We start from the raw sequence: 66,719 nt of genomic DNA on the forward strand, positions 1-66,719 counted from the left end.
TGTTTAGAAATTTTAAAACAACCCCAAAGATCATATGCTTCATTATTAGAGCATTTACCGAAAAATTCAGTATTTTCGTAGGGTACCCATAGATTTTGAGAAAAATTCAAAAATATAAAAATTCTGTTTTAATGCATAATTGCATCCTTCACTAACATATGATGAAGGTCAAAGAGGTTTGGAACTTTTGTTGTCTCCATTTCCCTAGAAAATAGCGATTTTATAGTGGTTAGTCCACCAATTTAGGGAGTATTATGAAGTTTTACTAAATTAATTGACAAAAAATTAAAACGATGCCCATGTACCATGAAAATGAGTTTAATATACATTAATACAAATGTAGAATGTGTTTAGAAATTTTAAAACAACCCCAAAGATCATATGCTTCATTATTAGAGCATTTACCGAAAAATTCAGTATTTTCGTAGGGGTTAGCCCATAGATTTTGAGAAAAATTAAAATATGAAAAATCAGTTTTAATGCATAGTTGCATCCTTCACTAACATATGATGAAGGTCAAAGAGGTTTGGAACCTTTTTGTCTCCGTTTTTCTAGAGAATAGCGATTTTATAGTGGTTAGTCCACCAATTTAGGGAGTATTATGAAGTTTTACTAAATTAATTGACAAAAAATTAAAAAGATGCCCATGTACCATGAAAATGAGTTTAATATACATTAATAAAAATGTAGAATGTGTTTAGAAATTTTAAAACAACCCCAAAGATCATATGCTTCATTATTAGAGCATTTACCGAAAAATTCAGTATTTTCGTAGGGGTTAGCCCATAGATTTTGAGAAAAAATTTAAAAATATGAAAAATCTGTTTTAATGCATTGTTGCATCCTTCACCAACATATGATGAAGGTCAAAGAGGTTTGGAACCATTTTTGTCTCCTTTTTTCTAGAGAATAGCGATTTTATAGTGGTTAGTCCACCAATTTAGGGAGTATTATGAAGTTTTACTAATTTAATTGACAAAAAATTAAAACGATGCCCAAGTACCATGAAAATGAGTTTAATATACATTAATACAAATGTAGAATGTGTTTAGAAATTTAAAAACTACCCCAAAGATCATATGCTTCATTATTATAGCATTTACCGAAAAATTCAGTATTTTTGTAGGGTTTAGCACATATATTTTGAGAAAAATTCAAAAAAATGAAATTTCTGTTTTAATGCATAGTTGCATCCTTCAATAACATATGATTAAGGTCAAAGAGGTTTGGAACTTTTGTTGTCTCCCTTTCCCTAGAAAAGAGCGATTTTATAGTGATTAGTCCACTAATTTAGGGAGTATTATGAAGTTTTACTAAATTAATTGACAAAAAATTAAAACGATGTCCATGTACCATGAAAATGAGTTTAATATACATTAATAAAAATGTAGAATGTGTTTAGAAATTTTAAAACAACCCCAAAGATCATATGCTTCATTATTAGAGCATTTACCGAAAAATTCAGTATTTTCGTAGGGGTTAGCCCATAGATTTTGAGAAAAATTCAAAAATATAAAAATTCTTTTTTAATGCATAGTTGCATCCTTCACTAACATATGATGAAGGTCAAAGAGGTTTGAAACTTTTGTTGTCTCCATTTCCCTAGAAAATAGCGATTTTATAGTGGTTAGTCCACCAATTTAGGGAGTATTATGAAGTTTTACTAAATTAATTGACAAAAAATTAAAACGATGCCCATGTACCATGAAAATGAGTTTAATATACATTAATACAAATGTAGAATGTGTTTAGAAATTTTAAAACAACCCCAAAGATCATATGCTTCATTATTAAAGCATTTACCGAAAAATTCAGTATTTTCGTAGGGGTTAGCCCATAGATTTTGAGAAAAATTCAAAAATATGAAAAATCTGTTTTAATGCATAGTTGCATCCTTCACCAACATATGATGAAGGTCAAAGAGGTTTGGAACCATTTTTGTCTCCGTTTTTCTAGAGAATAGCGATTTTATAGTGGTTAGTCCACCAATTTAGGGAGTATTATGAAGTTTTACTAAATTAAGTGACAAAAAATTAAAACGATGCCCATGTACCATGAAAATGAGTTTAATATACATTAATACAAATGTAGAATGTGTTTAGAAATTTAAAAACAACCCCAAAGATCATATGCTTCATTATTAGAGCATTTACCGAAAAATTCAGTATTTTCGTAGGGGTTAGCCCATAGATTTTGAAAAAAATTCAAAAATATGAAAAATCTGTTTTAATGCATAGTTGCATCCTTCACCAACATATGATGAAGGTCAAAGAGGTTTGGAACCATTTTTGTCTCCGTTTTTCTAGAGAATAGCGATTTTATAGTGGTTAGTCCACCAATTTAGGGAGTATTATGAAGTTTTACTAAATTAAGTGACAAAAAATTAAAACGATGCCCATGTACCATGAAAATGAGTTTAATATACATTAATACAAATGTAGAATGTGTTTAGAAATTTTAAAACAACCCCAAAGATCATATGCTTCATTATTAGAGCATTTACCGAAAAATTCAGTATTTTCGTAGGGGTCCCATAGATTTTGAGAAAAATTCAAAAATATGAAAAATCTGTTTTAATGCATAGTTGCATCCTTCACCAACATATGATGAAGGTCAAAGAGGTTTGGAACCATTTTTGTCTCTGTTTTTCTAGAAAATAGCGATTTTATAGTGGTTAGTCCACCAATTTAGGGAGTATTATGAAGTTTTACTAAATTAAGTGACAAAAAATTAAAACGATGCCCTTGTACCATGAAAATGAGTTTAATATACATTAATACAAATTTAGAATGTGTTTAGAAATTTTAAAACAACCCCAAAGATCATATGCTTCATTATTAGAGCATTTACCGAAAAATTCAGTATTTTCGTAGGGGTTAGGTTAGCCCATAGATTTTGAGAAAAATTCAAAAATATGAAAAATCTGTTTTAATGCATAGTTGCATCCTTCACCAACATATGATGAAGGTCAAAGAGGTTTGGAACCATTTTGTCTCCGTTTTTCTAGAGAATAGCGATTTTATAGTGGTTAGTCCACCAATTTAGGGAGTATTATGAAGTTTTACTAAATTAATTGACAAAAAATTAAAACGATGCCCATGTACCATGAAAATGAGTTTAATATACATTAATACAAATGTAGAATGTGTTTAGAAATTTTAAAACAACCCCAAAGATCATATGCTTCATTATTATAGCATTTACCGAAAAATTCAGTATTTTCGTAGGGGTTAGCACATATATTTTGAGAAAATTTCAAAAATATGAAATTTCTGTTTTAATGCATAGTTGCATCCTTCAATAACATATGATTAAGGTCAAAGAGGTTTGGAACTTTTGTTGTCTCCCTTTCCCGAGAAAAGAGCGATTTTATAGTGATTAGTCCACCAATTTAGGGAGTATTATAAAGTTTTACTAAATTAGTTGACAAAAAATTAAAACGATGTCCATGTACCATGAAAATGAGTTTAATATACATTAATAAATATGTAGAATGTGTTTAGAAATTTTAAAACAACCCCAAAGATCATATGCTTCATTATTAGATCATTTACCGAAAAAATTAGTATTTTCGTAGGGGTTAGCCCATAGATTTTGAGATAAATTCAAAAATATGAAAATTCTTTTTTAATGCATAATTGCATCATTCACTAACATATGATGAAGGTCAAAGAGGTTTGAAACTTTTGTTGTCTCCATTTCCCTAGAAAATAGCGATTTTATGGTGGTTAGTCCGCCTATTTAGGGTGTATTATGAAGTTTTACTAAATTAATTGACAAAAAGATTAAAACGATGTCCATGTACCATGAAAATGAGTTTAATATACATTAATAAAAATGTAGAATGTTTAGAAATTTTAAAACAACCCCAAAGATCATATGCTTCATTATTAAAGCATTTACCGAAAAATTCAGTATTTTCGTAGGGGTTAGCCCATAGATTTTGAGAAAAATTCAAAAATAAGAAAAATCTGTTTTAATGCATAGTTGCATCTTTCACCAACATATGATGAAGGTCAAAGAGGTTTGGAACCATTTTTGTCTCTGTTTTTCTAGATAATAGCGATTTTATAGTGGTTAGTCCACCAATTTAGGGAGTATTATGAAGTTTTACTAAATTAAGTGACAAAAAATTAAAACGATGCCCTTGTACCATGAAAATGAGTTTAATATACATTAATACAAATGTCGAATGTGTTTAGAAATTTTAAAACAACCCCAAAGATCATATTCTTCATTATTAGAGCATTTACCGAAAAATTCAGTATTTTCGAAGGGGTTTAGCCCATAGATTTTGAGAAAAATTCAAAAATATGAAAAAATCTGTTTTAATGCATAGTTGCATCTTTCACCAACATATGATGAAGGTCAAAGAGGTTTGGAACCATTTTTGTCTCTGTTTTTCTAGAGAATAGCGATTTTATAGTGGTTAGTCCACCAATTTAGGGAGTATTATGAAGTTTTACTAAATTAAGTGACAAAAAATTAAAACGATGCCCTTGTACCATGAAAATGAGTTTAATATATATTAATACAAATGTCGAATGTGTTTAGAAATTTTAAAACAACCCCAAAGATCATATGATTCATTATTAGAGCTTTTACCGAAAATTTCAGTATTTTCGTAGGGGGTCCCATAGATTTTGAGAAAAATTCAAAAATATGAAAAATCTGTTTTAATGCATAGTTGCATCCTTCACCAATATATGATGAAGGTCAAAGAGGTTTGGAACCATTTTTGTCTCTGTTTTTCTAGAGAATAGCGATTTTATAGTGGTTAGTCCACCAATTTTGGGAGTATTATGATGTTTTACTAAATTAAGTGACAAAAAATTAAAATGATGCCCTTGTACCATAAAAATGAGTTTAATATACATGGTTAGCCCATAGATTTTGAGAAAAATTCAAAAATATGAAAAATATGTTTTAAAGCATACTTGCATCCTTCACCAACATATGATGAAGGTCAAAGAGGTCTGGAACCATTTTCGTCTCCTTTTTTCTAGAGAATAGCGATTTTATAGTGGTTAGTCCACCAATTTTGGGAGTATTATGAAGTTTTACTAAATTAAGTGACGAAAAATTAAAACGATGCCCTTGTACCATGAAAATGACTTTAATATACATTAATACAAATGTCGAATGTGTTTAGAAATTTTGAAACTATCCCAAAGATCATATTCTTCATTATTAGAGCATTTACCGAAGTATTTTCGTAGGGGTGCCCATAGATTTTGAGAAAAATTCAAAAATATGAAAAATCTGTTTTAATGCATAGTTGCATCCTTCACCAACATATGATGAAGGTCAAAGAGGTTTGGAACCATTTTCGGCTCCGTTTTTCTAGAGAATAGCGATTTTATAGTGGTTAGTCCACTAATTTAGGGAGTATTATGAAGTTTTACTAAATTAATTGACAAAAAATTAAAACGATGCCCATATACCATGAAAATGAGTTTAATATACATTAATACAAATGTAGAATGTGTTTAGAAATTTAAAAACAACCCCAAAGATCATATGCTTCATTATTAGAGCATTTACCGAATAATTTAGTATTTTCGTATGGGGTTAGCCCATAGATTTTGAGAACAATTCAAAAATATGAAAATTCTGTTTTAATTCATAATTGCATCCTTCAATAACATATGTTTAAGGTCAAAGAGTTTTGGAACTTTTGTTGTCTCCATTTCCCTAGATAATAACGATTTTATAGTGGTTAGTCCACCAATTTAGGGAGTATTATGAAGTTTTACTAAATTAATTGACAAAAAATAAAACGATGCCCATGTACCATGAAAATGAGTTTAATATACATTTATGCATTTGTAGAATGTGTTTAGAAATTTTAAAACAACCCCAAAGATCATATGCTTTATTATTATAGCATTTATCGAAAAATTCATTATTTTCGTAGGGGTTAGCCCATAGATTTTGAGAAAAATTCAAAAATATAAAAATCCTGTTTTAATGCATAGTTGCATCCTTCACTAATATATGATGAAGGTCAAAGAGGTTTGGAACCTTTTTTGTGTCCGTTTTTCTAGAGAATAACGATTTTATAGTGGTTAGTCCACCAATCTAGGGATTATTATCAAGTTTTACTAAATTAATTGACAAAAAAATAAAACGATGCCGATGTACCATGAAAGAGAGTTTAATATACATTAATACAAATGTAGAATGTGTTTAAAAATTTTAAAACAACCCCAAAGATCATATGCTTCATTATTAGAGCATTTTCCGAAAAAATCAGTATTTTCGTAGGGGTTAAGCCATAGATTTTGAGAAAAATTCAAAAATAGGAAAATTCTGTTTTAATGCATAGTTGCATCCTTCACTAACATATGATGAAGGTCAAAGAGGTTTGGAACCTTTTGTGTCTCCGTTTTTCTAGAGAATTGCAATTTTATAGTGGTTAGTCCATCAATTTAAGGAGTATTATGATGTTTTACTAAATTAATTGATAAAAAATTAAAATGATGCCAACGTACCATAAAAAAGAGTTTAATATACATTAACACAAATGTAGAATGTGTTTAGAAATTTTAAAACAACACCAAAGATCATAGGCTTCAGTATTATAGCATTTACCGAAAAATCAATTTTTTCGTAGGGGTGTTAACCCATAGATTTTGAAAAAAATTCAAAAATATTAAAATTCTATTTTAATGCAAAGTTGCATCCTTCACTAACATATAATGAAGGTCAAAGAGGTTTGGAACATTTTTGTCTCTGTTTTTCTAGAGAATAGCAATTTTATAGTGGTTAGTCCACATAAGTAGGGAGTATTATGAAGTTTTAGTAAATTAATTGACAAAAAATTAAAACGATGCCCATGTACCATGAAAGAGAGTTTAATATACATTAATACAAATGTAGAATGTGTTTAGAAATTTTAAAACAACCCCAAAGATGATATGCTTCATTATTAGAGCATTTACCGAAAAATTCAGTATTTTCGTAGGGGTTAACCCATAGATTTTGAGAAAATTCAAAAATATGAAAATTCGGTTTTAGTGCATAGTTGCATCTTTCACTAACATATGATGAAGGTCAAAGAGGTTTATGAAGTTTATACTGGTTAGTCCACATAAGTAGGGAGTATTATGAAGTTTTACTAAATTAATTGACAAAAAACTAAAACGATGCCCATGTACCATGAAAGAGAGTTTAATATACATTAATACAAATGTAGAATTTGTTTAGAAATTTTAAAACAACCCCAAAGATGATATGCTTCATTATTAGAGCATTTACCGAAAAATTCAGTATTTTCGTAGGGGTTAACCCATAGATTTTGAGAAAAATTCAAAAATATGAAAATTCGGTTTTAGTGCATAGTTGCATCGTTCACTAACATATGATGAAGGTCAAAGAGGTTTGAAACTTTTGTTGTCTCCGTTTCCCTAGAAAATAGCGATTTTATAGTGGTTAGTCCATCAATTTAGGGGGGGGAGGGGGGGGGAGCTCTATAAAGACAGTAACGAAGGGTTTATATAGTTGTCTAAAATATTTAGTTACTAATATATGATATTAATGAGTTTCTGATAAAATGGAAATAAAGTTTTTGAATGTAAGATACTCCGTATTAGACCAATCAAAACAGTAACTTTTATGAGATACTAGGTCCTTGTCCGCGCTACGCGCGGATAATATTTTGATTTTTTTTCATATTTTTGTACTATTATGTCAATTGTTTAGTTTTATAAAATGTTATGTTTTTACTGTAAATTTGGAATTAAAAATCTAATTTTTTCTTACTGTAAAGTAAGTTAATTTTTTTGAATCTTACCACAACACATTGTACACGAAGAGAATATAGTTGGTCTTTATATTTTTATTTGGTGTAATATTGAAAATTTTGATGGTTTGTTTAAATAGTTTTTTTAAATTATATATTTTAGAATTGATTTTCGTGACTATTCTATAATTGTCTAAAAAAAATTGTTTGTCCCATATAGACATTTACATAAATATGGACTTCTGATAAATTTGTTCATTGGGATATTTAGTTTCACTTTCAATTTTATTCTCTTTTTTGGCACCCTCGTGCTAGCTTGTGGGGTTAGCCAACTTGGTGCAAAAGGATTTACAAAAGCAGATCGAGATGCGCGTGATCGGACACCTTTTGCTAGGCTATTCGTACGGAATTTCAAAGATTTAAGAATATAAGCAATAAAAAGTTCAGAAAATTCTTTAGATACAGCCTGTATTTCGTCGAGCTCCGAGTCCAACGCAGGCTAATCTTCCTCCTTTTGAATGAGTATAACCAGTTGTTCACAGTCGATTGAAAGACCATCTCTCTGTGTCCAAACTTCAGTATCACTTGCATTGCCTATAGTAAACCTTCAGCTTCCGCTTGCAGTGGTGATTTGGTGCGTGTATATCGGTCCTTGCTCCAAACAGCATTGGAAAGTCACCATCCATTAACACAAAGCCAAGTCCAGATATGTCTCTTTCATTTATCCAGGATATCTAGCAGGAGCGTTTCTTTACGGAGGAACAATTGTGTCCGTTACTTTAACTCCCATATCAATCTCTTTAATCTCGTCTATACGTTGAGCTATCCTCCAACACTCTGCTTCAATTTTATTCACTAATGGGAAAGACATAATTCATACGATACTATTAATGACTGTTTTTTTTTGTAACACCGATACGGCAAACTTATGTTTTATTTAACAAAACTCTTATTTTAATTTTGTATTTAAGAATCAATCATAATTTATATTATCCATAATTTTAGTAAATTTGCTTATTTGTCATGTTTTTATTAGGTTTTAGCTAAATTATTGATTTATTATTTATTTTTACCCTTAGTTAATATTATATATATTAAAAAAACATTATTTTAGTAATATTAAATTTCTATTTTATATTAAAATTTAGTTAGTTTTTCTTATTTGTCATATTTTATTAGGTTTTAGACTTTTAGATAGGTTATTGATTTATTATTAATTTCTAACTGATTCGCTAATGTGTTAATTAAAACAATACCCTTAATGAATTTTATATATAATTAAAAACGAATTTTATTTTAATCATATAAAATTTATATGTTATATTAATATTAAATATTTGATTCTAAAATAATATAATAAAATTATAAAAAAATTTAAAAATAAGATAATTCTTATATATATTTTGTTGCTATCTGAAAACAATATTTTTATTATAAAAGTTAAAAAGATACAAAAAATTATAATTAAATATTATTCAAGAAAAAATATTTTTATAAATATATTTTCTAAACTTTTGTAAGATATGAGTGTTTAAAAAAAATTAACACGGGATGTTTAGAATACGGGATTATGCTTATGAGATAGTGGCTCTGGAGTGGGCTAGGAGATGGGTCTAATGGGCTGTGAATTGTTGAATTTTTTTTTAATTGCAAGCCCACTTCGTGATGACCTGGCATATTGATTGATCCTGAATATTTGTACACATGTGGATAGGCTTAGGAAGCAATGACTTAGCTCCTTTTATATAGTAGGATATATTTTCTAAACTATTTCTAAAATATGAGTGTTTTAAAAAATTTAACACGGGATGTTTATAATACGGGATTATGCTTATGAGAGAGTGGCTCGGGAGTGGGCTAGGAGATGGATCTAATGGGCTGCGAATTGTTGAATTTTTTTTTTAATTGCAAGCCCACTTCGTGATGACCTGGCATATTGATTGGTCTTGAATATTTATACACATGTGGATAGGCTTACGAAACAATGATTTAGCTTCTTTTATACAGTAGGATTGCATCCAATAGCCCAAAAAAATCAAAATTAACTAACTAGACCAAAATCGTATTCTCTCTATTCTTTTCTCTTCTTATGGCTTTCTAGTTTCTACTAGCTCTTTTTTTTAACTTTTTTCTACTATCTCTCTAAAAAACTATTTTTGGTTTTTTTTTTCTTGGTTATTTGATAAATAACCCCGACATTTATTGTAGGGTGTAATTTAGCTAACGGTTAACTAAAGTTTGAAAAGGTTATTGGATAAGCGGCCAAGCCTGAATCAAAATCACGGATTATGGGCTTCAAGGGAGATCTGGATCAAAGTTTAGGCCTAATTAGGCTGTAAACATTGGTTAACTATTTATATCGAGTCGGCCTAAATCACTTTTTGTGTTTGTTTCTTCACGTACGTGTATAAAATGAGTGTGCGGTTCTCCGATTTTATATTTAATTAAAAAAAATTGTGTGTTTCTCAAGTTTATGGGTGCAAAATGGGTCGGCTCATAGAGGATTTAATTATTTAAATGATTTTAGTGGAAGGTTATCAACATGGAATAATCAAGTATAAAAAATTGGCCAACTATACATGTTGCAAAAGCAAGTGTATGAAGAACAATATTATAAGGGAAAAACTGAAACTTTAGGAAAAAAAGTTAGAACCATAAAGAAAAACGAGTAGGAAGTTTAAGCTAAATTGTCATATAGCGATGAACCGTTCCTTTATGGCCGGTCTCTTCCGACCAATCCGACGTGAATATTGACGCCCTTTTTCTGACCAGCCTTACGTTTCATGAGAAGACCCACGTTCTGGTCACATTGAGCTCCTTCGTTTAGGAATTAGCCACGCACTACGTTTTATTTTTTTTGCTTGGTCGCAGACACGCACTACGTTTTGTTTGAATTTGTTAACAAAAGTTTGTTTTATGAATGAATGGTCAAAACTCAAGTATTTCTAAGCAAATCCTATAAATAAGCGAAAAAGTTTAAATGATCAATCGGAATACAACTTGTACAAGAAATTTCCGATTTCTAAGATGGAACTGAATTAGTTGCTCTTACTCAGTTATTCCACAACTGCTTTAACATTTGACAATCCACTCATACTGTATGTACATTCACTAAGACGCATTGAAATCTTTTATTCATTGCGGTTATAGATATTTCTACTATGTTTCCATTACATATAGTTCATGTTGAACTACAATTTCACACATGATAATTATGGAAGCCAAAATAATTATGAAAACTGAAGTTACTTGGGCTGTTTTGTTACGGATAGCCTATAATCTACATATGCTGCACTGCTAGTAGGAAAGCTTGAAATTCCACTTCCAAACATTAGTACAAGCTCATCCAATACTCTTCCGGCTTCTAGATAGAAAACTATAGTGGTCTCGAATTGTGTTTCATGATCAGAGAAAACTTCAGTATTTTACTTATATATTTTTTGTTTGTTTTAACTATGAAAATACCAAAATTCAATGCTATCAGAGTTGGTACATGACCGGATATGATAAAGGGTGGTTGAGAGGTTGCAGCAGATGTTCAGACATGCAAACACATCAAAGGGAATATTTTGTACATCACTAGTCACTACTGTTTTAGCCAACCACTAGTTACTCTTATACATATTTCTTTTGCGCTTTGATATCGAATTTCATAAATTGTGTTTTACTGTTGCTTCAGCTATGAAAATATTAGATCCACTAATTTCGTCTTCTATCATTAATGTATTTGCAACAATGCACATATATATATATATAACGAAATAATGGTTTAACTAATTATTTGCTATGGATCATTGAGTAATCTATATATCCAAACAAAGAATCGCAAACTTAAAGTCATACCCTTAAATCTAGTGCGGGAGAAAATTGTTACGTTATAGTGATAAGTTATCTTGTCACGTTTAAAGATACGAAAATGAAAACAAAATATGCTATATGTTCGTAAAAAGGAGAAAAGAATATGCTATTTATGAAGTACAAATTGGTGCAGAACTCAGAATGAAATCTCGATCATACATTCATGTAGTATTCTTGGAATAGTGTTTAGATATAGTGCAAGCAAAATGAAAAAAAAAAAGAATGTGTTTTGCAAATTGTAAAGTTAGAACAAAATAAAAAGAATGGACGAGACGACCATTGTTAAAAAATAGATTTTGCACCTAAACTCGTCTAACACCTTTTTTAACTTATAAATTAATGGTTTTATAGAGATTGACTCGTCAATTTAATAAACCTCCAAATCCTCACGCTTCTTCGTCATGCCTACCATTTCTCAAATTTTCAAATATCATATCATCAATTCATTGTGGTCATAGTCTGATAGTCACATTACTGCCATTGTTATGATCATCTTGCTTTAGTCTAAATTTTGTTTAAAAATTTAGATACAGAATAATATGAATCACTTTCCATACAAAAATACATGTGAAGAGTAGAGCCCATTTGATCCTAGGCATATGAATACTCTGTTAAGAAAATATTTTAGTGTTATCTATAATTAAGAATAAGATTACAAGTTCTTTTCTATAGCGTTTATCACTTATCAGCCATATAATGATCAGTGTCATTATCTTATATGTTTAACTTATCAATTATTATTGTCTCATCATCATAATGCACACTGGGAGCACCTTAGTTTGACTAATACTGAGATAATTCACAAGAAAGCAACTTGGGATGATAATTTCTCATTAATATTTAATTACTTACATAAAGTTATCTAAATGTTTTCTTTCCATCCAATGTTCACATAACTGCTGTAAAGTTAGAAGCAAAACATTCCCAACCTTTGTTTTAGAGAGCTCCTCTGCTGAGCTCTAGTGGGTTCGATCAACTTGGTCCTTTTCTTCTTCTTGTTTTCTCTTTTTTTTTCCTTTTTATGTAATTCTTCTCTTTTTTTGGCTTGTGGAAGTGGAGCTCGTAAATAAATAAACTAAAACATTTTAGTATAATATTTGGTCTTTTATTCGACCTACGTAAGAAAAACATTTTGTACATTTATATTCTACCTATCTATAGATGAATTGCCTGCCATCCATCAATTAATTAGATCTAAGTAAGAAAAGTACTGCGCATCACTTTTTATGTCTTCAATATTTATATCAATAAAAATCAAGACATCCAGATAAAAAAATAGTTTAGATGCAAGCTTAGTCAGCAATGAAAAACCTGTCGTTTCACAGATTAAGCTTTCTTCTACCTATAAATATAGCCAAAAACTATCCCACATAAGCATCACACAAAAGTTCTACAAATATTAGCCAATTCACAAGCTTTAAGTTACATTGAAAGTTTCAATGGAGATGGACTTGAATGCTCAAGTGAAGAAAGCAGGATTCTTCCAAAGGCTTAAGGAGTTCCCTAGCAAGCTTAAAGACGGCGTCACCAAGCGCATAAAGAATGTGCAAAAGTTTGGTAAAGATGATCCAAGACGGATCATCCATTCCTTAAAAGTGGGACTTTCTCTCACATTAGTATCAATGCTGTACTATGTACGGCCTCTTTATAATAGCTTCGGGGTTTCGGGTATGTGGGCGATACTAACCGTAGTCGTAGTCTCCGAGTTCACTGTCGGTAAGTCTATTAAAAATGTCTATGTTACTATGACAAATTAAATAGAAAGATGTCTATTAAACCCAAGTCTAACTAAAACATGTTTTCATATAGGTGGGACACTTTCAAAAGGTTTAAACAGAGGTTTTGCAACATTAATAGCCGGTGCCTTAGGGGTTGGTGCAGTACACCTTGCTAGATTCTGTGGAGACAAAGGAGAGCCGATTGTTCTTGGGATATTCGTGTTCTCACTAGGCGCAGCTGCAACATTTTCGCGGTTTTTTCCAAGGATTAAACAGAGATATGACTATGGTGCCTTGATTTTCATACTCACATTCAGCATGGTTGCCGTTTCGGGTTACCGTACAGATGAAATATTGGTTATGGCATATCAAAGACTATCCACCATTCTTATTGGTGGAACGATATGCATCCTTGTATCGATCTTCGTTTTTCCTGTATGGGCAGGCGAAGATCTTCACAAGATGGTTGCTAATAACATTATCAAACTCGCTAACTCTTTAGAAGGTGACTTATAATCCAACATTTTCAATTGATTTATTCTTGGTAAATATAATGAATATATAACTTATGCATGCATACGTGTTTTAATCTCTTTAAAAAGGTTTCGAGGGTGAATATTTTCCATCATCGGAGAAGACTTCAAAGGAGACAAATTCGTGTGTTCAACAATACAAAAGCATTCTAACATCAAAAAGCACGGAAGATACTTTGGTATAATTGTCTACATATATACAATAATTAATGTTCCTACATATTGCTGTTCTAGTTAATTTCTATTTATTTTATAAAAGTGTTCTAATGTAATTGATGATCGTAACGTTTTTGTTTTGCAGGCGAATCTTGCGAGATGGGAACCGGGACATGGCCGATTCAGGCTACGCCATCCATGGACAAAGTACTTAAAGATCGCAGGACTCGTACGTCAATGCGCCTTTCATTTTGAAATCCTCAATGGCTATGTTCTCTCTGACGTTAAGGTTTGTTGGCAATCACATTTTAGTTTGATATTAAACCATAAACTACTTTTAAAACTGCAAACTGAATTGGAAAGTGAATCAAATTGTTATTTATCATTAATCACTGGATCGAATAAGTAGAAGATTATTTTTAACAGGAGTATAAAATTTAATAATTATATATATTTTTCAATGTAAGGAAAATATGAATAATTATTAGTTTTTTATCATTATATTTAATTCCAAAACAAGGTGACTCTGAATTTGTAAAATTGTCTAAATTTGGTAAGCATGATGTATCTTTGCTACGTCGTATGCCATTATTGATGTTCCCTCTTTTTGTTATCTCCCTCCACTCGCAATCATAAGACACATGCATAAATAGTGTATTATAACCAGGACTAACCATCAAAGATTGCCTCTGTGTAACGTCAATGCACCAAGCAGGTGTAACATAAAAATAAAATGCCAAGGCTCTCAATGGCTAAAATGTCGATGATAAATAATACGTATACATTAACGAATAACTAATGGTTTGACGGAATAATATTAATAATTTGCATGTTCTTTTACGTGTGACGCAAGCAGATACCGCAAGATTTCATAAGCAAGATTCAAGAGCCATGCTCGATCATGAGCAGAGAAGCTTGTGAAGCCCTAAAAGCCATAGCCAAATCTATCAAAACAATGAAGAGAGACAGTGTTTGTGTTAATGCACATATTGAAAACTCCAAAAATGCCATACAAAACCTAAGGATTGCACTCAAAACGTCTTCTCCAGAGACAGAGAAAGATCTCTTGGAGATCATTCCCGGAGTCACAATGGCGTCAATATTGATCGAGATCGTTAATTACGTCGAGAAGATCTCCGAGGCTGTGGAAGAATTCTCCGGTCTGGCACACTTTAAAGAGACTCTGGATCCAAAAGTGTCACCGGAATTAGGACAACATCAACTACTTCACAGGGGAAGTGTAAAGCCTGTTCTAGAGGGTGACAGCGAGGAAGAAAACAATAGCTCTCCTCATGTTGTTATCAATGTCCATGATGAACAGCCACCAACAACCAGCGAAAAAATAGTTTCGGGCGTACAGAAGACGAGAGTAGGTGTCGTGTAGATATGTTATCATTGTCCAAACTTTAAAAACTCTTTGAAGGGAGCTTGTTTAACATTATCTAGTGAATAATATTAATCATTTCACTTATGATCAATTGCCTTTTAGAAATAGTTTTTTTTTGGCTTTTAAGAATAGGTGTGAACTAGATAACTATCGGCATGAAACGAAAGATTAGACTCAATTTTAGGATTATTGATTCAGATTAAATTATTACACCAATAAAATGACACATTCTTTGGTAGAAAAAGCTTTAAGTAGATAAATAGCATACAGAGTTTTGAGGTTATATAAATGTGATATAACATATTGAAAAATTATCTTCATTTGTATATCAATACACAAATCCTAAAATATGTATTTGCCTCAATCGTTGTTTCTCTCTAAATATTCTTATTTTCGTGCTTACTTCGCGTTTGTTTACAAAATGGATCCAATTTTTCAATCCAAGAAAGCCTTTGCTCTGTTTGCAATGATATCTACAAAATGATAAGGAATTAAAAAATAGTACCTATAGTTAATTTATGCCCTGAAGAATAAGAATGTGCCACTGGAAGATCTGGAATATTCGTTCCACTTAAAAAGAGAAATAGGTAGGTCAACATGTGACTAGGCAGCTGTGTGAGATTGCTTAATTTGAGTTACTAATTATGAAGTCAAACTAACTTGAAAATAGTAAAACCACAAAATTAAAGTAATGATCTTTACGCAGACAATAACTAATGGTAACTGAAAAGGAGTTTGGATCCCCAAATCTGATTACGTAGTGCATTGTAAGGCTGACCATCCTTAAGCATGAAGTTTATTATTTATATCGATTCGTTGTACAGTAGTACTATGGATTCAAAACAATTCAGTTAGAGAAGAATCTAATTATTTAAAATGTGAACAAAATGAAATGAATTGAGTATTGATGTCTGAGTCTCTGAGATAAATATTGTCTAATATTATACAGAAATCAGGAAGATTCTACTTTTAGTTTTAAAAACTGAGGAGTCCAAAGGTCAAAAATATATATGCATGTAGATGTAGTCAACTAAGTAATCGGCTTAGTACAGAAATTTCCAGTCGATAAGTTAATAAATCTCATCTTTTGAAAATTTATATATTTCGGGATCAACAGTTATGCATCAAAACGTAATCTTATAGAACAGGAAATATATTTTTTCAGTGTGCATTCAGGCTATGTAGTCGGAACACTTGAACTTGAATTTTGATATACTTAGATAGCCAAAAGTGAATTCTGACACTCTTTTGGCTGATGAAACTGCACGTTCTTAGAATTTATTGGATGCCGAATCGGTTCAAATTGCAGTGTTTTTGTTTTATGTTTTTTTCTGACTCGATATGATCTCAAATCCTAAAAAATAGTTTTTTTTTTTAATTTGGAAGAAAGGTCACGAGTTGAAGAAAGATGAGTGTCACGTGCGGTGCATGGTTGTCTTGCATGTACTTTGAACTTAGCCCCTTGCGAGTAAACATATATTGTAGTGGAACGAGCCCATCACGTGTAAATAGAACGAATATCTTTACTACTTTTGATTTGTGACAACCAATTTACTTCCTTTGGTATAGAAAAGATTGGGAATTCTTGGGATGGGTGGGACTTACGGTCCGGACGATCGGCGTAAACCTAAATAAAAAGGAGTCTTTGGCCCATCGAAAGACAGTGTCCATTAATCAAATGAAGTCGGTGAGTCTAACAACACATATGAAGAACTGTAATGGATTAGGGAACGGCGCCAATATTCATATATATCCTCCAACAACCCTTATGCACAGGAGAGTAGAACAATGATGACCTACGGTGAATTATTCTTTAAACCGAACATGAACCTACGGTAAGAATAACTTACCTCAACGATCCTACTCTTCGAAAAGAGAGGAACCCGACTCAATAAATATGTATTCAATGGCTGGAGAAAGAGGAGGTGAGCAATAACTACAAAAAACACACCGTCAATCTATTCATAATTAGTTGACGACCCGTTCATCTTTACATTTACTTTCTTCTGTTCAGTCCATGCGCTCTCTTATTGCTTCATGCCTTCATCTTTGACTGATTGTAACAATAAGCCCATTTACGGCTCAAAATGTTGGCCCATTTAACCAAAATACCAACGGATAGTCTTTGACTGACTGTCAGAGGCTTGGAATCCAGTGAAGTGGAGGCTTGAACTTGTTACCTTTGAGAGGAAAAACAATACTTAACCATCTGACCTACGGATAGCATTTGGAAAATTGGGCCGAAATTGTAGTATGTAGTCTTCATATTAATGGCCAGAAGCAGATGCTTGTGCTGCTTCTACCCATGGCCGCTACTGGTTAGACCCATTGAAACATCTTTGATTAGGGGCTTGGCCATTATTACAATCTGCAAACTTGTGATATATAAAACTTTCATAGAAAAGAAGAGTAAATAACACTGGCTAGACTAAACAGAAAAAGATTAGAAGCTAAGTTGCAATAATACGTATCCTTAGTTAAATACTGAAGTTGTTATCACTAAAACTACTGTGACTTGCCATAAAAGAAAGCTGCAAAAACCTGAATAATTGTTCCTGTGTTGAATACAACCTGATATTTAGATTTATCTTCACAAGCTAAACTGCGTTATTTGTCACCTGAGCATATTTCCCTGAGAGATATGCATTAGCAATAATCTGGTTGAATGCACTCTCTAGACTATATAATGGACAAAGCCGTTAGGTTTTGGGAGATACATTCTTACCGATACATTCGAATCATTCGATTTCCGTAGGAGAAAGTACTGTTCAATATGACAATATCTCGGTGTGTTTATGCATCTTAATTAGAAACTTAGACCCAAAAAATATTATTTGTAAACAACCCACAGTTTCTTCTCTCTTTTTTTTTAACACATCCACCCACAATTTCGATTAAGTTGAATTTTGTCAAAAGCATGATCTAATACATACAACAATTGGATAATGAATTTTGTAATATCAAATTTGAATATTATATGGACCGAATAGCAATTACAATTAGTGCCCTCTTAAAGTTATCTCCCCTCCCGCAATGTTACAACACAATGCTTAGACTTTAGAGCAACCGTTGTAATTAAAAATCAACGTAACAGGACAAAGAAAATGATGGACAAGTGGTGGTTTCTCTTTTGGCAGCTAGTGTTAGGTCACTTACGTCCCCTTTTCCATTATGGAGAGAGTACGTGGTAAATGAAACTTTGTTTCCTAGCTCCTCTATCACATGTATTAAAAATATATTGTCCATTTGTATACAAAATACTTGATCATTTAATACTTAAAGGTTATATTGGACTAAATTATTATCACTAAATGGACTTATAGTCGGTAGCGAAAAGTCTCATACCCATGTGATAGCTCCAAAAATTTATTCATCAAATTTTGATTAGAACAATAATCTCTATGTTCCACAAAAAAATGCCACTTTGACACCTTTCTAATGTTTGTCAACATCTTTTGAACATTTTTTTTGCTAAAATATAGAAGTCAAAAGCATAGATGGCGGACAAATAGTATTTCAAGTACTTACCAACCACATAATTATGTTAATTACGATTTACATTTATTCATTTTACGATTTTGTGTCAATTATCCTGTACATTTATATTCATTTAACTGGTCACGTATTCAGATATAACTTTGGGTGGGTTTTATATTTATTTGTGTTCACATTTTTATAAATAGTATGGAAAGCGGAAATGTTCTTTTCTCTCTTAACCTAGAGAATTTTAAACCGAAATCAACTAATATGCCAATTTTTTTTAGAAATCTGATTCTTTTGTTGTTGGAAACGTCTACAATTGGCCTAAAATGATTAAAAAATTGCAGTAAAAGAGTTCAAATTTGTAAAGAAGAGCATTTATAGCAAATCGTTCAATCTAGCGTTTAAAACGATGACTCCATATGTATTTTTAAAAATACGAATCAAAGTATATATCTACAAATAAATAATTTTTCTCTTTTTATTTGTAAGTGAGTTTCATTCTTCAAATGAGGAAGCTGGGAATGAAGTTTACTAGCTGGGTTTGTTATTATTGTTGAAGAAATCTTTGACCACACATAAAGTCACCTTTCTATAGAAACCGTCCACCGACCATATCAATCATCTTCCCATTCATAGTTTCAACATTCTAGAAATATATGATATATATGTGATTTAAAATGATATTCAGCAATTAATATATTACTGTATAAATTCAATACTGTACTGTAATATTTGACTAAATATGTAGATGATAAACGATAAATCTCTGTTTTTCCACGAAAATAAGGAAGAGAAATTTATATACCAATAAAACTTTACATCAGCCAAAAAATAAGATAACCCTTTAAATAATGAAAGAACACATTTTTTTTTGTTTTTAATAAAGACATTTAATTTTGGTTGTTTCATACAAATCTATCTTGATTACTACTATAATGATTTTGGTGTTAATATAAAAAGAACTAGAGCTTGATCCGCGCACCCGCGCAAGTATTCATTTTTGGTTTAAAAAAAAAAAAAAAATTATCTTATATAAATGGTAATATATGTTTTGAAAATTTATATATATATATATATATATTAAATAATTATTTAATATATTTCTAAACACAATCATTTTAAAATTTATAATGAATTATTTTATTTTATTTTTTGATCCGTCAATGGTTACAACTCTATTTTTAAAATATAACTCGTGTGTTCATGCAAATGTATTTTTTATGGATCAAAATTTTAATGAAAAATAAAATGGTTATCTATTTTTATATTTGATTTATACGATTAAATAATTCAATATATTATTTAAAATTTTGTGGTTTATATTATGTATTTTTATAACATTTTTATATATTTTTAGACGTAGTTAATATACCAAAATAAAAAATAACCATCCCGTAATAATAAAATTTTGTTACATTTTTTACATTGATTAAGTATAATTTATTGTTTACCCAGATTATAGGAAACATTTTTTAAATAAATAAACACAATTTGTTATACTTTATTTTAGGAAAATGCATTAATTAAACTATAAAAGACAAGAATACTAAAATGTAGATAAATTTATTATTTCAGTGGTATTCAAATGTAAATAACTTTGAAAACTAAAGAGCAATTTATATTGTTACTTCTCTTTTAATAATAGAGATACCTTTAGTTGCTTATCATTCTCCTATAAAGCATACACACAATTAGGCTACCCCATTATTTACAACACATCAAATAAATAATAAACCAAAATTCTCTTTAACAACTTCTCCACTTTCTCCCCACCACCGCCGGAGAAAGAAAACCACCACCACCATGACCTCCAAAGACTGTGGCTCCCACACTCACTCTCGCCGGAAACTAATCCGGCGAATAATATGGTCAATAATCTTCATCCTCTTCATCATCTTCCTCACAATCCTTCTCATTTGGGCAATCCTCCAACCTTCAAAGCCACGTTTCATCCTCCAAGACGCCACCGTCTACGCCTTCAACGTCTCCGGCAATCCACCGAACCTCCTCACCTCCAACTTCCAAATCACTCTTTCTTCCCGGAACCCTAACGACAAGATCGGCATCTACTACGACCGTCTTGACGTCTACGCTACTTACCATAGTCAACAGATCACTTTCCGAACATCGATCCCTCCGACGTATCAGGGACACAAAGAAGTGAACATCTGGTCGCCGTTTGTCTACGGGACCTCCGTTCCCGTCGCTCCGTTCAACGCCGTTAGTCTTGACGGTGATCAAGATAACGGCGCTGTTACGCTGATCATCCGTGCTGACGGTAGAGTGAGGTGGAAAGTTGGGACGTTTATTACAGGGAAGTATCATCTTTACGTGAGGTGTCTTGCGTATATTAACTTCGGTAATAAAGCTGCCGGAGTTATTGTCGGAGATAACGCCGTTAAGTATACGCTTACGAGTAGTTGTAGTGTTAGTGTCTAAAACGGCGGCGGAGCGAAATTAGGTGAGCTAATTAACGACTCCATTATATATTACAGTCTTCTTAATTATCATAAAGTGATGTGAATTGTACATTTTGCTTATACGATAGATGGCAAATATTACAGATCCGCGATGTTGTTGTGATGAGTTGTAAGAATTTAAATACGAATACTTTTTAAATAATTGAATCCTAAATTTTATTTTAAGTTGTGTATTTTTAAAAAGTATATATTTTCGGTGACTAGTTAAGATGCATCTTGTGATCCTATCATATCAACTTTTGCTTCAAACTTTTCGATGATTTTTTTTTGTAGTCGGTAAAGCAGGACGGCGATAGAATTTTAAAATCAATCGATCGAATGGATTATGACTCGGTAATGATTTGTAGACGTTGTGCTACGGTGTCACTGTCTAATTGTCCATATATATGTGTCTCCATTTTTTTTTTCTTATAATAGGTCGGGATCTATTATAATGTATTTGTACAATACACCACAACAAATAAAAGAGCTAGCTTTGGCAGAAAAAACAAATAATAAAGTTCAAAAAGAAAGATCATGTGGATTGGTGATAGTTGTAGATTTGTAGATTTTTTTCTGTCTATCACTCTATTGATGATGTATTACGTCAAATATGGGTTTCATGCACATTAAAGCAGATCCTTCTAAAATGTTGCGTAACTTAGGGGTTATCGTTTTAAGCAAAAAAAATAACTTAGGGGTTATCGTGAATATTTTTGGATCTTGAAATGGGAAAATCAGGATCCGATACTCACTGTTACAAGTACAAACTTACAAGCATTTAGCTAATTTCTTACTATTATTATATTTCAAAAATTGGCATTTAATAGTTAGAATGATTTATATTTAGTATATTTAAATAATTAAGTGTATTATATTGCATATATCAACGTAGTTAGACAATCTTTAAAAAAACGTAGTTAGACAATCAACATCTAGTCTTGTTAAAATGTTTGTTTTAATAAAGAGAATGCCTACTTTAAAGTCTTTAATATAAGTATGGGATAATAATTCATTCAAGTTATCTTGAATGTATACTTTGAATTTTAAGCACATGATCTATACACAATTTTTCTCGAATAAAGTTGTCTAAGAAACCTAACCTTGGTTTTATATTTTATAAAAATAAGGTGGTTTTGATTTATGAACGTGGTATGTGGGCTGTTGACACTTCACAGAGGCACTAGCTACAATCTATGATTAAGACACTGCCAAACTCACATAATTTTATAAAAATGGTCATTTTCACCTAACTTTGAAATAATGTATACAACATCGGAAATTCCAGGAAGTTGATCAATGATGCCATTAGTAGATATGCAAATATGACATCACTCAACGTTGGTTACAGATACACTCTTAGCTCTCTCGAAATATAAATATATGACTCTTCTATATTAGACATATTGAGTTGATGTATATATTCTTCTTGGTCAAATAGGTATTCATGACTATATTGATGATTGCTGAAAGTTGTGACTGATGTGCAAAGTTTCATTTTCTCTACAAAATTAAAGCTAAACCAATTAAACTGTGATTTACTTCCCAAAATTCAGAGCCATAACCAATTCTTTTCAACAAATAGTTTTGATAACAAAATTGTCTAATATACTACGTATTTGGCATAATTTTCTTTACGAGTTTTTACGTTTCTCTCTAGTATATAATATATTTATATGACTAGAATATTACAACTACTATGTAAAGATTATATAAAATACGGCATATGAATATAAATTTCACAGCTATTGATGCATGTCCTATTCTATGAGTTGTATTTATTTTAAATATAATTATTTGTAACTATATAATAATTATTTATTCAATAACATTTGATTAGTATTTATCAAATTTTTTATTTTGATAAATTACAACTTATTTAATCTATAGTATAAAATTATTATTTAAAATTATAATTTTCTTTAAAAAATAATAATCAAATTAATATACCTACAACACAAGAAAAAAATCTACCGTTCAGGTTCTTAAAAAAAAAATCTTGAACTACAGCAATAACCAATCGGGGTGGTTATTAGGCACTATATAGCAGCATCTTTAAATTCAGCTACTGTGGACTTAGTCTATCTAATGTGGGCTTTGATTTGTCACCAAAAGCTAACAAGATTTTGATGAGAACATAAACATAAAGAAAGGGCAGCTAAAAATATTATATCACACAATGACAATATACGTATATGAAATCTATCATGTTAAATCCTAAAATACTTTAGCTAATGGGCTTAATTACAGTTTTGGGCTTGTGCTTTCTACTTAAACTTTGTTTCATGTCACCTTATAAACGGCTAGTTGTTGATAAACGTGAAATTTGAATTGCTTATCGAGTGCAGAAAAGCTTTGGTTTTATTATCTTTCATGTAAGAAAACGTAACGGCGACATTTTTTCAAAACTAAAACCGTTGGTTAACCAGCTTTGGGTTTATCACCTTTGTTTACTATGAAACCAGCGCTTACTTTATCCTTGACAATTTTCATCCCCATTAGTCTCACTCATAAGTCATAACCATACACAAAAAATAAAATTAAGAGAACGAAAACAAAATTTCAGATTTGACCAAATGAATTATATTGGTTTCTTGGTAATAACCAAGAAAACATTTATTAACAAAATCTGGTTTCTTTTAGAACTCGTTTCCAAATAAAAAGATGCGTTACTAATACTCCCTCCGTTTTTTAATATAAGTCGTTTATCTCTTGACGCATATTGTCTTTTGAAATTAAAACACACAATAAAAGCTCTGCTTTGCTTATCTCTTGACGCATATTGTCTTACAATGGGAGACAAACATCAGCCATACCTTAACGGCACATACTACGGCCCATCGGTTCCTCCGCCGCTTAAGTCCAGCCGCCGATACAAACCACCTGGATGCTGCTGCTGCTTCAACTGCATTGGAAGCTGTCTACGTTGCTGCGGTTGCTGTATCCTAAGCCTAATCTGCAACATCCTCGTAGCCGTAGCCGTTATCCTCGCCGTAACGGCATTACTTATCTGGCTCATCTTCCGTCCCAACGCCGTCAAATTCTACGTAACCGACGCTAGTCTAAACCGGTTCAGCTTGGATTCAAACAACAGCAGCAACCTCCACTATGATCTCAATCTCAACTTCACGATCCGTAATCCTAACCAGCGGCTGGGAGTCTACTACGATGCGATCCAGGTCAGTGGTTATTACGGAGAACAGCGGTTCGGTTATGTAGACATTTCGCCGTTCTATCAGGGACATAAAAACACGACGGTTGTTGTGACAAAGATCGAGGGACAGAACTTGGTGGTGCTCGACGACGGAGGGAGAGCTGGAGTTTACAGTATCGATGTCAAGCTGGTGATGAGTGTTAGGTTCAGGTTTTGGGTGGTAAAGTCATGGAAATTCAAACCGAAGATTAAATGTAACGATCTTAAGGTTCCTCTCGTATCCTCTAATTCAACGAGCGGGTTTAAGTTTGAAACTATGGAGTGTGATTTTGACTTTTATTAGCCAAACTTGCAGTTTTATGAATTGTTGTGGGATTATATGTTGGAAAAGAAAAACTTGTGGAGTATGTAAAGTGGTAGTGTTGGAGATGGAGTCATGAACATATACTCTTGTCTAAAAAACTTTTATGTGACAGTCCTGCATCACTTAGTTCTGATTCATGCAATAGATTTTTAATTTTTTTTTTCTGAATAATGAAAAACTGTTTTGCACAATAATAACAACTGCTACACACTTCACTTGAATACTTGATCATCTGAATATGTATTTGTAACCACATTTTAGAGAATTGCAAAATCATAATCTGCCATGGGTACACTATACGATAGTACCATATATGGCTAATACTTATATGGAGAGTTATGGCTACAACTCATTTGAAATCCAAAGCATAAAGTTTCCAAACTCAATTTTGAATATTGTAAGTTATTCAAAAATTATCAAAACTCAAGATTAAAGTATTGAGAATAGATTAGCCGAGTTAGATGACAAAAAAAAAACAGAATAGCCGAGTTCACACAGGATTTCCTATCAGCTTGAGATTTTGATAAGTGTCATCAGACATGCTTATCAGCTTGAGTTTGTAACAAAACATACAAACAAAGTTATGACAAAAACCTGTAAATAAATAATTACCACTAAACTGTTCCACGCCTAGTACTAACATAAACCATTGGAACTGGTTACAAAAAAAAAAAAAACATATATGAGAGCCTTGGAAAATTGAAACAACCACCCCTTCTGTTGTCACCGACGACGTCATAAACAAACATCAATGACATCATCATCTACATCCCGACACGGAGACGGCGAAGGAGTGAAGTAAGGAGGAGAATCACACGGCGTCAAGAACGGAGTCGGCACCCTGGAACATTCCACCGGAATATCAACCCGTACTAGTTCACCGTCATCATCATCATCATCATCATCTTCCATTTCCAAATCATCTTCTTCTATTGTAAACAGAAGCCTCGACACTCGCCACTTGTCCACCGCCGCTACATCCTCCTCCTCCTCCGTCGCCGCAGCAAGACCATTATCCTCCTCCATCTGTATAGAAACAGTTCCGGTTGGCTCAATACGAGACTGGTGCTTCTTGCAACACATGAAGAACTGGAGCAGAACCTCTTTACTTGCCGGAGACGGCGATGGACGACAGAAGATATAAGTGAGCTCGGCGAAGAAGATGAGGAGGAAGAGGAGTAAGACGGCGAGTAGCACCGCACCGGAGTTGGTGAGGGCATGCATACTTGTTTAAGAGTGAATAAAAATGGACTAATGTGACCGGATGGTAGTGTAGTTCAAAGCACGAGAGTTAACCGGTGTTTATAGGTTGCCGGTTGATTTAAAAGAGGTGGTGTTTGATGATGATGATTAATGATGTTGGAACTTGTGGGCAAAGGGGACAAGGAACTTTTTACAGGTAGCATGCTGCTTTTCTTTAATGTTGTATCATTAAATATTTTTATAGATTTGGCCAAAAATGAATGAGATGTTATATATTGGTTACAGGTTTTTCAATTGTGGAATATACAGTTAGTTCACAATTTGATTTCTTTTTCCAAAGTATATAATACTATTACACTCTGTGCTGCCAAGTTTACATAGTTAGGCTACTTTCACCTTTTAAATTTTCAAAGAGGTGTTATTACATACAATATATGTTGTCTGAAATGTTTTTGATTTTCAACATTGAATGCAAATGATCTAAATTCAAATGATATTGAAAAGGGGAAAAAGTAACTAAAGAGAAATTGAATTGATACATATAAGCAGAAGAGAGTCAAGTATGCAAGGGTATAGGTATGTGATATGTGAATATCAATGTGTAGGAAAATGAAAATCATGAAACTTTATTAATGGAAAATATAAGTTTTCTGGATTTGGGAGACAAAAGTGAGATTCAAACAAAGGATTGTTCAGCGTAAAAGAAAATAAAATAAAAACACTCATGCACTCACATACAACAAAGGTTTTGGTACCTTAAAAGCTATTCTAAATAGCTGAGAAGTACTCTTTGCTGAGCTTGGGGTCAGGTTTCATCGACTTCTCACCTGGTTTCCATCCTGCAGGGCAGACTTCATCAGGGTTCTCCTGGATGTACTGTAACGCCTGCAACACCGAGAACGCATCATGTAACCGGATGAAGGAAAGAGTGTAGTTTTGGAGTAAAAAGGGTTATATTAGTATACCTGGAGAGTTCTCATTGTCTCATCAACACTTCGGCCAATACCAAGATTGTTGATGGTGGAATGTTGGATCACTCCTTCCTTGTCGATGATGAAAAGCCCCCTCAGTGCTATTCCCTGTTCTTACCACAAAAGGTTCTAGTCGTTATCATCAGAAACACTTTGAAAAGTTTAAAAGGAAGCTAACAATTGTTTTACCTGATCATGGATGAGCACTCCGAAGGACTTTGAGATTGATTTGGTTACATCTGAGATAAGGGGATAGTTCAGATCACCAAGCCCTCCTGATTTTCTGTCTGTCTGGACCCACGCAAGGTGGGAGAACTAAGTAGACACCCAGCTAAATAGATAAAGACAGAGTCAAGCAATGTTGTCATAAAAAGAAGGATGAGAAATGGAGTAGAAAAGTATGATACTTGCAACACTATCGACTGAGACACCTAACACTTCTGTGTTCAGCTTCTCAAACTCTGCGTACCGGTCACTGAAGGCAGTAATCTCTATAAGACACAAAGACAAAAGAGATTAGGACGCTGTGAGTGAACCTCAGATAATTTCAGTAAAGCAAACCTAACCTGTTGGACAGACGAAAGTGAAGTCTAAAGGGTAGAAAAAGAGAATCACATACTTCTTCCCAATGTACTCAGAGAGCTTAACCTGCAAACCATCAACCACAAATTAATCATTAGCTTCTCAGATTAAGTAGAAGCAGCAGATATGATTGACATTGTTTAGTCAAGATATAAATGAGGAAAAAGGAAGGATCTTTAGAGAAGATACCTTGATGAACTCCTGATCAAACACAGCCTCAGCCTCAAAATCAGGGGCCTTGTTTCCAACCAATGGAAGATCATCCTATATCAACACACAAAAGAACAAATCTTTAACACATCAAGTCCTAATAAGGAGCAAGATAGCTAGAACCTAAGCGCTGCTTTGTTCTAAAAATCGGTCTAGTCAGCAAATCAGGTCTAAACAAAACGATTTTCCAGAATAAAATTTTAAAAATTGGTAAAGACGTTTTAAAAAATCGGTCTAGGCGCCCGTCTAAACAATAATTCTCTATAAGGCACCTAACCACATTGGCCAAAACTACTTAGAACACATGGAGCAGCCATATCAGATATCAAGTATAGCTTAAATGTCACTTCCAATCCACAAAACTAACACTCCTGTCAACAAAATGTCAATAAAGTTCCTGACTTTAAGTGAGATCTATCTGAAAACACTGTCTCTAGACTCTCCACATAACCTATGTAATGAACTCTGATTTTCAAGCACAGTGGAATTAGAAAGTATCGACATTGAGATAAACTTACGGTCTGAGCCTTGACAGCGAAGCTACGGCGAGAGCTGGAGCTGAGGGAAGAGCGTTGAGCAAACGCGGAGCGGAGAGAAGCGGCTGCGGAGGGAGAGGATATGGTTCGAAGGAAAGAGACTGAGGGAGAAGGAAGCGAAGAAGACTTGGCTGGGAAAGCCCTCGTGGAGGAGGAGATGAGAGTGGTTGAAGAAGTAACAGAAGCCATTGTGTCACTCTTCGCTGTGAGCGACGGGAAGCTTATCTGTGGTGTGTCAACGACTTTCTCTTGGTAGTGGAAGTATGAGGTGGAGATAAGCCCAAAGACCACTTTACTGAAACAGTTGTTTTGATAACTGTCTTTGGGGTTCTTTGGGATTCTTGTCGGAAGATTGTTCAACCCAAGTAATGGACTGTGACATTTAATGGGCCTTGTAGGAGGCGATGCAAGTTGGTTAGGCCCAAAACCAAAACAAACGGCAACAATTTCATTAATTCAAATATAAATAGGTAAATAGTGCAATAAATCTCGATAAGTGATAAATTAAGACAGTTACGGACCTATAGTTGAATACACCAAACAAAATTAGCTTAGCCGGATCTAAGCAAATTGTTTTGTAAGTATTTTTTATTAATTTGGAAAAAAGATGATTAATCCTTTGACCATTGCATAATAACTACAAATATTTCATCAAACGTAAATTGTTGGTCCACATTCCACTACGTGAGATTTACCCGAAGGAAAATATTGGATACTTTTTATCAAAGAAAGGTTATATTTAGTGAATGGCAAAAGAGGAAAGAAAAAGAAGAAATCACCCAAAAATGGTATTTATGTCACCATTTTATTTATTTATCTGACGGAAGATTAAAAAATTGATTGAAGGTGGAATTAAATTCGTATTTATCATTCTTACGTAACGCTCGTTATCCTCAACTGCCTCAATTACTACTATTGCATTTATACTTTATCTTAATGATTTCATCACTTTAAATCTATTAACTACCCATCTTCAGTTGTAACAACTTTCCACCCCTTACCATTTGCATTATGAAACTGGTAAAATTAAATATCTTCTAGAAATTACCATTTTTTCATTATTTTATTTTTGCCATTTTCAGGTCTGACAAATTAAACCCACAGTTTTTCTTTCTCACTGGCTAAGAGAATTCACTTTCAGGAAAAAAGTCTAGTTATATATCTTTTTATTTATTTATTTTTGAAGGAACCAAAATTAGGCTTTTGGATTTATCATTAGCTACAAACTAACGTCTAAAGTTTGTTAGTATTTCTTATAAAAAGCATGTAGTGGATGCCTCTGATCAAAACAAACAAGAAACAAGGAAATATGCATATTAGGGTTTCCAAATCCAAGCTTCGTTTATTTATAATTTAGATTGTTTGATAGTTACGGGTTTGAAATTACATATTAGGTATAACTTTATGAGTTTGGGGAGTAAAATATTTCGTACCCAAACCCAAAAAAATAATATAGGATATTCTTTGGTAGTAGAAGTACCATAGACAATAATTTTGTTTCATCACTAACCACTTCATAGTAACTGGTGCTACGTGAAAGCGGAGTGCTGAGGTGGCTAATCTTAATTGAGCTGATTAAAGAGAAGCAGAGCACCAAGAAGAAGCAGAACATCAAGAGTACATAAGTCGACCAAATCACTGGTTATAGTATAAATACTAGAAGTGATTCTCTTGAGAGGATCATCCATGTTATGTTACTGTGGTGTACGTGGGACAGTGTCGTGACTAAACGAGAGAGAAGGTTACCGGTAATTCACATACCCTTTTACTGAATCCAAGGAACTTTCAGACATGTTCGAGAAATTTCGTTACGGAGAAGCTGAATTATAAGACTCTCGGAATAAATAAATATGGAGAGAAACAACAACAACACATATTTCATCATACTGAGCCATATCATCATTTGTTCTACAAAATTCATATTTTTAATCTAAAAGCAAAGTTAGTGCTATTCGCGCTCCACTTCAGGTTTGGTCTAAACGTGGAGCGTGATTAGCACTACTCTTAAGACAAATCAACTACTAGAAGAAGCAAAAGAAATGACAGATCAACAAATGCGGTTGGATCAGTCTATAGGCTGTTGAAATATTTCGGTTATTTTTAAAAAGGGGTTGGTTTAAACAACTCAGTTCCACCAGGTCTTCTTGCGTTTAGTGGTGGCGGCGGGGGCGGTTGTAGCCGCGGAGGCGTTTTGCTGAAGGAAATCGAGTAGGACGGTGCTTTTGCATTTTGGGCATTTTGGGTCATCTTGAGAGAGCATAACGTACATAAGGCAACGGGGGCAGCCGACAAGAACCATTGAGGTTGCTGTCTCCATCTCCTCCTGCATCGTTTCAGACGAAACGCATGAATTCGGTGAAGTTGTGTTGGAACGACTTGGAGATCGAACCAGATTCATCTGGTTACCTTGAGAAGAAGGTGGCGAAAGGTTCAGCTTTAGCTCCAGCTTAGGCCCGTTCCTGTTCCTCCTGCTCATCGACCCTCTCTTTGGGAGTTGAGAAAGAGGTTTTGGTTTTATTGAGATGTCTTTGATGGTTCTCGCTAGGGCATTTTATAAAACAAAACACACATAGAGCTGTTCAGAGAGAGAGAGAAAGAATTTTGAAAAATTCATTAAGGCTCAATTTAATGGGAAGTTACTCATTTAATTACGATACATGAAATATATAGATCATATTATCATATACTATGATAGCGAGAAACAACGGTTTTTGCATAACCGGCTGAATAAAAATATACTCCCTCCGTTTTTTATTATAAGTCGTTTTAGAGAAACTTTTTTGTTCCAAATTATATGTCGTTTTCGGTTTTCTATGTAAAATTTATTAATAATTAATGTTGTATAACCAATGGTAATATATCTTATATTTTTCTATTGGTTGAATTGTGGTTAGGTAAATAATTAATGATGTTTTTGTTTAGAAAATATAAGAAATTAATGGTTTTCTTAATCTACGTGCATAGCTGTAAAACGACTTATATTAAAAAACGGAGGGAGTATATTTTTTCCTTTTAAAATGGCAATGCTGACAGATCGTTATATAACGTACATGTAAAGGTGTCTTAATCGGAGCAGGAAGAAAATTAAATGTACATTAATGTTAATCACAAGTACAAAACCTTATTAAAGAAACTTTCATAAAACAAGTAAGGTAATAAAATGGCTACGTGAAAGTTAATTGTTATGACTACAATATCACGAAGCTTCACACCAAAAGCAAGCTATTAATATTGCAGTGTGAGTTAATTTCCCATGTGAAGTTATTTAATGAATTTTTGGACGAATTATACTGTAGTATTGTTAAAACAAATTTATTTTTTGTCTATTAAAAACACGGAAGTAATATCTTCCGAACTACTTGAATAATAAAAGCTGGGCTGTCTTACCATTAATTTCATTCAATTGAAACTATGACAATGCTTGGCTGGATTTACAATTAATGTTAACCGATAAGTATGAATATATAACCAGTTGAATTTGGTATCTTATGTTACAATAGATATAGGATTAATGCATGAAATTATTTTATAAAATTTAATAGTTTTTTTTTTAGAAACACAAAATTGTAAAGTTGCACTCTGTCAAAATGCGCCTTAGAGCATCTGCAATGTATTACTCCAAAATAGTATAACTCTAAAATGAAGTTGGGTTTTACTCCAATGTATTACTCCATTTTTTACTCCAAAAAATATATTCATTTTTTATTTAGTTAATAGTTGTTATTAGTATCTTCAACTTATAAAAATTTAACAATTAATCCAACAATTTTATGTTTACAAAATTTCCATAAAATAAATTTTATTTAAATTAAATATTTATCATTAAAAATACAACTAGAGATTATCTTCCATTATCATATGTAATTTTTCTAATTCAAAAATATTTATATGCATTAAAAGAACATAAAGAAAAAAAATGTGTTTTGTAATTTGAATTATGTATTGGGTCCCATTGTTTGTGCATATATCAAGTTCAACAAATACAAATGTTATCAATCAAAATTTTGACCTACAATATTAAAAACTCATATATTCAGTTTGAATAATACTTCACCGATTTTAGTAGTTTCGAAAACAATTTACCGAATTAATTATTAAATTACTTATTTATATTATATTGTATTTTTTTATATTATTTATTTTTAGTTTTGACTTTTATGAGTTTATGCATATTTTATGTAAACTATTAAATAATCTTTTGCTGAGTATTATATTATTTTAAGTATGAAATAAAAACATTAAAGATTAAAAGGACCATTGCATAAATAGAAAAAAATTCAACTCCATAATGGAGTAATGGGTAAAATTACTCCATAAATGGAGTAACCCTAACCATTACTCCATTTTGGAGTTGAATATGGAGTGGAGTTAGAAAAGATTTTACTCCAAAATTGAGTTTGGAGTCAAAAATGAAATATGGTTGGAGATGCCCTTAGAGCATCTCCAATGTATTACCCCATTTTTTACTTCAAAATGGTGCAACACCAAAATGGAGTAAGGTTTTACTTCAATGTATTACTCCATTTTCTACTCCAAAAATAATATTTTTTAAATGATTTCATTTTTATTTTATTAATAATTGCAAATAAAATCTTATACTTATAAAAATTTACCAATTAACCCCAACTATTTTATGTTTACGATAAATAATTAAAATATAAATTATTTGAATTAAATATTTATTATTAAAAAGTACAAGAAATCATTAAAAAAGACAATATATATGGGGTTCAAGAATGAGCATTAGAATATTTTTTCCACAAATGATCAACTAATGCATTTCGTAATGAAAAATGAGCTTCTTTATCTTTGATATTCCTAAATCGAGCAAGAAAATTTTGAAATTGGACATTTTCATCTTCTGAAATTTTGATACTCGAAGGTGGAGCTTCTCTTCCAAGTTCAATTGGTGCATCGAGTTCACGCTCATCCATACAAGATCCAAATGTTCGTGCGTATATTAAAGCTCAACAAATTATATCAAAGCGAAATGTTGAATCACAAGATCAACAAGCTCTTTCTCAGACTTCTCCGTTTGGGCAATATTTCATCGACCTTAGCGGATCAGGAACGGATTTTCCAGATTATTAAATTACTTATTTTATGTTATTTTTATTTTTATTTTAATTATTTATATTTTCTGTTATTTTATGCATTTATTTAAAATTATTAAATAATCCTTTGTGTAATATACTATTTTCATGTTATTGTATCATTTTAAATATTATTTAAGTAAGAAATAAAAACATTAAAGATTCAAAGGACCATTTTATAAATAAAAAAAATTCAACTCCAAAATGGAGTAATGGGTAAGATTACTCCATAAATAGAGTAACCCTAGCCATTACTCCATTTTGAAGTTGAAAATGGAGTGGGGTTGAAGAAGATTTTACTCCATAATAAAATTTAGAATTGAAAATGGAGTAGGGTTGGAGATGCCCTTAAACCTACCCTCGTTTAAAAAAAATGTTGCGGACCTCAAACCATATTTTACCAATGTCGACTAATATTATAATGACCAATAGAGATCAATGATTTTTATTATATATATCAGATAAGATAATGCAGCGTTTAAATATTTTAATTTGGGGTTTCAAACTTCTAAGTGCATACGTTGTAAGAATAAATTATCCTTATCAATTTTCATATTTTAGAATTCAGAATCTTTTTCTTCAAAATTTGTGTTTATTCAAATTTGCGATTAATTACTGAAGATTCCTCTTCAATTACAGTTTTTTCATACATTTTTTTTTGCTTAACGTTTTTTCGTTAGACTTAATTATAGTCATGGTCTTTGCAATATATTCCTTCTATTTCCAAAAGATCCATATTTCAGAAGAAAAATATTATTTAAAAAATATATATTTTTACATTTTCAATGCATAAATTTAACTGCAAATTTTAAACTTCAACAGACATTATTGTCTTTATTAAATTATTAGTTAAAAGTTGCAGAGAATAGCTAATTACATAAAATAATATATTGGTAAGTAAAATCTAATATATTTTTTAATAATTTGATTATGGTGAACTATACTTTTACATTTTGCCAATTAATTAAATGGATACTAGATTCTGATCCGCCCTTTGAAAGGGCGGATATAATTTTTGTTTTAATTTTTTTGAAAATTTTAAATTTTTATATTTGTGTTAAAGTAACTATATTTGTAAATAATATTAATTTAATTTAATTTAATTTAATTTTTGATAACTATATTAAATATGTCAAGTTGCATAACTATATACTTGTGCCATATATATTTCAGAAACTATTTTTAAAATTTATTTTTAAAGTTTGCAACATATTAAATTTTTTTATTAGTTACCTAACATAATTAGTCAAGAATATTCGTATCAGAAAACTTGACCCGAAAATAAAGTCTCATACTCAATGTTTTGAAATTCGACCCGAATCCACGGTTGAACCGGTAAACCTTGTGACCCAAGATAAATCTGGTTTGAGTTTTGTGGAAAAAATAATATTTAGAAATCCAATAAAATTGGCAAAAAAACACTAAAACCCGGAATTCGGTTAAGTTGAATCACTGGTTGAATCAATAGATAACGTTTACTTCTTCTTTTTAGTTTTTAATTATGTTTTTAAAATCTGCTTTGTATAATTTTTAATGAAGAAGTTAGTTTTTTCAGTTTTGTTATCGAAAATTTATTAACAGTGTTTTACTTTTGGTTTAATTGGATTTGAAGTTTAATTTTATGATTCACATTCGCATATAAATATTTATGAATTTTTAAGTCTTGATATTTAAAAACCCAATAAACTGGCAAAAAATCACTAAAACCCGGAATCCGGTTAAGCCACTGGTTGAACCAACAAATAAATTTTAACTTTTTAGTTTTTAGTTATGTTTTAAAAATCTGTTTTGTATAATTTTTGATAAAGAAGTCAGCTTTTTCAGTTTTGTTATCGAAAGTTTATTAATAATGTTTTACTTTTGGTTTGCTTTGGATTTTAAGTTTAATTTTATTATTTACATTACACAAATAAATATTAATTAATTTTTTTAAGTCTTGATGTTTTTTGTTAGATGTCATCAATCTTAACTTGTTACAAAAAATATTTAAATAATTTAAACTATTTTTGATATTTTGTACGTCAAATGAAAATAAAAATATAGAAACTACAGTGAAATATTTTCTAAATATTTTTTAAACATAAAATATATACATATCTAAACTATTATTTTATGTTTTAATTGGAATGAACATCTATTAAATAAAGAACATCTTTACTTAGACTTGAATCAAGGTATTAATTAATAATTTAGCTAAATCAAATACACCAATGTTATGTATATACGTATATGTACATATGTGTTTTGTTTTGTCAATATACGTATATTAATACATTTTAGTTCACTTTAGTTCATTGGACGTAATATATTAATCTATATTTTGACATATTCGTATCCCTTTAAAATAGGACTTTTAGTGGTTATTGAATGTGGAGCAGTTATATTTTAGATGCAATTATAGTTTACTTTATGCAGTTATATTTTAGATACAGTTATATTTTAAGTTGGACACAACATGTATTAACTGGTCATGTTCCTAATTTAATATCATTGATTAATGATTCAGCTTCGTTGACTAAACTCCATTATAGATACGTGTATCTTTAGACTTATTATAGCTTTCGCGTAAACGACATGGGCAGGGTAACAAACGATTAGATGACTTTCGACATTTTCGATTAATTATTCTCTGAGTCACAATGCAAAAGCGAAAGCTATAACTTTTTCTATAAAAAAAAAAATTGAATCCTACTATATAAAAGGAGCTATTTTTGGAGCTTCTAAATGGTGCCATGTCAGATGAAATATTCCTGGCCAATTAAAATGACAGGTCATCGCAGACTGGGTTTGGAATACAAAAATTATTCCAAAAATTAAGTTAGTCTTCGCAGCCCATTAAAAACTTTTGGCAGCCCAACCTAAAATCTAATGGTTTTGGTGGTTTCCACTTAGACCAGAAATATTCAGTCTTCGTACATTGGTTTAGACTAAATTAATTTTGTTGTGGCCCGTAATATATATTTTACTACTGTTCCTGTTAAGAAATTCAATTCAGCCCAAAATCCATAGTGAAGCCCTTCATCACCTTAAGTTTTCTGGTAAGTAAACCAAACTCTGCGTTTAGGATTAGGTCGATTGTGGTTTGAAGTAGTATTCATCTTCGACGGTTGACCAACACTGTCTCCGCCGTTGTTTGGAAAGTCAATTTTCCTCTCACCTTTCTACCTCCCGTTTCTCTTCATTTCCTTCTCTTTTGGCCACTCCCTTGAACTTTACTCTCTTACCATATGTAATGAATTTTCAGTTCACATTAAAATCCGTAACTCCTACGAACTCTCTGTTTCCCTTACTTTACTATCAACGCTTGATGCGTATCAAAACCAAAGAAGACATCAAACCGTAGAAATACGAGAGGCTTGAGACTGGAATCAAGCGTCACACACAAGCTCTCTAAGTTTATCCTCCCCCGAAAACCTAGAACCCTCATTCCAAATGTCTTACTCTGGTGCTGCTGCTGTCGATGAGCCGCCCTCCCCTCCACCTTTGACGAGAGCTAGGTCGTACAACCGCCTCCTCCTTTTCTGGATTCGTGGAACATCAATAAAAGCGGTGAATGTATGGGAATCACCCTCCTCTTCCTTGATTATCAACATCTCCTCTTCCTTGATGAAAATGTATCAACATCTTTACTTTCTCTGGACTACTATATACTATATTTGTTTAATCAATATTCAAGCTACTCTGTGATCCACGGTTTTCATCCCAGCTGGTGGTGTGAATCACTACCGTCCATCCATCGCTACGAGAGGGGTCGATCGTGAAAGTTGATCTCTTTTAAATCGGATGATGCACTAATATGTACAAGATCACGGATCATCCTTTCGTCATCTGTATCATTCCCCCAACAACTATTGATGAATTTGCCATGATTTCAACTGTTATCAATCTCCAGAAATTCATCCTTTGAAAGTTCGACCATCTCCAAGCTCTTGCAAACACTAACTTATAGCCTCTGGTATAGTTTTCAATAGAGTTTTGCATGTTAAATTTCAACCACAATCTACATATACTATGTTTTCATTATTAAAAAATGCTTTCATTTTCAGATGTGTTTGGACAAATCCGTATTGTTCAAGGCTCTGACCTGAACAACTTACGAAATGAGGTCTGTCTCCTAATTGACCCATAAGTCATGAACTTACGTACTAATATTTTAAAATGCTTAGCTCATTGTTTTTTTTTTTAAACTAAAATATTCTCCCATTCCAGTTCCGTTGTTGTACTTGTGTCATGGAACTCGAGTTGATTCCATAGAAGGTATTAAAAAGAAGGAACTAATGTCAATAGGAGATCTTCACACTTTCATCTTCAACTCCAACTCCAATGGGCAGCAGGTAACACTCCGTCTTTAAACATACTTTAGTACTCTTATGTGGTTCCAAAATAGTATCAACTAATGTTAGCAATGTTGTCATCCTCAAGAAGCTGATTTTATTTGCAAGGTTCAGATTGTTGGTGTCCTCCAACAAAATGGCTGGGCGTTTATTTCTTGCACCAGTTGCAGCAGGAAGCTTACAAAATCTGGCACTTTCTTCCGTTGCAACAGGTGTGTTTCTTCCAACGTGACCGGACATCAGGTATGAACTGTTATTCCCGATCCATTTTTAAAGTAACAACCTAATATATATATATATGTATGTACGCACAGTTTTTAAAACTGCTAATATTTATTTGGCACCGAGGCAGAGGTGGGGTAATCTATGTATTCACAGTTTTTAAAACTGCTAATATAAATTAACACACATGTTCTACTGTTTCTTAGAGTAGCAGCAGCGACCCAGCTCCAGTCATGGATATGGAATCTGGACAAGCAACAGAATCTGCCAGCAACCTGGGTGATGTGCCAAAGATTCCACTGGGAGTTGCTGAAGCAAGCCTGATAGGTTCTGCTGGTGACGAGAACACCCGCAAACGCCTCCTTGATTGATTGTCGCAAGGTCATCTAACCGTCAACTCCACTTAGATTTCGTTTCATTTTAATTTTCTACTTCCGTGTTTTTTCAACTTTGAGCTTTAGTTCTCTTTGATTTGCTGCAAACTATTTTTTACTGGTATAAGAATTACTACAACTTTAAATAATAAAGAAAGAGTCTACGTGTCTTTGCTTATTTACCAATGTCTCCAACTTTATAAATCAGTAAAGTTGCACAATGCTAAACGGCCTTTTGTAATTGCTGTAGTTTTAATTACTAACTCTACAATGGACTTTTAAAATAACCTTACTCACACCCAAAAACACCACCAAATCAATAAACGAACTATAGCACATATAAAACCCCTAATGAAAATACTAAAACTAATTCAGAGAAACATCAAACGTATAATCACCCATATGAAAAGCATAATATACAATTTTTCCCACAGCTACTGCACAATTTTAGTGACAGGTTCACAAACTGCGGCAAATCCTAGACAACTTACGGTAACGTCAACAACCCGCGCTTGCGCGGAGCTCCGGCCCTAGTGTTACTAAAACGGGTAGAGAAACTTAATTACCGGATGCGAGTGCTTAAATAAAAGTATCAATTTCTAACGTCCAATTATTTTTTTCAAATTTAATTCGTCAAGTAAAAATCTTCTCTATTTGACAAAAAAAAACTCTTCTTGGTTTTCTTTTATCTTGGAGTTTATAACATATGAACTAAATCCGAATTATAACTTTGACAAACATTCGAATATTCATGTATTTGTCCAGCGATCATGTCAATAATATTTTATCGGCCGGCCATATACGACTGAGAGAGTGAGTAGTTGATCTAAGACTAAGATAATTCGCTACGTTGTCGATCATAACGATGATGCGTGTAAAATAAGAGAACGAGGATCAAAAAGATAGAAACGATAACAACGGCTCTGTCTCAATCTCATGTGGTATAAATACATATTTCAAAAGTCAAAAGATGTGATGGAGTTGGCAAGATAGTAACAATGTTAACATACCTTATTTTACGATTGGCTTTTCCGATTTGTTTTTTTGGATTTTTACAACAAAAAGATCTTCGTTCAAACACAAAATGGTAATTTTTAAAAGTGTATTTAAAAACAATTAACTGTAGTGATCTATTAGAAAAAGAATTAGAAAATTTAAAGTACTTCCATTACTTATTAATAAAAATTATTTCAAATCATTGAGATATCCATCCAAAAATATTTCAAATGGATGTTTCAGTAATTTGATATATTCACTCAGTAAAATACTAATTTTTTTAAGTGATGAAATATATTCATATTATATCTTTGGTGGAGATGCTCAAGACCAAAAAGTTCAAAATATTAAACAACCAAAAACGACATATATTATCACGCCACGGTGGTCTAATTGCAGGTAAGTTTTTTTAATATTAGTAAAACTAGGTAGAGATCCGCGCCTTGCGCGAAGTGAGAATGTGTGGTAAATAATTCTATTTAGTTAAAAATTATTTGTATAGTGTGAAGAATACATGACTAACATATAATATTTAATTATATGCATTGTTTGAGCTTTGGTGATTGTTCATTTGTTGTTTTTATCTATGTTTGTTACTTTCTATGCAAATTAATGAAACCTTCATGTTAAAAAAAAAACATGTATATTATATGATGTTTAATCATAATATTTTTTCATAACGTTGAATCATAAACAAATTGTACATTGTTAAGATGAAAAGAACTATAAACTTGTGCAAAGTGCAAACTGATCACTATTAAATGATATAGACCAGAACTCGTGGAAATAAGAAATGATAGGCTCTGAAATGAAGAAGAAATTATTAGCCCTAACCAATTTAAAAAAAAAACAAATTAGTGGCCCAATAGATTGCAACCTCCTTTTTTTGTGAAAATTCTATTTCAAATTAAGAACAAAATGATATAAAATGTTTACAGCCTTTGAGCTTTATTGTAGCTATGCAAGTAAAGAACTTTCTATATAACAATATAATAAGTTCTTTACAGACTGTAAGACATGCACCTACAGAAAATACACTTTTGTAATACACTGAAAAAAACATCAAATAAATCGTATGATCCATAATGTATCACTTAATTTGTATATGTTATTCATTCTTTAAAATATCAAGATGAAATGACTACTAAAGAGAATGTTACAGTGCACTAAACATATATTCATTCTTTATTCCAGGTTTATTGTTTTTGATTAAGAACAGGAATATAACGAATGGAGTTTTCATCGGTTTAGTATTTTATTGTTTTTTTCTTAGTGCAGTTTATCGGTTATGAAATTGTGGTTACTATGTCCCCTATTTTTTTACAAATTTTCGAAAAGAATGGTTTAGCTACCTAGCTTATCTTTACGTCAATGGGCCTTAATAATCACTTAAGGGCTTCTCAGAGTTATATATGTATGACTTCTAATATACACTAATACATTAATCCCCTAATGTTTTTTTATGACATCCGTGCCATTTTTCTAGTTACGTTAGTCCATTAAAAAAATGACTTTGAGACGGTCTGAGGTGACGACACGTCAACACTGATCCTTTAAGTTACAACTTAAAAATGTTTCACAAATAATATATAGGGGATATATAAAACATGTTGAATAACGCACAACACAACGGATAAATCGTGCGAGTATATACTACTCATGGGCCTTTAATTAATGTATCAACATCTACAATCGGGTCCGTGTTAGCAAAAATTAAACGATCTAAAATTAGCGACTGAGTGAAATATTTATATACTGTTTTGAAACTGGATAATCATAATAAAGCCCAAACTAAGAAGCCCAGCCCAGCCCAGTTAACACAGTTTATTAGTAGACAGATGTTCTGTAAGAGACGGCGGTGGAAAGGAAGGAAGCGATGGTGTTCTTCATGTCGTATCCGCCGACACGGCGGCAGATGATGGCGTCTGTTGGTTTTTTCGCGGCGGGCGTTTCTCTCTTCGCAGCCGGAGCGTATCTCTCACTCGAAAATATAGGACCGCAACAAGCTCGCGTCAAGGCTCGGAACCAATTCGTTAAAGATCGGATCAGGAAATGGCTCGACGATTAGAGATCACAAAATCCATTTGGTGCTGATTCTCGCTGTAATTTTAGATTTTGAAGTGAAGGGTTCTTTAAGGGTTTAGGGTTTAAGCGATCTGAATCTCCAGTTTAATGACAATTCGTGCGTTTATGTTATATATCAAAAGCTCGTACATGTTAAAGCTTCGAGCTTTTTTTTTAAAGAATCAATCTTGAGAAAACGAGTGAACATAGAGAATGTATGTAGATCATTAGTACATGTTAAAGTCTTTAGATTCTACCAATCTGGAAGTTACTTAGTCTCAGACACGAGATGAGATGGTCTTTTGAAGAACCCTTGTTTGGTTTATGACTTATGAGCTTGTGTTGTGTTTCATTTAAATAACCTTTATAAAGAAAGGTTCTACCTTGGCGTTGACTTTCTCCCTCTTGCCCAGTTTCTTGTTCAAGCTCTCTAACCTTGTCCTGCTAGAAGATGAGCGGTCTTCTTGATGAGTCTGAGAAGCTCTTTTGATGTTGTGAGAGCCTTAACCGTGTTGCTTATGGCCTTGCATGTAATAAACTAATCATAACAGATTCAGTATCACTATCTCCTAGTTGCTTATGGCCTTGCATGTAATAATGTATGTGTGGATATCAAAACATAGATCGTATACTTCCAAAGTCCAATGGTTAAGCACACAAATACACTAATCAGTCAGACCCAAACTCAAGCCTAGTAAAGAACTCTAGACCTATATATGGCAGTGATCAATCTCAAACTTCGAACAATTTTTTCCTTACTAATTGTGTATTCAATTTATTAAACTAAGATCGTTAGTTCAACAAGATGTCGATGGCTTAATACTCTCATGAGTCTATATCTATTAGAAGTTTTAGGTCTTTTCAGTTATAGAATATTTGACAGCAAAACTGCACCAATAGTTTTTAGATGCATAAGTTTATTGTCTTACCTCATCAATTTGCGCTTTATGTCATACAAATAATATAAAAAATCTACTATGATGTGTAATGGCTTTTCGTTTAAACTGATACGATCTTCTTTTTTTTCGTTTTAAATGAAAATTTTATTCCTCTTTTCATTTGTTTTTTCCCTCTTACAAAGACATCATTTAACTGATATTATCTTCTTTTGCTTCGAGCATTGCATTTTCTTCGCCTTTTTACCATTTCATATTTTCTTATAAGTAATTATATTTTTCAACAAAAAAATAAAAAAGACAAATATCATAAATGAATCAATACGAATGAAGATAATCCAAAGCGTGAGGTTGGCTTTCGGATAAACACAGATACTGTCTCCGTTTTCTTTGGAAATTTTGGGATCATGGGCGTTGTGGGACCAATTCCCTCTCAGCCTGCTACTGGCATAGTGTGGGCCCAATTTAAAAGCCCACTCTTATTTATTTATTTATTTATTGACTTTCTCACGTGAAAACCACATTTTTTCTAATTTAGTGAATTAAAAAAGGCAACCTCTATCTATTCATTTCAAAGTATCTGTCTGTTGTCATATGTCAGAAATATTGTTAAATATTTGTTCATATGGATTATAGTTTTATTTTCTCAGAATTTAGGCCACTAATGATGTTTCATGTTTGCTCAAAAAAAAAATGATGTTCCATGTCACTCTCGTTGACGGAGAGGTATGAGTCCACAAGTCAAATTTAGACTATCTCTAATCCTAATTGACGGAGAGGTACGAAGCCTCGATTCTTTGAACTTTTTATTTACTTTTTTTCTTTATTAAACATATTTTTTTCCGATGACAATCTTTATTAAACATCATTTCTCTGACGAAATTAGTTTGAATTTTTTTTGTGGCTAAATGACATCCGATAATATTTTTATTAACATATATTTATAGTTTGAATGTCAAAAGTAGATACAGTAATAGAAAATATTTTAGCAAAAAAAAAAAAAAAAAAAGTAGATACAGTCTTCTTTACAAATATTTTTCAACCTTGCACTTATACACGAAAACGAACCACTTAAACAAAACAAAATTGAGTTTTCCCTTGCTTTCTATTTACCATATTTTACTATCATCAAACCATCTCAAACTATTTTAAAATTATAAACATTTTTCGAATGTTTCATTGCTCATGCTGAAAAGGCGTGATCATGGTTACAGTAAATTTTGTCAGTAATTTGAAGGCAGTAAAATTCATTGTCACTATGGTTTAATGTTAAGATCTCTTAACATTATAACATATTAATAAAGATATCCCCAACTCTACTATATTTTCTACACTAAACTCTATTATAGAATAAAACATTCTTCGGTGTCATTCTATATCCCACTCTAAAATAATATAATTCTATTTTTACTTTATATTTAGACTAACTCTATTTTTCATTCTATTATAATGTAATTTTTTTATTTATACTTTAATCATTTTATTCTTTAGTCTTTTTATTTTGTAACTATTTGTGTAATTTAATTATGCAAACAACACATTATGTTCAACCCAATATATATAAACATTGGAAACTTATTTTATCAGCCAAAGAAAACAAGCACTAAATTAAAATTAATTTTATAAGATTAGCCAAAGAAAAAAAATACTAAAACTAAAAATAAGCAACATAACATAAAACTAAAATTATAGATAATGTTGACTTAAATTTTCTGGTAAATTGTTTCCAAATCCACCAAAATTGTCAATATAATGTAATGTATTTTTTAAATAATAAATGTTTGATATAAATATATAATTTATAAAAAAAATTATAAAAACAAAATATAAGAAATCAATTTGTAAATTTTGTAAGTAAAAGAATTATTCATAAAATAGAAAAGGAATATATTTAATCATTTTCCTTTAATCTTAGAATCAAATATAGAGTAAACCATTAAAGAGAAATTTTACTCTATTTTAGAATTACTCTAATTTAGAATGGAAACTACTCTAAAGTATAGTAAACCATTAGAGATGGTCTAACTATGAAAACTCAAGGAAAAAAATATTAATAACATTATAACAATTTTGAAATGAGATATAATAAAATTATATCAAAAAAGTTTATCCACAACAGTTTATCTTAACATTTAGACCAAATAAAACTTTGAAATGGGGCCTTTACATATAAAAGAAATGGGACGTGAATCTTTGATGCAAAGAAAGAACTCAGAAGAAGAGAGTGAGAGAAAGAGGCGTGCAAATGTTTTGTTTCCATTGTCCTACCATCCTTTTCAACCAAACCGCCAAACTTAGCCGGCCCTTTTTGTTTTATTTATATCAAATAACTTTTTGTGTTTTATTTTCTTATACATAAAAGCTTCAAATAGTTTGTCTTCGTCCATTCCACATTCTCAAACTTACCCTCCAAGTTGGATAACATTTTCAAGGTAATGTATACACATGTATTGTACGTGAATAACTACAATTCTTTAATAGTTGCGGCTGAAGCACTTATAAATTAGTGATTGTTCAACAAGATCAATAATATGAATGTGGTTGGTAAATAAATGAAGAGAGTGCAGTAAAAATAATGAATAGTTAAATAACATAACATAGATGGACAAGAAAATTATAGAGGGAAAGTTGTATACATCTAAATTCCTTAAAACTTATGTGAATACAATATCATATTACTGGTTTCCTTTTTTTTTTTTTTTGTAACATATTACTGGTTTCCTATTTTTGTAACTGTTGATTATCTTTCAGCTTAGTCTATATATTTGTGTGTTTCTTCTCTACGCAAATTTTACCTATATATTTGTGACTTTTACATTAATAAATTGTGAAATTGTGGGTTCTAAGTCTTAAGATATCGTCTGCATATATATATATATATATATATATATATATATATATATATATATATATATCAGGGTTTTATATATATTTGAACAGTGCAGATATTTTTAATAAGAAAAACAAAAATGTAAAGGAAATATGTGGTCCTCTCCGGGCATTTAGTTTTGGTTCATAGAAAATACAACAAATAGCTAGCTTTGGTCCCCTAAATGTAAAGTATGCAAACAAATATTATTATCAGGTTTATTAATCCACAGGTAATTATATATTAAATACAGATTATACCATATTACATTCATAATTTTCACTAATTATAATTACATCTGTTTTTTGTTTTGCTAAAGAAATAATATAGTTACATCTGTTGATAACGTACTTTAGTTTTAAAATTATACAAACGAGCGCATTGTAACGTTCTTTATGTTTTCGATGTTTTAAGATGTGTTAAAGTTTGATAGATATAGTTTGAACGAATCGACGTAGTTCGCAAACATCACTAAAATTTGGCTGTAAATTCAGAGGTCCTATATAAAAGTTCCAAGTTCATATACATAGAAAATATGAATCGTCCGAAAACAGTACAATTAACAGGTAAAATCTAGGTTACCAGTTTTATAGTAGTTCTTAATCCTTCCCAACACTCAAATTTTTTGAATAGTTGTTTCAAAAACAAAAGTGAATAGGCATGGCTAGCATACATTCTTAGTTATCTCGATTGGTGCCGACGTAACTGTGTCATTCAGGAGCTACACCATTGGCTTGAACATGATTTTCATCATTCAATGCGCATGATACAAGCTTGTCTTGTCCTAATATTATTATGTAAAACTGATGATCAAGGATTGAGATAACGACAGCGAAAACTAAACGGATTTTTAATTACATATTGTTTTAATTTACTAGGGAATGGACAAAATGTCAGATATAGAAATAATCAAAAGCAAAACTAGCGCAACTTACCCATAGTTTCACGAATCTTCTCGCAACACAAAAAATAACAAAATAATGTTGTCGTGTTTTGAACATATTTCTAAAGGATTTATCATTTTAGGAACCCTCCACGAATTACATGGGCAGACTCCTTTCGTGCCTTTCCTATGTGCAAAAGAGATCATTATATTATATTTACATACGTGTGTCTATACATGTCGTCTAATGTTGTAATTTATAAAGCAGCAAAATGAGTTTTGTATCTAACAGTGTTTTGAGCAATATTACTTATTTAAATATGGTTGCAAATGGTTGATAATACATTTTTTTTTCACTGTTATTTTATTAAGTAGAGAATATTTCACATACAAATCCAAAAACAAGGTCATTTAAAAAACATACAAACCCATACGGCATACATATAAACGATCAGAGGCCAAAATAATGGTTGATAATACATATACGTAATATGGTTACAAGCGGCGGTTGGTGAAATCTTCTAAATAACGGTGAAAAGTATATACTACCTCAGTTATGGTACTAAATAATTTGGCTTAATTAGTTCTTGATTTTCACTAGATGTAAAATGTAATTGCCTTCTTAAAAAGTTAGATGATTGCCGAAAGTGTAATTATTTACACAACTTTTGTAATTCCTTATACATGATTAATAAAATAGTAATTTTGTATATAACCCCTTAAAGATGTGTAAACCAAAAATTACTTCGAAACAGATCATATCTTCTGTTATTCTGTACTAAATTGATATATGTTTTTTGTCAATTACTAAAAAAATATTTCAAACTTTGAGTTTTCTTAACAAATTATTGAAAGAAAAAATATACTACTGATGAAACTGATTCTTAAAAAAGAAAAATCTAATATATGAAATCTACTCAGATCTCTACCTAATAGATGTCGCATTCGCTGAGAATTTATTTCATTTTCTTGTAATATAATCAAAGAAAATAGCTACTAATATTTAGGGTTCATAAAAAAAAATTGTAACATGAAAAGACTCACTTTAAAAAGTCGAATTGACAGATTGTGGTTAGAAAGTTGTGGGATCGTTAACCAGAGGTTTGGTGTAACCGCAGCGGTTACGGATGTGGTTGCGGGAGTTTACAAATGCGGATGAGTACGGTTTAAACGTTTTTTAGAGATTTGTAGGATTGGTACATCAGTTAGAAATTAATGTCTTTGCGGGACTTTTGTGACAAATAAATTACCAAATGCAACAAGTGTTAAATAATAAATTAACAATATTTACATTTTCTATAACTATAAAATATTAAATATTATAATATTATAATAAATATAAAAATTATATTTATAAAATCATACTATTAACTTTTTTCAAAATTATAGAAAATATTTTTGTTTTAAAATTTTATTATAGAATTTCCCCTAAAACTTTATATGTAGGTGTTACGAGGGAACTAATAAATCTCTAAATCAAATTACAAAAAATAGATAGGCAATATCGATGAAAGAGGATTAGGTTTTCTGCTCTCGATTTGTTTACTATTGATCCTCCATAAGTGATTTCATTTTTCTATAAAATTGTGCTTTTGTTCTCGTTTCTGTTTCATTGATATAAGTTTTTTTTTAATTTCTTCGATGAATTACACAAGTGTTAATTTAAAAAGGATGACATATGTAAATATTAGTCCCACTCCAAATACATAACTAAGAATCAAAATTTTGAAGAAAATCACCGGTAAACTCAATTCACAGGTTAGTGTCCAAATCTAATATATTAAGATGTTATAGAATATAAGTGCAGACTCAAAATATAAATATTTTTCTAGTATATATTCACCATTTTGGTCTAAAAATCATCTAATTCTATAATAAAAAAAAACAAATCAAGTATTTTATTAACCTATGCTTTTGAGGTTTAGTTACTTAAGAGTATACCGATAAAAATATATATAATACTTTACTATTCTAGTATATGTAAACCATGTATAAAGTAAGAACTGTCTGATTTATTAAATGATAAACCATAAACTTATAATAAATAGTTCAAATCTCTGATTCTTATAATTATAATAGTTAGATAGGGTATAAGAGAGAAACAAATATTATATGAATGATCAAATCTCTCATTCTTCGAACAAACTCAAAAGAAAATGACTTGAATCTTATCATGATATTTCATTAAAAGCTTTTTAGTAATAAAAATTAAGACTAAAACATTTCATCTGAATGTAATATATATATATATATATATATATATATATATAGTCCTTCCAATATTAATAATCACTTCGATTTGAAGAAGTTTATTTATAGGATTGTCAGGATCAAATAACATATTAGAAACCACCTATTTAAGAAAATAATTTGTATACATAAAAGTATATACATTATAGTAAGCACAAAATCAAAACAATACATTTTCTTTATTTACAATCATGTTTTTAGTAAATAAATTAAAACAATCATTTTATTTATTTTATATGGTATACAATTAAAACTTAGTTATATTGATATATATATACAGTATATTTTAATATAAATATTTATTATTGACACTTCCTATTCATATGATTTTATGAACATTTCTATATTTGCTGTAACAAAAAATTAAACAGTTAATCAAAAAAATTTAATGTGAGATTTATCAATACAAATTTCAAAATTATAATATTAAGATCTTAATAATTTTTGAATACAAATTTTGAAATTAACATATTTATATATTTTTATATAGTATATAATTTAATTTAAATGATATTAATATATATGAATATCTATTAATGAGACTTAATATTCATACGATTTATGAACATTTGTATCTTACTTGAACAAAAAAAGTTAAATCATCGATCACAAATTTTTCAGTGTGTAACTTTTATCTTTTTAACAATTTATAGTCATTTAAAAATTCAAAATATAACATATAAGAAAAAATCTAAAAATTTATTATATATTTAATGTGATTGTTTAATTTTTCTAATAATATAAAATTAGACAAAAAAGAGTGAGAATACAATTTTTTTTATCAAATATGTATTATTAATAATCATTAATTGTCATATATATGTTAACTATATTAAGTAATTCCATAGCTTTTATTTAAAGAAAAAAATTGATAATATTCTTTTGTACGCTAATTTGATAGTTAATTTAATAAAAATATAATATATATTTGTATAGACCAACTTATTTTTTTAATGATCATAAAAATCATTCTAGTGATGACATGTGTATACGAAAACATTGTGTAATGCTCCACGGTTAATATATATGGGATGATATATTAAATACTAGTTGATGGTCAATTATTTGCTGAAATGAATAGTCAATGTATAATTCAACTCCAGTTATAAACTACAACTAGATTTTTAATCCGCACACCCGGATAACATTTCATTTATAAATATAAAATTTTATATTATTTTGTATATAATAATTTATGATAATATGTTGCTGTCATTTTAAAAATAACTAAATAGATGATATACAGTTATAAATATTAAAACTTATCATATGTTAACAATTTTATTTTTTGTAAAAATTATTACATAATTTATGAATATTAATCATTTTAAAAGGTGAATGATATTTTAGTCACTTTAAACGGTGAATGATATTTATTTATTTATCTTAATGAAAGTATTTTTTCAAAATATATTGATTTACCAATTCAACATAATTTTAATATGTTTGCAAAAAAAACATAATTTTAATATGTAATTCATTAATTACTTCTATTTTAATATAATGTAGAATATACTTATAAAATTTATAAAATTGGCAAAAAATTTCATTATTTTGTTTATAATAAAATTGTAATTAAAATTAATTTATAATAATATTATACTACTAATTGCAAAATTAATCAGTGCATTAACGAAAAGAATATTTAAAATTTTAAAAATATTTTGTTAGATTTTTTCTCAACATATTTTTTATTACTATAACTATAATTTAAATTTATAGTTAAAATGAATTTGTTATTACTATCCTTATCATTATTTAGAAATGATATACATTAAAAAAAAACTAATGTAAATAATAAAAAATTATTTGATTATATGGACCTAGAATTCTAGTATGACTATTTTGTAATAGATAAAAATGGTACTTCTCTTTTAATAGAGAAGATTTACATCCCAATATAATATTATTTACATTTCGATCCAAACACCAAAAACTATTATCAAAACTTCCATGATTTATTAAAGTAAATAATTAAGTAATAAATCTTTATAACTCTACTTTCAATTTCAAGTTTTGGGTTATTTTTCAATTCCCTGAATTCATACATTAAGTTTCTTTTACTAAACTGTTTATATCGACCTTTAGTAACGTGAAACTATTGTACACTCTTTATATTTCATTACGCTGACAACAATTGATATTGTATTACCAACGATTCTAGTCCAATCACTATCTTTGTGTTTTTACTTTTACTTGCTTCATCCCTTACATTACTACTATTTCAACAAGTATGGCCGGTTTAGATAGGGGGTAAGTGGTGCGATCGTCCCGGATCCAATTTGTTGCTCCTCTATTTCTTAATAGATAAGAGTCCAATTTTTTTTAAAAATATATTTATTTTTATATTAAGAATAAAAAAGGGCCAATATTTTTTATACAAAGTATTTTTTTATTTTTATAAATTTATTTTTAAAAATATTTCTAGTATTTTGAAAAAAATATATCTATCCTAATTTTTTAAAAAAAATAATAGTTTGGATACTAAAATTGTTTTTTATCCCAGGACCCATGATATTATTGAGCCGGCCCTGTCAACAAGTATCAAAATGTTTCCCACTATTCTCAATTTCCCATCTTGGTGAATTATATGTTAGTTTATTATATACCACGGCATGTTGAGTGTTAGTTAGCATCAAACTATAGGAGGATAGTTTAGTCAAAAAAAACTATAGGAGGATAGTTGTTCAGTATTGTATAGAAGCAAAAAGAGAAAACATGGCCACAAAGTCGAGTCGATTTCACATATCATTTGTTAAGTCTATATCCCTCTCGAATTTTTTTTACGGCTATCCCTCTCGATTATAAAATGATTATAATAAAGAAAAAGAGAGAATAAACTGTAAAAATAAAGAGACAGAGTGAGAAAGGAACATAAGGGAAGGTATGAAGTAGAAGTGAAGATGCATGCGATGGTGTGTCGGAAAGGCAAAGCACATGCTCCACAACTTGAGCTTCTCACTTGCGTCAGGGGTAAGTATCCTCTGTACCTTCTTACTTTTCACTTATTATGTACCACCTCACTTCTCAGCCGCTGGATCCCTATTCATTGCACAATGTTTAAACTATTCATTTATAATATGAAAGTGATTTTTATTTTTTTTTTTGGTAAAAGAAAGTGATTTTTATTGCTTAGAACTAAACTTAATTGTCAAAATATTATCTTTTACATTTATAGACAGCCGTAACAAACACTGTCCGTCAAAATATTTTTTTTCTTCCATAGTTGGTAATGTTTGCGTCACTTTCTGAATTCCAACTATAGTTTTTAGCTACTTTGTAACCGTAAACTAATGAACACATAATCAAAAAGTGATTACACCAATTATCATTTGCTTTTTACATTATAAAGAGAGTTCTTAATTATAAAGTTATCAAAGTTTAATGATTTTCTCTTATCTACAGTCTCTCTCATGCACGACGTAACATAACAAACATATAGAGACTATTTTCCCATTTAAGAGGACTTTAATCGTTTAACCGATGCTGACTCGATTATCAGATATGTCATATGTTTTCTATTTCCACATGAAAAAGGATTCTGACTCATGCAAGCCACACATTTATGTGATAAGTGAGGTTTATCTGCTTTGAAAGTCCATTATTAAGGATCTTGTTAATTAATGACGTCATAGATTTTTGTTTAACAAACAGATAAGTTTCGATCTGTTCACTCATAGTAGATCTCAGACAGGGGTTTTTAATTTTTTTTTCCATATTATTAATGTGCTCATAATTACGTGGCTACGGAAGTCCTTTAACATAAAATAATCTAATAACAATAATCTTGGTGGTATCCCTTATATAATTTGCTAGACATAATAAAATATGAAGAATATTACACTAAGACAAAACTACACTAACTTTAAAAAACTACACTAACTTAAAACGATTTTCTTGTACTATAAATAACAATAGAACCTCTTTGGATCCAATGCCAACAAGGTTTATCAAACGAGTATTCCAATACTATTATTTTCAAAAATGTTTACTCCATATACATGGACCGCAGACTTGCAAGTCTGCAACAACAACAAAAGGGAAAATAAAATAATGATTGAAAATAAATATCATCACGCAAAACCTTAAAAGTACTATCGATGTCGTGTCATCCTCCTCTTCATCTACATCAAATAGTTCCCACAATTTTCACATCAATAGTTATTTAACTATTTTCCCAATTTAATTTTTTTTACCACTCTCTTTTCCTCTCTCCTTCGTATAATACTATATTAGTACCATTACCCATCTCTCTGTCACCACCAAACCTCTGCACATCCTCTCTACTCTCTCTCACTCACAAGCAAAAAAGATGTCAGGCAACCATTACTCAAGAGACGTCCACCACAACAGTCCCTCGGTGCACCATCACCAAAACTACGCCGTTGTTGATAGAGAGTATTTATTCGAGAAATCACTAACCCCAAGCGACGTCGGAAAGCTAAACCGTTTAGTCATACCGAAACAACACGCCGAGAAACACTTCCCTCTCAATAATGCCGGGGATGACGTGGCGGCGGTGGAGACGACGGAGAAAGGGATGCTTCTTACCTTCGAGGACGAGTCAGGCAAGTGTTGGAAATTCAGATACTCGTATTGGAACAGTAGCCAAAGCTACGTGTTGACCAAAGGATGGAGCAGGTACGTGAAAGACAAACACCTCCACGCAGGGGACGTTGTTTTCTTTCAGCGGCACCGTTTTGATCTACATAGAGTCTTCATTGGTTGGCGAAAACGCGGCGAGGTTTCTTCCCCTACCGCCGTCTCCGTCGTGTCTCAAGAGGCACGAGTTAACACGACGGCGTACTGGAGCGGCTTGACTACACCTTACCGTCAAGTACACGCGTCAACTAGTTCTTACCCTAACATTCACCAAGAGTATTCACACTATGGTAAAACTCTTTATCTCTTATCTCAATTTATTTTTTGTTATTTTTCTCTTATCCATGTGTCAGATATATATACACTTTCTGTTTTTAAAGATATGTGTCATAGATAATGTCTTTTCTTTTCACCAAGATATATACGTTCGTACATTTTTATAATATAGGTTATTATTTGATGCTTGGTGTTTTAGATTACCTTAAACATTTTTTAGACTGAGCTTAACCATTTTTGCTGGTGGATATTTTATTTTCTTACAAAAATTGTCGGTATTAAAATCGCCCAGGAGTTATTAATTTTATTCTAAAATATGTGACAACTAGTTTTGTTGCGTGTGTATGTATGTAAATTAACAACCTGAAATAACATTTTGTAATAGATATATCTCTTTGTTTCTTTTTACGTCATGTGTCATTTTGATTCTGGACAAGAAAATAAAACCCGAGGTGGAGTTTAACATTTTAGATACAGAACAATCAAGAAACTTTGGAGTTACTTCTCTCTCCCTTCTCTCTAACTAAACCCTAATTTGTTGCGCCGCTTTCAGCCGGTGGTGGCCTCCGGTGGTCTCACTGCCCCCGCCGCCGCCGGCTGTCTCTCCTCTTCCTCTCTCTTTCCTTCTCATCCCCTGTCTCGCCTCCTTCTTCCTCTCTTTAGCTCCGCCGATATACTTACGGTTGTGGTCTCTTTATCCTCTTGGTGTCGCTGCCCGGTGGTTAGGGTTCTGAAGCAGTGGTGAGGCGTAGCTGTGAGAGCGAGGTTTGGGGGCTCTTCCGAGGATGTTTTCGAGACATCGCTTAGATCTGGCCAGATCTGATAGCAAAGGTGAGCGATGGTGCTCCGGTGGTGGTGCTCTGGGTCACCGACGTTTCTTCCGGCGTTAGTTAGTGGTGGTTGATGACAAAACCCTCGTTCTCGGTTGGGGGTGCTCGTTTATTTTGGGATTTCTCTTCTGATCCATCTGTCTTTCATCACCAATGAGAGGTGGCTGGTTAAGAAGTCAATTTTGGATCTCAAGCAGGTGCTCTGGTAGTGGTGGTGATTCTCTTCTAGCAGTTCTTCTTGCAGGTTTGTGCAGCAGCTCCTTGTGGCTAGAAGGCGTTGCTGCCTGTCTTTGAGGTAGAGCTGAGCTCTCCTTCTTCGTTAAATCAGAGTTGGCGTTCTGATGTTGCGGGTTGTTGGAGCTTCTTTTTGCGGTGAAGGGTCAAGCTCCGGTTCTCGGATCTGTCGCTCGTGCGGGTTATTGTTAGCCTAGGTTGTTGTAGTCGTCCTTGGACTGCAATCCCGGTGGCAACGAGTGTTGCTAGCACCTCTGCAGATAGGGTGTAGTTCCGCGGTTCCTTGCCCTGTGGTGTTAGCGTCCCTTTCCCGTGCAGAGTCTGGTGGATGTGGCGGGTTATCATCCATTGGCCTTTCCAAATAAGAGCGGTTTATGTTGAAGCTGGGGTGTTGGTGGATCCGGTGGGGGTCTTAGGGTTATTGGAGTAGTTAGGGGCCTCTGAACTTCAGGTAGGAGGAGTAGAGGTGGTTGTTTGCGGTGTTTGTGAGCTTGAGCTTCGACAGGCTCTGGCTTGTCGATTCACCGCCTCGGTGCAGCCCCATTGTCGTCTACTGCGACTCCGGGTTCTCGATGGTGTCTTCGCATCAACAGGTGGTAGGGCTTTGTAGTAAGGCCATTTTTTGGAGGCGAGTGCCTGGGCAGGCCATTATTTACCGGCTCGTTCTCATATGTTTACTGGTGCCTTCCCTTGAAGCTCCTGATCCTGCGTGTTGTGCTCTCCAGCCAAACCCTTCAAGTACTTCATGTGTGGTCTTTCCTCTTGCTCTCGGCTACATTCATAAATCGTGTTTTCCTTTCTGTTTTTTGTTGTTGTGATCTGTAGTTTCTTTTTGTTGTTGTCTTCTGCTACTAGTTTCTCATTGTAAATTCTGTCACAATTTTAAAAATGGTAATACAAGCTTAACATGTTTACCAAAAAAAAAAAAAAAAAAAAAGAAAATAAAACCCCGGCAATTTCAATAATCTTCGCAAAGTTGTAAACCAAGGAGAACCGTCCAATCAACTTAGACTAACGTGCTCGTTATTTCTTCCTTTAACTAATAATACAAAATATGTAACTAAAAGACGCGCACGTGTCGTGACGTTGGTAAATTGTAGGCGCTGTCGCTGAGATACCGACGGTTGTTACAGGGAGCTCGAGGACGGTGAGGCTATTTGGAGTTAACCTCGAATGTCACGGTGACGTTGTCGAGACACCACCGTGTCCGGACGGCTACAATGGCCAACACTTTTACTATTACTCAACTCCTGATCCCATGGTAATTTTTTTTATTCTATCATATTCAATTTGCTTACGTCAAGTATGTCTATGCTACTATGCCAATAATTAAGTAGGAGTATTAAACAGATGTCGTGGCTGTTTCTCGAGATGAGACATGAAGTTAGTATTTTTTTTTTAAATAGACCTGAAAGAGCTTTTGTTTAATAATAATGTAAAGAAGGAATCAGGAGGACTAATACTGCACTTGAATGTAAACGCACATGGCCAATTAGTTGATGATAACTTTGTAGCCTTACATGATTTTAGTTTTCTTTTTCTTCTGTAGCCTAGCATGATTTTTTATGCAGAAGATAAAGTGATAATAATAACAATAGTTGCGTGATGGTTTTGTGAAACAGAATATCTCATTTGCTGGAGAAGCAATGGAACAGGTAGGAGATGGACGACGTTGATGATATTTGAAAAGAAGTGACAATCTTTTAGATATTGACTTTAGATTATGAGTCCATACTTGGCCCAGTTGTCATAGAGAAACACCAAAAAGGAGGACAATTAATATCAGTATAACTTCATTATTATGTATTTAGTTATTTACTATTTAACCAATTTGAAAACAAAAAAAAAAGAGAGTAGAATTTTCTTTTTCAACATTTGAGCCAGAGAGTTAAAAATGTGTATTATTTGATGCCTGAGAATCCGAGATAACTTCAATGAAGCTTGCAAAAGGTCATTTGAGAGCTTGTATCATGTATACGTGCATGTATAGTGAATCAATGACGATGAAAGATGATTTGGGAAATGTTGTGATTCATGTGATGAGATTACAAGAAGAAAAAAGTGTGGCCCTAACACATGATTAAAGAAGCAAAGCATGTGTGTAAAAATGTATGTTGTGTTACAACTTACAACGCCTTCTCTATCTGGTCCAGAGCAAAACCTAAGGACCATTTTATTCTATATTACTCTTCTTTTGATTCTCTATTGTTTTTTTTTCTTTTGAATTGCAGAAAAAGTGTGGAAGGAATATCTGAATCATTTATACAAGATATTCATTCTGACAAAACGAGTTATATGGTCCCAATTGTTTCTTTGCGTTTACGTTTGCCATTTTTATGATTATAATATAACATGGAAGGCAATTGCAAATGTAAATGCAAACGAAACGATAAGGACTTTGGTATTCTATGTTTTCTAGTTCGTATTTATTATTCAGATATTCTCGTCTCCTCTCTTTGGTTCCTGAAGTGCTCTTCAAGAGTTCTCATCCACACCATAACAAAGAAGTCTGTTATCTTTCTTTCTCTGGGCTGGGCTTTAAAGCCATTTAAGTTTTCGCCCTGGATCCAAATACTAGAGTTTTAACTAGTAGTCTTGGCCATTTGAAAGATTATATGTTGTTAAAAAAAGTAGAAAGATTATATATATACCTACTTGATAGTATATATCTTTTTATTATGTTTGTGTATATAAACTACACGTAGGAACATAGTAAATTAAGAAGAAACATAGATATAATCATATCCATAAATTAGTCAAAAGCTCAAATCCATTGCACATGATGTAAAGGTAAGTCTTCATAGACTTGCCTTGTATGAACGATTCTCTTTTTAGTATGGTAATAAATCGCTTGATTCTTCAATCTCAAATTGTTTCTTTATTTCTAATAATACTCTAAAAGTAGTGATTTGCTATTGATTTTTATTATATACTATTTCTTAGAATTTAAAGGAAAAAGCAGCATGCGCTATCATGTATCATGTATGGATACTTCAACATCATGTAACAATGCTTTCGTATTTTATAAGGGCAGAAACTGTAAAGCTACCCGCTTTGAATATCAGAAGAAATTCATCAAATTGATGAATAAATATATAAATAGTTTTAATGAAAACATAATAGTTTTAAATATATTGGGAAACTGAATGTCATCTAGATCTAAAACATGTAGAAGCGAGCATGTGAGGAAACATTTTTTTATTATACGTTAGTTGATTTTGTGTTTTCTCACATGGATGAATTAATAATGGATCTATTGATTATTAATTACGTATTTATTGCGTTACCGGTACATATATATTTACTGCTAATACTTTGGTAAATAAGATCGCATATTCACAAATTTCACGTCAAGAAGGGAGAGAGATCAAATCTTATTCTTACGTCGACATGGACGATCATCAACAGTAGCTATACCTTTCTCCTGTGCATTATAGGTATGTTTCACAAAAATCTAAGAGAGGGAGAATCTGACAAGAGTCTTTAAAATTGGTTTTATTAATTAAGTGTTTTTTTCGGGTGTTGTAGAAATGGGACATGGAACTTGGGTGGTTTGTGTGATGCAGGACAGAGCCAGAGATTGATATGAAGAGGATGGAATCTGACCCTGTGCACAACAGTTATATCTCTAAAGTAGTACAGGAAATGAGATATGAACATGGTAAGGTTAAGTTTATGAACATTACTATTAGGGATAAATGTCCCACATTGGATATTGCAAGGGATCCTAATCAATATATAAGATAGATGGGTCCTTCCACTTAACACCAATTGGTTTTAGGTTGAAAGCTCATCTAGCTTAACATGGTATTAGAGCCCGATCCACACAGTCCAATCCGATCCATTATCGATCCAGCCCAAAGTCGGCCCATCGATCCTTGCCCGAGCATTCCGAGATTGACGCTCAAAGAGCCATCATCTCGAAGGGGCGTATTAGGGATAAATGTCACATATCGGATATTGGAAATGATTCTAATCAATACATAAGATATATGGGTCACTACACTTAGCACTAATTGGTTTTAGGTTGAAAGCCCATCTAGCTTAACAATTACATCCTTCAAGGTATTGTGGTCCGGATGTTCCTGAAAATGCTCCTCAAGATTGTAGTCACTGGTGCTTGCCTGGTGTACCGGACACATGAAATGAGATTTTCTATGCGCAGCTATTGACAATGAATTACCAAACAAAATGAAAAGAGCTATTACAAGGTCTTCCACTGTTTTATAGGACAAGTTGTTTTAGATTTTTTTTTGCTTAAAAATATAATTGTTTATAGATTTTATGTAACTTTTATATTTATTAGAATTTTTTACATTGCTAGGAAGGATAGAAGTATATGTACATGCTCAGCAAAATCACAAGATAAATAAATATTTGAAGATAATTAAATATTTTTCCATTTGAGAAATTGCTAAATGCTTCATTTATACACATGTCATTTATTAACGGTTTACTTTTTTAAAATTATGACAATCTATACTATTAAACCAGAATCCCTAAGATTCTGTCCTTACTTTAAAAAAAAATATATTAATTAAATTCAGCCAGCCAATAAATCTATTTGAAAAATATTCCAAAATGTTATCAAACTAATTCAGACCATTTATGTTACATAATATTACGTGTGTTAATAATATATGATACGTTTTATGTTTCTATTTTTCGTTAATGATATGTGCAATATGAATATTAACTATATAATTAAATTCTAACAAAAATTTATGAAATATATATCACCAAATAATATATGATTTTCATTAATTGTTTACATGTTCATCTCTGATATATACAGGTCAAAATTCGTTTTTAATATATAAAAAATAAGTTAATACAGTTCAGAATTTTTGATAATGTTATGAAATTTAAAATAATAAATATACTATAATAAGTTTTATTTGATATCTTTTTTGAATTAAATGTAGTTCTTTCTAAATTGATATTATATAATTATCCTTAATATATGCGCTTACAACTATAATTTTACATAAATCCTAATTAATAAATTCTAATTATTTAAAATTAATACTTAAAAACTTAAAATATTGTTGATTTTTTAAAAAGCAACCTACAATTTATGGTTAAACATTTTTGCAATTACCGTTTTTCCTGGTTATTTCATCTATACAAAATATTTATCAAGTGATAATGGATTGAACAAATAGATTTTTTTTTATTTCGCTTATTAACTAAAAAATGGGTTAATAATTTTATAAATAAAATAATTCCGCGCTTCTAAAGCGCGGATCAAAATCTAGTATATTATTAAAATATCAATATAAAAAAATTAAGAAACTCACTTAGTGGTAGACGTGACATTCATTATCTGTTTTAATCAAAACAGTAAGGAAATGAGTAATACATAACTAAAGAAGATGAAACTCGAGAAAATCATTTCGTTTTTCTTTCACAAAAGCATCACATTTTCATTTTCCTTTTACAAAAAGATCAACACAACATACACAAGGCAGTACAGGACTATAATTAATAGTTTTAACAATAATGAACACATATTTGTAAGTGATTAGTGCCTTTTGAGAGCGACACCGGAGAGGACGACGAGCATGATGAAGAAGACGACCGAGACAAAGGAGGAGACCACAGCTCCACTGGTTTTCTGACAGAAGTCTCCAAACTGTTGGCAAATGGGGAGCCAGTTCGTGTTCTGGTTTCCATTGTGTGCTAGATACCCTATCGCCGCAGCCGATGACGCAGCTGCCATGTTAAACGCCATTGCCGCCTGATTTAATCATATATTAATGTTATCTATTAGTAAATCATTAGAGATTTAGCAGTATTGTTTACATGATAATAGTATTGAAGAGGTTTGAGTTATGTACAGTGTCTAGAACGAGCAAGAGGAGTCTTGGGGCTGTGGCGAGAGGGCGAACGATGGTGACTACGGAGAAAGGGAGAGATAGGAGGAGGTATCCTGAGATCATGGACATGGCAATCACAAAGAACCTGAAAAGCAACACATGACATCATTAGGTGACTTGCGGCACAAGAAAAACAGAATAATTGACATCAGACATGCAATAAACACGTAACTGGAAAGTTGGTAGATCGTCGTAGCCAGCTTCGAACTGTAAGAACTGTGTAAAGAAGGGAAGAGTCTCGTCGCTTGTAAACATCGTTCCAGCGGCTACTGATGCTGCAATAATGGCAGCTAAACGGAGGAGGAAGTCGAAGATTGAGAGACCTCTCTTGTATCCACCTGAGTCACTAGTAGTGTGGTCTCTAGCCACACCGATTAGAGGAGCTGATCCTTTCATGGCTGAGCTTGATTCCGCAGGGACATCAATGACGGTAGATTCGTTCTTCATCTTTCTTACGACTAATTAAATGTTTTGTTTTGCTGTAATTTGAAGAGGAGAATCCGTAGGCAGTTTGATGCTTTGATGGTGAAGAAAGTAAGAGGATTAGGGCTTTTTATAGTACTTTATATGGTTTTGGTAGAATCAATGGAGCAGACGAAGTGGGGATTGAAGAGTAGTTGCTAGCTCACTTATTAGTAAGATGAGATATGGAGTTAGCAAAACATAAATATATATAATAATAATACAAGTCAACAGTCTGTAGACTTTTTTGTTAGAGTTAAACATAAAGATAACTTAGGAGTTAAGTTACACCAATCCTAATGAGTATAGGATTAGAGAAAAAAAGAAATATGTGTTCCTAATGAGTTTAGGAAATATAGTCTCTATATAAAGAGTTGCAAGAGTGTTGCATACCTTTTGTGTGAGCTTAGAGATTGTGTTTGAGTGCTTAAGTTTTGTGAGTGTTTCTTAAGCTAATAAAGAAGAGTTTCTTTATATTGAGTTCATACAATCCTAGGCTTATATTTGGTATCAGAGCAAAACCTGATTGAGAATCATGGGTGATCTAGTTACCACAACAGTTAAGAAGGAAGGAGGCTCGTCTTCTATAAAGTGTCCGATGTTAAACACAACCAATTACACCGTGTGGTCAATACGGATGAAGATGTTGCTTAGGGTTCATAAGGTGTGGGAAGTAGTCGACCAAGAATCAACTAACGACGAGAAGAACGATATGGCATCAGCACTCTTGTTTCAATCCATCCCGGAAAGCATGATCTTACAAGTAGGAGGACTTGATTCCGCAAAGAAGATATGGGAAGCGATCAAAACTCGCCATGTAGGAGCTGATAGGGTAAGAGAGGCACGACTTCAAACCCTCATGACTGAGTTCGAGCGGCTAAAGATGAAAGAAAACGATAAGATCGATGACTTTGTGGGCAAGCTATCGGAGATATCATCGAAGTCAGCTGCATTGGGAGAGAATATGGAGGAAGCCAAACTCGTGAAGAAATTCCTACAAGGCTTACCACGCAAGAAGTATATTCATATAGTTGCTTCTCTTGAACAACTATTGGATTTAAACACCACGGGTTTCGAAGACGTTGTTGGTCGCTTGAAAGCATACGAGGAACGGATATCGGCGGAAGAAGACGAGGATACACAAGAAAGCCAGAGCAAGCTTATGTATAGCAATACAGAAACACCAACTTATCGAGACACAGAGTATAGAGGACGTGGTCGAGGTGGCCGATACTATGGTAGAGGAAGAGGACGCGGTAGGTCTTATTGGGAAAACAGAGACGCCTCCAAGATCACATGTTACCGATGCGATAAAGTGGGACACTTTGCTGCTACATGTCCAGATAGACTACTCAAACTACAAGTAACAACTGAAAGCAAGGACGGAGATGATACTCATGAAGCCGATGGGCTTATGATGCATGAAATTGTCTATCTCAACGAGCAAAACGTAAAGCCCAAGGAGTTCGATTCCAGTACTGATGGTGACAGAATATGGTACTTAGACAACGGAGCGAGTAACCATATGACTGGAAATAGAAGCTATTTTAGATCCATTGATGAAACAATCACTGGAAAAGTTCGTTTCGGCGATGATTCAAGAATAGACATCAAAGGAAAGGGTTCTGTGTTGTTTGTAAGCCAAGACGGAAGAAGAAAGATCCTTGCTGACGTTTACTTTATTCCAGAGTTGAAGAGTAATATTATAAGTCTCGGACAAGCTACAGAATCGGGATGTGATGTAAGAATGAGAAAAGATTACCTTACTCTCCATGATAAAGATGGAAACTTGATCGTGAAGGCACCAAGGTCTAAAAACAGATTATATAAAGTTATAATGGAGGTGGAAGAACACAAGTGCTTACAACTTGAGATTAAGGATGACTACTCTCGCTGGCATGCACGCTTAGGGCATCTTGGAGCCGATGCAATGAAGACAATGATAGGGAAAGAGCTCGTCACCGGTTTTCCCAAGATCAAAGTCGAGAAGGAGACTTGCGATTCTTGCTTGCGTGCTAAACAAGCAAGACAGCCGTTTCCACAATCTACCTCCTATCGTGCATCCTCTGTTCTAGAACTCGTGCACGGTGATTTATGTGGACCGATAACACCACCCACCGCAGGAAGAAGCAGGTACATATTTGTGCTCATAGATGATCACTCACGCTATATGTGGTCTATCTTGCTGAAAGAAAAAGGAGAAGCATTCGACAAGTTTAAAAGATTCAAAGCATTAGTCGAGCATGAGACCGGTAAAAGCATAAAGACGTTAAGAACAGACAGGGGAGGAGAGTTTACAAGCTCTGAGTTTAAAAGTTTTTGCGAAGCATCGGGTATACAACGTCACTTAACTGCTCCGTACACACCGCAGCAAAACGGAGTAGTAGAGAGACGAAATAGAACCTTGTTAGAGATGACAAGGAGTATTTTGACACACATGGAAGTGCCAAACTACTTATGGGGAGAAGCTGTTCGACACTCAACCTATTTGATCAATCGAATAGCAACCAAGACTTTGGTTTCTTCAACACCGTACGAAGCTTTCAGAGGAAGAAAACCAAACATCAACCATCTACGAGTATTCGGCTGTACTGCACATACTAAGGTGGAGACAGTAAACTTGAAGAAACTGGATCCTAGGTCTCGTCCCGTTGTGTATCTTGGAACCGAACCCGGTTCTAAAGCATATAGGTTACTCGATCCTAAGGTACAACGTATAGTTGTTAGCAGAGACGTTGTCTTCGAGGAAAGCAAAGCATGGGAATGGAATAAGAGTGGTCGAGATATAACAGAGAAACCAGGATCATTCAAAGTAGTACTTGGAGGTCATGAAGACAACGTGGCTGAAGGAGACAATGAGACAGACAGCAACGTCCACGAGGACCAAAACACAGCCGAAGAAGATAACAACGAGACTACGGTTGAAACCGATGAAGAAACAGAGGAGTTTCAGCCTAGAAGGTCAACTAGAATCAGTAGGAAGCCAGCTTATCTAGATGACTACATCTATCTCGCCGAGGTAGAAGGAGAACGTCTCTTGCTCCTTTTGAATGAAGAGCCATGGGACTTTGAAAGCGCAAGAGAGGAGAAAGTATGGCGTGATGCATGTGAAGAAGAGATCAAATCGATTGTGAAAAACAATACTTGGGAACTTGTTGATCTACCAGCAGGAGCTAAACCGATTGGCTTAAAATGGATATTTAAGATTAAGAGGAACGCAGATGGGAGCATAAACAAATATAAATCAAGACTGGTGGCTAAAGGATACATTCAAAGGCATGGGATCGATTTCGAGGAAGTATTTGCGCCCGTGGCACGCATCGAAACCGTCAGGTTTATCATTGCACTAGCAGCCTCACGAGGATGGGAGATTCACCACTTAGATGTCAAAATCGCGTTCCTTAATGGAGATTTAAAGGAAGTAGTGTTTGTGAGCCAACCCGAAGGCTACGAGGTTAAAGGTCAGGAGCATAAAGTATACAAACTCCATAAAGCCCTATATGGTCTAAGACAAGCCCCAAGAGCCTGGAATGAGAAGTTAAACAAGGTTCTTGAGAAGTTAAATTTCAATCGTTGCTCGAAAGAACCTTCCTTGTACCGCAAGCAACAGAAAGATCGACTTCTCCTAGTTGCTGTATACGTTGACGATCTACTGGTTGCAGGCTCCGACCAAGACATGATAAGAGAGTTCAAAAAGGAGATGTCAAGTAACTTTGAGATGAGTGATCTCGGGTTATTAACTTACTATCTTGGAATCGAGGTGTGCCAAGAGAAAGGAAAGATAACTTTAAGTCAGTCAAGATATGCAAATAAAATCTTGACTGAAACAGGTATGTTCGAATGTAATGCCACACAAACACCAATGGAGTTCGGTCTAAAGATCTCCAAGGCTGAAGAAGAAGAGAGTATTGACGAGAAGGATTATAGGCGAAAGATTGGATGTCTACGCTATTTACTTCACACACGACCTGACCTTGCGTTCTGTGTAGGACTACTTAGCAGATACATGCACGATCCTAGAAGATCCCACGGAGCCGCGTTGAAGCACGTCCTGAGGTATCTTAAAGGATCAACAACACTAGGCCTCGTGTACAAGCAAGCAAGTACAATGGAGATTCAAGGCTTTAGTGATTCAAGTCATAATATTGATGATGATGATGGTAGGAGTACTACAGGCCACATTTTTTATTTAAATGATTGTCCTATCACGTGGTGTTCTCAAAAGCAAGAGACAGTAGCACTATCATCTTGTGAAGCAGAGTTTATGGCTGCAACTGAAGCTGCAAAACAAGCCATATGGCTTCAAGATTTGCTCGAAGAGGTTACGGGTCAACCAAGGCAAAAAATAGTGGTACGGCTTGATAACAAATCGGCTATTGCCCTCACCAGAAATCCAGTCTTCCATGGTCGAAGTAAACATATACACAAGCGCTATCACTTCATTCGGGAATGCATCGAGAACGAACAAGTTGACGTCCAACATGTGCCAGGAGCAGAACAAAAGGCAGACATGTTAACTAAAGCTTTGGGAAGAATCAAGTTCAAGGAGATGAAGGATCTTGTTGGAGTTCAAGATATTGAAGAAGTTAACTTTAAGTTTAAAGGGGAGAATGTTGGAGTTAAACATAAAGATAACTTAGGAGTTAAGTTACACCAATCCTAATGAGTATAGGATTAGAGAAAAAAGGAAATATGTGTTCCTAATGAGTTTAGGAAATATAGTCTCTATATAAAGAGTTGCAAGAGTGTTGCATACCTTTTGTGTGAGCTTAGAGATTGTGTTTGAGTGCTTAAGTTTTGTGAGTGTTTCTTAAGCTAATAAAGAAGAGTTTCTTTATATTGAGTTCATACAATCCTAGGCTTATATTTTTAACTAAATATACATATACTGGTGGATTAATAATTTAATTATCTTCAGTTGTGTCAATGTGGCAACTACTATGCATGATTTTCAAACTTAACAGATAACTTAGGCGCTGAAAAGCTTTGGCTATAAAAGTATATTTAGTATCATATGGCTCATTACCTAACACATGAAAACAAACAACCTAAAAGCCTTAAACCCTATGTCCCTATCTGATGCAACAACTTTATCTCTCAAACGAGACGAAGAACTCCAATTAAATCCACTTCCACCTAGACTTACCAAGAATCACTATAAAGCTAAATTAAGCTGGATGAGAGAACCAAAAAGAAAAAGAGTGATTTTACAAAATTCCTTTTACTAGACAAAGCAGTAATACAAGTCTAGTTCGTATAGTCTTGGAAGTTAAAAAGAGAGGAAGATCTCATGGACTGACTCTCTTTCAGATCTTCACCCATATGAGTCTTTCTTTTTTTCTTTTTTTTTCTGAAACACTCACCCATATGAGTCTACAATCTGCAATTGAAGGCATTGAGTTTTCTTTAAGGACGGTACTTTCACCTTTGCAGTACTTTTCCACATATTCCGGTATGCGGATTCAAGAGCAACAGCAAAAGACGGACCAAGGCTTATCCTCAGTTTTGAAAGAGCGGTCACATCAGAAGCTAGATCAACAGATAACTGCACGTACTCATCCTCATTTTAAGCAACCAGGTGTCCTAAACCTGAAGAAAAAAGACGGGATGTCCCGAGTAAGAAGCAATTTTGCCAAGAAACAAAAACATTACCGAGACCTTACCAACGTTTACTGAGAAGACTGACACCAACATTATGAGCATGTACTGAACCAGCCATAGTAACAGTAACACATGGAACTCACATGTATAGGGAGATTCACAGGTAGTGGTTGTTCCATCATAAGGGAATGTGTCCAAACTGCATGAAATATAAATCATACTCAAAAATTTCATAATGTCAATCTATTAGCCTCGGCATTTCAGTAATACAATGTGTCAAACTCCACCTTTCTTCAACACTTTATCCCTAAACCTAAATGTTTTTGCATATGCCTGCAAAACCATGAGAGATGTCAGATGAGTTGCTCAAAAGGGAGGAAATGAATCGCTTTAACGGAAAACGTATAATACATATATAAAAAAAAATCAAGAAAAGAAAAAATACCTTAACAACGACTGAATAAACCACAACTTTGTACTTTGTGTAATCATGATG

At 32.5% G+C, this 66,719-nt stretch overlaps 10 protein-coding genes across 13 annotated transcripts; 6 read left to right on the forward strand and 4 right to left on the reverse strand.

Annotated features, from left to right (window-relative positions):
* The first annotated feature begins 9,278 nt into the window (after nt 1–9,278).
* Nucleotides 9,279–15,487, forward strand: LOC125584062 (aluminum-activated malate transporter 8-like). The gene is made up of 5 exons (XM_048751915.1): nt 9,279–13,318; nt 13,412–13,825; nt 13,923–14,032; nt 14,155–14,298; nt 14,866–15,487. Exons 1-5 carry the CDS (start codon nt 13,042–13,044, stop codon nt 15,391–15,393), a joined length of 1,473 nt encoding a protein of 490 aa, XP_048607872.1. The 5' UTR covers nt 9,279–13,041; the 3' UTR covers nt 15,394–15,487.
* A 5,087-nt stretch (nt 15,488–20,574) lies between these two features.
* On the forward strand, nt 20,575–21,524 carry LOC125584093 (NDR1/HIN1-like protein 1). Its single transcript, XM_048751998.1, has one exon. It carries the CDS (start codon nt 20,683–20,685, stop codon nt 21,316–21,318), a length of 636 nt encoding a protein of 211 aa, XP_048607955.1. The 5' UTR covers nt 20,575–20,682; the 3' UTR covers nt 21,319–21,524.
* A 245-nt stretch (nt 21,525–21,769) lies between these two features.
* On the forward strand, nt 21,770–25,110 carry LOC106435731 (NDR1/HIN1-like protein 2). Its single transcript, XM_048751964.1, has one exon. It carries the CDS (start codon nt 24,131–24,133, stop codon nt 24,833–24,835), a length of 705 nt encoding a protein of 234 aa, XP_048607921.1. The 5' UTR covers nt 21,770–24,130; the 3' UTR covers nt 24,836–25,110.
* A 220-nt stretch (nt 25,111–25,330) lies between these two features.
* LOC106435726 lies at nt 25,331–26,446 on the reverse strand. Its single transcript, XM_013876637.3, has one exon. It carries the CDS (start codon nt 26,078–26,080, stop codon nt 25,592–25,594), a length of 489 nt encoding a protein of 162 aa, XP_013732091.1. The 5' UTR covers nt 26,081–26,446; the 3' UTR covers nt 25,331–25,591.
* Nucleotides 26,447–26,667: 221 nt separating this feature from the next.
* On the reverse strand, nt 26,668–28,598 carry LOC106435719 (2-Cys peroxiredoxin BAS1, chloroplastic). The gene is made up of 7 exons (XM_048751949.1): nt 28,341–28,598; nt 27,802–27,876; nt 27,597–27,678; nt 27,442–27,521; nt 27,220–27,345; nt 27,025–27,138; nt 26,668–26,944 (listed from the first exon to the last, which is right to left on the reverse strand). Exons 1-7 carry the CDS (start codon nt 28,545–28,547, stop codon nt 26,828–26,830), a joined length of 801 nt encoding a protein of 266 aa, XP_048607906.1. The 5' UTR covers nt 28,548–28,598; the 3' UTR covers nt 26,668–26,827.
* Nucleotides 28,599–30,207: 1,609 nt separating this feature from the next.
* Nucleotides 30,208–31,049, reverse strand: LOC106435725 (protein GL2-INTERACTING REPRESSOR 2-like). The gene has a single exon (XM_048752089.1). It carries the CDS (start codon nt 30,832–30,834, stop codon nt 30,484–30,486), a length of 351 nt encoding a protein of 116 aa, XP_048608046.1. The 5' UTR covers nt 30,835–31,049; the 3' UTR covers nt 30,208–30,483.
* Nucleotides 31,050–36,467: 5,418 nt separating this feature from the next.
* On the forward strand, nt 36,468–38,559 carry LOC106400861. 3 transcript variants are annotated; one of them, XR_001280389.3, is made up of 6 exons: nt 36,468–37,065; nt 37,158–37,406; nt 37,498–37,556; nt 37,661–37,785; nt 37,900–38,028; nt 38,214–38,559. XR_001280389.3 is itself a non-coding variant. In XM_013841252.3 (5 exons), the coding sequence occupies exons 3-5, from the start codon at nt 37,729–37,731 to the stop codon at nt 38,376–38,378; spliced, it is 357 nt and encodes a 118-aa protein (XP_013696706.2). In that variant the 5' UTR covers nt 36,483–37,406; nt 37,498–37,556; nt 37,661–37,728; the 3' UTR covers nt 38,379–38,559. The 3 variants fall into 3 exon arrangements, 2 of the variants coding, with proteins under 2 accessions (XP_013696706.2, XP_013696707.2); XM_013841252.3 differs by having other exon boundaries at nt 36,483–37,406; nt 37,894–38,028; XM_013841253.3 differs by having other exon boundaries at nt 36,489–37,406.
* A 2,558-nt stretch (nt 38,560–41,117) lies between these two features.
* On the forward strand, nt 41,118–43,271 carry LOC106435723. Its single transcript, XM_048752218.1, has one exon. The coding sequence runs from the start codon at nt 41,254–41,256 to the stop codon at nt 41,443–41,445; it is 192 nt and encodes a 63-aa protein (XP_048608175.1). The 5' UTR covers nt 41,118–41,253; the 3' UTR covers nt 41,446–43,271.
* Nucleotides 43,272–52,301: 9,030 nt separating this feature from the next.
* On the forward strand, nt 52,302–56,235 carry LOC106435720 (B3 domain-containing protein At3g11580). Of its 2 annotated transcripts, none has more exons than XM_048752284.1 (3): nt 52,302–53,231; nt 55,415–55,542; nt 55,904–56,235. In XM_048752284.1, exons 1-3 carry the CDS (start codon nt 52,652–52,654, stop codon nt 55,955–55,957), a joined length of 762 nt encoding a protein of 253 aa, XP_048608241.1. In that variant the 5' UTR covers nt 52,302–52,651; the 3' UTR covers nt 55,958–56,235. The 2 variants fall into 2 exon arrangements, with proteins under 2 accessions (XP_048608241.1, XP_048608206.1); XM_048752249.1 differs by having other exon boundaries at nt 52,315–53,231; nt 55,382–55,542.
* A 3,415-nt stretch (nt 56,236–59,650) lies between these two features.
* On the reverse strand, nt 59,651–60,703 carry LOC106435730 (casparian strip membrane protein 2). Its single transcript, XM_013876642.3, has 3 exons — nt 60,333–60,703; nt 60,122–60,245; nt 59,651–60,021 (listed from the first exon to the last, which is right to left on the reverse strand). Exons 1-3 carry the CDS (start codon nt 60,605–60,607, stop codon nt 59,806–59,808), a joined length of 615 nt encoding a protein of 204 aa, XP_013732096.1. The 5' UTR covers nt 60,608–60,703; the 3' UTR covers nt 59,651–59,805.
* Between the last annotated feature and the right edge of the window lie 6,016 nt (nt 60,704–66,719).

Source organism: Brassica napus, chromosome A1 (genome assembly GCF_020379485.1).
Source record: "Brassica napus cultivar Da-Ae chromosome A1, Da-Ae, whole genome shotgun sequence".
Lineage (NCBI taxonomy): Eukaryota > Viridiplantae > Streptophyta > Magnoliopsida > Brassicales > Brassicaceae > Brassica > Brassica napus.

What these genes read in the sequence shown, in the direction of transcription:
- LOC125584062 (XM_048751915.1), top strand. Translation starts at nt 13,042, where the DNA reads ATGGAGATGGACTTGAATGCTCAAGTGAAGAAAGCAGGATTCTTCCAA. An exon ending in ACTCGCTAACTCTTTAGAAG is followed by an intron (nt 13,826 to 13,922) that starts GTGACTTATAAT and finishes CTCTTTAAAAAG; the next exon opens with GTTTCGAGGGTGAATATTTT. An exon ending in ATGTTCTCTCTGACGTTAAG is followed by an intron (nt 14,299 to 14,865) that starts GTTTGTTGGCAA and finishes TGACGCAAGCAG; the next exon opens with ATACCGCAAGATTTCATAAG.
- LOC125584093 (XM_048751998.1), top strand. Translation starts at nt 20,683, where the DNA reads ATGACCTCCAAAGACTGTGGCTCCCACACTCACTCTCGCCGGAAACTA.
- LOC106435731 (XM_048751964.1), top strand. Translation starts at nt 24,131, where the DNA reads ATGGGAGACAAACATCAGCCATACCTTAACGGCACATACTACGGCCCA.
- LOC106435726 (XM_013876637.3), bottom strand. Translation starts at nt 26,080, where the DNA reads ATGCATGCCCTCACCAACTCCGGTGCGGTGCTACTCGCCGTCTTACTC.
- LOC106435719 (XM_048751949.1), bottom strand. Translation starts at nt 28,547, where the DNA reads ATGGCTTCTGTTACTTCTTCAACCACTCTCATCTCCTCCTCCACGAGG. An exon ending in TCGCTGTCAAGGCTCAGACC is followed by an intron (nt 27,877 to 28,340) that starts GTAAGTTTATCT and finishes GTGTTGATATAG; the next exon opens with GATGATCTTCCATTGGTTGG. An exon ending in CACTTTCGTCTGTCCAACAG is followed by an intron (nt 27,522 to 27,596) that starts GTTAGGTTTGCT and finishes TGTGTCTTATAG; the next exon opens with AGATTACTGCCTTCAGTGAC.
- LOC106435725 (XM_048752089.1), bottom strand. Translation starts at nt 30,834, where the DNA reads ATGAGCAGGAGGAACAGGAACGGGCCTAAGCTGGAGCTAAAGCTGAAC.
- LOC106400861 (XM_013841252.3), top strand. Translation starts at nt 37,729, where the DNA reads ATGTCAATAGGAGATCTTCACACTTTCATCTTCAACTCCAACTCCAAT. An exon ending in CCAACTCCAATGGGCAGCAG is followed by an intron (nt 37,786 to 37,893) that starts GTAACACTCCGT and finishes TTTATTTGCAAG; the next exon opens with GTTCAGATTGTTGGTGTCCT. An exon ending in CCAACGTGACCGGACATCAG is followed by an intron (nt 38,029 to 38,213) that starts GTATGAACTGTT and finishes ACTGTTTCTTAG; the next exon opens with AGTAGCAGCAGCGACCCAGC.
- LOC106435723 (XM_048752218.1), top strand. Translation starts at nt 41,254, where the DNA reads ATGGTGTTCTTCATGTCGTATCCGCCGACACGGCGGCAGATGATGGCG.
- LOC106435720 (XM_048752249.1), top strand. Translation starts at nt 52,652, where the DNA reads ATGTCAGGCAACCATTACTCAAGAGACGTCCACCACAACAGTCCCTCG. An exon ending in CCAAGAGTATTCACACTATG is followed by an intron (nt 53,232 to 55,381) that starts GTAAAACTCTTT and finishes GGTAAATTGTAG; the next exon opens with GCGCTGTCGCTGAGATACCG. An exon ending in ACTCAACTCCTGATCCCATG is followed by an intron (nt 55,543 to 55,903) that starts GTAATTTTTTTT and finishes TTTGTGAAACAG; the next exon opens with AATATCTCATTTGCTGGAGA.
- LOC106435730 (XM_013876642.3), bottom strand. Translation starts at nt 60,607, where the DNA reads ATGAAGAACGAATCTACCGTCATTGATGTCCCTGCGGAATCAAGCTCA. An exon ending in GACGATCTACCAACTTTCCA is followed by an intron (nt 60,246 to 60,332) that starts GTTACGTGTTTA and finishes GTTGCTTTTCAG; the next exon opens with GTTCTTTGTGATTGCCATGT. An exon ending in TCTTGCTCGTTCTAGACACT is followed by an intron (nt 60,022 to 60,121) that starts GTACATAACTCA and finishes TGATTAAATCAG; the next exon opens with GCGGCAATGGCGTTTAACAT.